This window comes from Sceloporus occidentalis, unplaced genomic scaffold (assembly GCF_023333645.1).
Source record: "Sceloporus occidentalis isolate IW3139 unplaced genomic scaffold, rSceOcc1.0.p SCAF_38, whole genome shotgun sequence".
Taxonomy (NCBI): domain Eukaryota; kingdom Metazoa; phylum Chordata; class Lepidosauria; order Squamata; family Phrynosomatidae; genus Sceloporus; species Sceloporus occidentalis.
Window position 1 is genome coordinate 1,642,595 of NW_028317018.1, and position 72,089 is coordinate 1,714,683.

The 72,089-nt window shown below is 38.5% G+C and overlaps 2 protein-coding genes across 2 annotated transcripts; one reads left to right on the forward strand and one right to left on the reverse strand.

Moving 5' to 3' along the window:
• Nucleotides 1-16,611: 16,611 nt before the first annotated feature.
• LOC149290603 (collagen alpha-1(XVIII) chain-like) lies at nucleotides 16,612-53,315 on the forward strand. The gene is made up of 41 exons (XM_089488411.1): nucleotides 16,612-18,589; nucleotides 24,965-25,509; nucleotides 28,515-28,598; nucleotides 29,641-29,682; nucleotides 30,617-30,746; nucleotides 31,235-31,356; nucleotides 32,235-32,261; nucleotides 32,358-32,540; nucleotides 32,676-32,702; nucleotides 33,341-33,403; nucleotides 33,771-33,851; nucleotides 34,245-34,298; nucleotides 36,805-36,963; nucleotides 37,801-37,854; nucleotides 38,342-38,386; nucleotides 39,622-39,762; nucleotides 40,394-40,447; nucleotides 40,716-40,733; nucleotides 40,914-40,958; nucleotides 41,423-41,485; nucleotides 41,928-41,963; nucleotides 42,446-42,529; nucleotides 42,638-42,667; nucleotides 43,698-43,724; nucleotides 43,832-43,894; nucleotides 44,615-44,689; nucleotides 45,463-45,498; nucleotides 45,614-45,658; nucleotides 45,808-45,882; nucleotides 46,268-46,312; nucleotides 47,551-47,593; nucleotides 47,808-47,879; nucleotides 48,969-49,012; nucleotides 49,478-49,579; nucleotides 49,680-49,833; nucleotides 50,047-50,120; nucleotides 50,437-50,601; nucleotides 51,514-51,834; nucleotides 51,920-52,117; nucleotides 52,217-52,332; nucleotides 53,102-53,315. The coding sequence occupies exons 1-41, from the start codon at nucleotides 16,612-16,614 to the stop codon at nucleotides 53,313-53,315; spliced, it is 5,934 nt and encodes a 1,977-aa protein (XP_089344537.1).
• Nucleotides 53,316-63,081: 9,766 nt separating this feature from the next.
• On the reverse strand, nucleotides 63,082-67,751 carry LOC149290604 (reduced folate transporter-like). The gene is made up of 5 exons (XM_089488412.1): nucleotides 67,539-67,751; nucleotides 65,042-65,795; nucleotides 63,986-64,178; nucleotides 63,609-63,750; nucleotides 63,082-63,255 (listed from the first exon to the last, which is right to left on the reverse strand). The coding sequence occupies exons 1-5, from the start codon at nucleotides 67,614-67,616 to the stop codon at nucleotides 63,082-63,084; spliced, it is 1,341 nt and encodes a 446-aa protein (XP_089344538.1). The 5' UTR covers nucleotides 67,617-67,751.
• Nucleotides 67,752-72,089: the final 4,338 nt, after the last annotated feature.

Consider the following 72,089-nt stretch of genomic DNA (forward strand, 5'->3'; position numbering starts at 1 on the left):
ATGAATCACATTTTCTTTTACTTCACGTGGATGGCTGGGTGTTCAGGAGGCTGCCTTAATATAACCGATTTGCAGTACTAAAAACATTTTGGCAGTTGCATTGATAGAGGCAAATGAGCCTTTCTGATATTACACAAGTCAAACTAGAGTTGTGCATTAGCCAAATCAAACTCACTTACTAAATACAAGAAGGCCTTCACACACATGGATACCAGCGTAGGGCAAAATATCTAAGGGAATTAAATAATTCAGCCAACTGGGTTCTGGCTGGTTCTCCTCCTCTTTTGACGAGCTGGATGAGTCTGGAGTCTGGCTCAAGTTCCACGTATCCGTGCAGCAATATTCATCAGACTCTGGTCTAGTAGAGTATTAGACATTGTTTAACTCACTTTGAGCATTCAGGAACGTCGAAGGGGAAATAAAAAAATCTAATATACTATATTGGATGACCAAAAAGTGTCTTATGGAATAATCCTTACATTTCCTTAACAAACTCTGATGTTATAACCAGGTAAACTTATAAAAAGAAAATGAATTGTGCCTTAGTGTAGTTTATTAACCCCATAATAACCAATGGAAAAAAATGTGTTACATGGGTATCTTGAGCAATGCTCAAAGTTAAACCTTGTATTATCTCCATAAATCCAGGATCTTAAAATATGGCATTGATAAAACATTACCGAAAAATAAAATTCAGAAATATAAGCATTGAAAATACTAAATGGCCTTTCAGATTATACAAAAATGGGAACATGAGATAAAAATATATAGCTGGATTTAAGGCAGCCACATCTTGTCGTAATAAACCCCACCTGTCATTCGGGGTTGAAACAAGCAGTATGTTATCTTGCTGATCAGGACTGGATTGATTCCAGAGAGATACATACCAACAATATTGATCTGTACAACAAAGTAATTGGTTAATGACATGCTAATTGGCTAACTAAGATCCCTAAACTAAAACAGATTAGCGTCTGATACCGATCTGTATTCAGAATATGCGCACATAACTCCAGTGGCCTGTGGGCCTGGCTCCAACTGTTTTGGCATCATTGGAAGTGTTTGTTCTTTGCAACAGCTTCTGTTTTACAAATTTGTGTAAGAAAAGTGGGATTCTTGTCAACATTCAAAGGAAATTCCTAGACCGCTTTACTGCTGGGCAGTCCCTTGTTAGCATGTCATTAAGGCATCTCTGGCATTGTGTGTGTTGGAGCCAGCAGGAACTAATACAAGTGTCAGCGAGCAAACGGTGTTGCAACAAAAATGTTGAAGAAACTTTAAATCACTACATACAATGACTAGCCGCTGACTTCCAATATAAAAGTTAGATAGAAGATAGCATTAAACCATAAAATGCTTGAGTCACTTACAACTCTTATAAGGGTTAAACACACCATGAAAAGTTTAGTAACAAGGTTTAAAGCCTAGCATCTATCCCTGTAGAATGCTGAAAAGGGGGCAAAAATCTGGGACCCCCACATCAAATCTGTGGCAGTTGACAAAAATTATCTTGTCTTCTCTTGGACCAAACATAGAATGTGTAAGTTGCTTACTGCTAAATACCAGATGTTTGTGCCATGTATCTGAATGAAGAATAGTTGCTGACAGTTGATAATCTCAAATGAGAATAAAAAAAACACGACTCCACAAACCAAATATTATAAGTGCGGCGTGGGAGTGAGATTGAAAAGCACATGTGCTGCAGCATCTGTGTTTGTCATCATAAATTTAAAAGCAATTGAAATATTGGAGACAAAACTGTATTCATTCAGGATGTTGGTAAATTGTATTAATTATGAACAGATTGAGTGATGGCAACGGAAAGCCACCAGCTGGACATCTGCCTTTTCTCTATGTAAATTTGCCCAGCTGAATTGGCACATTCCAACCTGACAACATTCACATTTCCAGCACTCAAGACTGATGAGAAACACAGTTTTATTAAAATATATATCTATAAAAAACATACTTGACTATATTCCAAGATGCACTGGTCTACGTGTTGACTGTATGCTTTCATAGGCAGATTATTCTGCCCAAACAGCCTCTACCTGCTTGAAAAACCAACGTGTTCATCAGGGACAGAGGACTACGCATTTTTACTGAATGTGGACAATACAATACACTATGGGCAAGAAACGTTGGCTTGAAACACTGCTGTTTTATTGGTTTTATGTTATGTCACATTTTGTCAATTTTGAAATGCTTTGTAACATTTGGTGGACCTGCCCGGTCGTAACTATATGGAGTTCCATATTGCATGTCGGATGGTCCGTCTTTGGTTCATTCAAAGATAACTGCAAAATACTAAACGTACTTGGATGTTTACTACTTTCCTTGGATCGCTACAGTATTGGGGGAATATAAATGGGGAAAATTAGGGTTTATGTGATGCATTTATCAATGGAAATTCAGAGATTTACTGGGAAGGAGACTTTTCCTACCAGATATCGTAGTTTTGTATCATATTTGGGATATTTGTCTTGTGCTTTGTGTTATGATGATGGTGTACAACAATAAAAGTGTAACAAAAATAAACCCCAATGTGTTGACCACAGTTTGCACAGAAAGGGTTAATCTCAATAGCTGAATCCCATTATAACTTCCTGTAATGCTGCCTTTTAATGCGCCTGTAAAGTACACACACACTGGGCTAACATTTGTCAACTGTGAGCTAATAGTTTGAAGAATTGATTCATAGGTAGAACCTTGGAGATTAATTAATCACAGACTTACCACTAGTGATTTGCTTTAAATTAGTGCGAATGTGTGAATTCTGTAGAGTGCATGGCAGCGTGAAATAATAGGAGTTAATTTTTAATGGCCTATCTGACAACAAAGGTAGCTGGGGGGCAAGGGTTGCACTTTAATATATTTGTTCCAGGAATGTATGTGTTCCAGGAATATATTTATTCTTTAATATACCTATGTTACAGCTCTTTAAAAAGAACAATAAGGCACTGTGGTCTGTTCTCATGCCTTTCTTATTGTGCAGGATTTCAGACTCTCCGGATATCCCTGGAGGAGTACACATGGTTCTTTCATGATTAATGCACAGCCTGATCTACCTGCGCTCAGGTGGGGGCATTCTGAAAATCTTTATCCGGCGGTGGTGGTGGTATGGGGCTGGCATAGATAATAAAGATGTCGTAACTATAGAACATTTTTGTTCCACATTTTACTTTATTTTTATTTATCGGGACCTAAATGATGTGTCTTTCACAATGTTCTCCCAACATTGGCCATCACACATACAAAATTAAAAATAGTGGTTGTTATTTTGGCTGAGCATGGAATTCTTCTCCTTTTGTACGAGTATGTTATTGTGTGTGATTTTAAACTATTTTACTGACTCTATGGTAACAGAGCTACAGAATCTGCTGGCGCTATATAAATTAAGGTAATGTAAATATAATGTGGAATGATGGGCTAAAAGTGACTCGGGAAATATTTAGTATGCGAATGACTCTAAAGGGTGACCTCTAGTGGTTAAATGAGCCATCAACAACAAACCTGAATAATGCATTAACACGTGTGTTCAGTACTTAAATCAAGAGGAGAATTTAATCTCTCCCTCCCTTCTCAAGCGACTCGAATTTTGGAGCATAAGGGATTATATTGCTGCTGTCAGACAGAGGAAAATCTAGCACAGGAACCAGAGTTACGTTTGGCTTCTGTTATTAGTACCTTTGCTCCGAAAATGCTGTCCATTCAATTCTTTTCAGCTATTAATGTTAGTCCCTTTTTGTACATACCTATAATATTATATATTTTTTTAACAACTAAATACTTTTTTGTTCAGCTCTGCACTCTTATGTTAATGTGTTTTATAAGGGTTCATCCAAGAAGGAATTGCGTAATTTTGGTGCAAAAGCATTGATACAAGTTTTTATATTTTAAATTTATTATTTTACTTACTGTCCCTCATTGTAAAATATGAATATTATGGGTCCACATGTTATATTTCAAGTCCTTGTAAATAGCTTGTGAATACGTATGTTTCACCATCTAATCAATCTGTCTTCTATTCTTAAAATACAATAGTGTTAAGAAGCAGCTGAACATACAAAATGTGAATGAAGTGCATAGTCTTTAATACAAATAATACTATTGGTTTCCATCTATTCTTTTCCCTGTTATTTTTAAACCTTTTCGACAATTATTTGTCCTTCCTGGGATATGGATCGTATTACTGTGCGGATGTTTCTGCTGCCTACACAAGCCTTTACTCGCAGGTTTGGAAGCCCTTCAATGGGATTGTTCCTCATCTGACAAAGCAATCAGACATTTCTGTGTAATAGACTCATTGTTCTGTGGGGTGGGTATGAGCCTTGCGCCTTAAATAATTGCAAGGGGAAGTTGTGCAAAGAATGCTTTCTTAAACTTTGACATAATAAATTGTTTTTTGTTTTTTTTAAAAAGACCTCTCTGTAGATTATCTCATGGAATTTCCAAGAAACAAGAAGTTTTCTGAAGGATCACCTTTTAGCTTTATTTATTTCATTCTTTTACTGCACAGAGTTGACATTTCTGTACTAAACCGTGGAAAATAAAATATAGCAAAATAAAATGTGGAGGTCAATATTTAGTGCTAATAGAGGCTTTAAACTTTTTTGTTTTAGATTTTTAAGCACTTTCAGAAATAGTTTGAGCAGTGAAATCCATTTTAGCTTTGTTGAAATGCTGACATTTCAGTTGCCATAAGGCACACAGGGTGAATGTCAGGTGGTCCTACATATTAATTGCAGAAAACGGGTAACCACAACTTCGGTCTGTATAAAGTAAGCTGTTTAAAAGGGTTTACATGCTTGTCTCAGTTTGTTAGGACAGTCACATAAACATGGTGGTGGATACCATGGCATCACAACTCAACCAGGTAGGACAGAAGGGAACATACTGTCTTAGGTATGGTTTTGATAACTGAACTGTGAGTTTCTAGGCGAGTTGTAGGTAATTTAAACATTTCATTTTTCTTAATTATGCATAACTCTAAAATGTCACTTTCGTAGAGGGATAGCCCATCTTTGAGACCTAAATCCATGTGTCCATCTTTCCTCCACTGAAGTCCTGAATGTAATATGTTTAGTGTGTATTAGTATATCAAAGTGTTCTACAGCCCTAAATCTCACTGTAATGTGTAAAACAGCAGAAATTTATAAATTAAAATTGAATTGAGAATAAAAGAAATCATTTTTCTCAAATTCCAAAACAGACATCATAAGGTCAAACTCGGTAGCCAAATGCTCTCTAACAAAAGAGTGACCATGTGAAATGTTGGGATGGTACGAGTGTGTATTATGAAGAGCTCATCCAGGCATGCTTCTGTTGTGTTATTAAATATATCTGATATCATGAATGTCATCTCACTGGTTCATGCTGCCTTATACAGGTCATACTCAGTCGTTTATAATGCAGATCAGCACATAAGAACATCTGACAAATCTATGACATAGTCCAGCAACATGGGATGAAACGCGTCAGTAACCACTACTCTATTGAGGTTTATTTATTTAGTTTTTTGTCCTGTGTCATGGAAGAATTTACTACTATTTTTTATATTGGAATAAGCAATAAGGGGTTAACCATTTTTTAATTGTATACATAGTCTCTCTCAATGTCCTTATGAGTAAGGATATTTCTCTAGCCTTTTTTTTTTCCTCTTGTTTGTTTGATCTAATAAACGGCCTGAGGCACCGTACCCAGAAGGCAACAACTACTATTGTAGTGAGGTTGCTATACTTCATTATATTCATATGACAATTCTAGCCTGCCTATTTTTCCAGTTTCTGTAAGTGACCAAACCAAATTGTATCCTTATTTTTTTTTCAGATTAGCCAAATGCCTGTCCCGTGCATAATTCAGTTTCAACATATGTTTATCCATTCAGAACTACAAGTAATTAGTATGACACCCACAGTAATTGAGGGAATCTGACATAGGAGAGCGAGGCTTCCAATCCCAGAGCAACTGCCTCATTTGGCTTCGTAATTTTTTCTGTAGGATTATCAAGACTTTGAATTGAAGAGCCATTACACAACAGATGTGTGCACTTCTCCGCCATATACTAAAAAGGATATCATCCCGTTAGTCATATATAACTTTCGTTAAGGGAACAATTAATAATAAAGCTAAATGAGCAGAGATTTATCCATACAGGGACCTCTAACAGGTACCTCTGAGAAGCTTGCAGTGCTCCATCTATTCAATGACATTGTAACATCCCCTTGTCTTGGGTAGGTGTCTGTGTATAAATCCCAAGGCTGCTAACTCTCAAAATGAAAATAATTTTAAAAAGTACTTTCACAACATGCATTAATAGCTGTTAAAATGCATAAAATATATCCATTATCAATATAAATTGCATGTTTTTAATAATATCAGTATCGTAGCAGGTCTCAAAGTGTTTCTTTAATCTTCAGTAGTCCTCATTAATGAAAAGGTTTGATACCCCTGGTATATATATAGTGCTAAAAAGTGTTTATGCATTATGATACATAGCTGTACATGCTCGTCTTAAAACACTTCATTTGGAGCCACGAATTTCCAATGATACGCTTCCAGTTCCAGTGACATTGGTGATGAGAAGAAGAACCTGCGAATGTAATACGTTCAGAAATATTTCTCGTTATATTATGTTGGGAAACTCTAATTATAACTAATAATGTCCACACACGCTCAGTGAAGTTTATTGCAGACCCAAAACAGAAGCCAGGCCCTGGCACTTCCCAGGTACCTAGCAGTGCTGATTGTTCCCATGCAAAAGGTGTCAGTGAGTGAATTCCAAACTGTATTTATGGCTAAGGACTGAAAGGTTACATTCCAGACCTATCTCATGTCTCTTATCTCAGAGCCTGACAATTGCATACTGTTTCTACTAGCCTGGAGCAAACTGGGAATAGTGGGCTTCCCAATTATGTTCTCAGGGTGTATTTTCCCACAGACTAAAGCATATTTCCTAGCATATTAGTTTAATTGAGGGTGAGCGAGATTGCAGTCCAAAAACATATTAGTATTTCATATATATATATATATATATATATATATATATATATATATATATGTATATATTACAAAGTAATGGAGTTTACATTCAGCAATGTGCATTGCAACACTTCTTGGAAACAGCTGAACATTAACTTAAAAGTAAGATATATAAGGATCCAGAGATGAATAGTGAGCAGTTTGGATGAAGAATTAGGAGCCATACTTTACAGTCCATGCAGAGGTGAGGGATTGTTTGAACAGCTTGGATTCCCCTGTCGGTTATTCTTCATACTATGAGTCATCTGCACTTAGCACAGCTGTCTTGCCCACTGGGGGTTTATACTAAATTGTGTGAAGTTGGTAGAGCAGAGGAGCGCATGAATCATTAAAGTAGACCAGAACATACAAAAATTCACTTTTTTTTTAGAAAACAAATGTCCTTCAATGCTGTTTAATGCACATATGCAGGGATATTATTTTTTCCTGTGATAATCAGTGGACTTCTATTTCTGTTGCTGAATACCACGCAATTGTACCATAGTTTTCGTTTGTGTCCAGCAGGTGGTGATAGAGTGACAAAAATTGGACCATACCCATTGTGGTTTTACATTACATAGACATTTTATTGGTAATATCTTGTTAAAAACCTACAATAGTACAGTGTTGGACAAAGGATTGGTTAACTAAAACAATAGAAAAAAAACGACCTATTATGGTATTTTGGATGGTTTTTGATTTAACTACAGTATTTTGTGCTGGATCGTTGGTTATAGGGGCTCGTGAACTAAACTACAAGAAGTTTCCTCATTTTGACATTTCTAAAAGAAAAAAACATTGACTTATAGACTTATAGATGACAAGTATGTCAGGAAAGATGGAAAATGTGACATTATAAAACCCTCTACAAAGTGTATAGAATGTAAAAATAACCTCAACAGTTGTACTTATGACATGGGAAGACCAACCTCAACTGTTCAGTTAACACTTGTATGAAATACTGGTTTTGTACTTACACAGAAATAGGTTAAACTGGAAGAAAATTAATTTTAATTTATACAATTAAACCTTCCCAATATTATACTGCTTTCAGACCTGGAGCCTTCCAGGGACTCGAGATTACACAACATTTAAGTTTCTGCAGACACTGGTATGTAATAGAAATGACAAAACATGAATTATCGTGTACACATCTGGGAATGTAAAACTCTTTCCTATCCAACATTTAACACAATACACATAGTTGTCTAGGGAAGCTGGCAAAATGCAAAAAAATGTTGCTCTTAACCGCTTTACAAGGTACAACAAGCTCTTGTTCACTCAGGGCCATTGCTTGCAGAGACATGAATAACCTTAAAGAATTGGGGCCGCTTCCTATCTGACTCTGTAACTGTTGAGCTGTAGCTGGCATTGGATTCGGTGCCCACACCCAAGACTAGTGCACTGTTTGAAATAAGTTTAGTGCAGGGTGATAGAAAAAGCTTTTGAGACCCCAGAGTTCTCTTCTTTAGATTTGTGCAAAGTTTAATAAACCGAGGCTATAACCATAGCAACCAGTAGAATGGTCCATTTAGCATAAGCAGTCCATTGGCTGCTGTGGTTATAAGACCACCTTTCACTTTGCACCAGAATCATGCTTTTATTCATAACTCCATAGCACAGTGATGAGAAGTTTGCATTGTACTTTAGGAAAGTTGAGAACCCACTTCTCGTTGCTTTGGCCATAAAAAGGCCATTTTTCTATACTAAGTGTGTACCCTAAAATATTATGGCATGTGATGATTGGAAGAAAGTGCGTCCCCCAGCTTACAATATATAACAGTAACTTCAAGTGAACTGATTACTATTGCGCACGCCCTGGGAATTCTGGCTATGTTCCAATGTTATACATGTAAATGACTAAATAGTTCATTGCGGCTCATATTTGGCTACAATTTTCTGCATGTGATACATAGTTTCTGGAATGGCATTCTGTTGATGCTTAGGCTACTGTTGACTTACGACACCACCCAACAAAGAGACACGGAAAAAATAATATTTTGTGGAATATGGACCAAATTCAACATTTCTGTGGATTGGCTCATTGTGACATGCACAGCTGTGGATTGTTTATGACCTTTTGTTTTCACCTATAACCACACAGTTAATTTTCTTTCATAATGAACGCTCAAACATTTGTTCTAAAATGGATGCAGAGGAGGAAATGGACATTGGGGTTTATGCACTAATAACCATATTAGCTGAAAAAGTAAGTTTAATGTTCTTTAGAGATAGAGTTGTATACAGGCATCTTTTGCAACTACTGTTCTCTACAAAAAATAATTTCACTCTCAAATGAGCGGTACAGTACTATTTTCTAGTTAAATGCATGGACTCTAGTGTATTTTACTGCATGTAAATATGGGCAGACGTTCTTAAATTATTGGAAAAAGAAAATGAGACATTTGCCTCATTTAGCTCCTCCCACACTGCCTCTAAAGAAAGCTGGCAGCATACTACAATATATTTCTTGCACATGCTCAGTCACTGAGAGTAGCAGCAGCCAATCACTTGTGTTCTATGTGAACACTGATGTTTTGCTAGCATTTACGTGATTGGCTCCAGCTCCAGTGACTCTAGTGGCAGGTATACTGAGCATGTCCAAGGAATTTACATACTAATTCATCCTGGTTTCAGTAGAGGCAGCCATGGGAGGAGGAATATGAGACTGAATAAAGAACACAATGCTCCAGTTTGTGTAAACTTAAATCCATTGGATCCTTCCAAAATGGACTCCAACATGCATTAAAAATATTAATGTATTTTTGGGGACTAGATTGTTGTTTCAGCACCAAACTTCATTCTGTCCACACTTTGTAAACATGTACAAATAAACGTATACAAAACAGAATGTGTGGCTTGGAGGCTTCCTATGATTAAATAAACAAGACTGTTTAGCAATCAAGGTTAAAATCCTGCCCTTCCTAAATCTTTGGTTGCATTCATGTTGTTTAGTGACATCACTGCCTTGCTCTAAAATATATAACTTTTTATTGTTGAAAAGGATATAGGCATTTCTAAAGCATGGGGCATTTTCAATCAATGTAGTTAGGATAAACAAGAGTGTATGCAAGGATATGGATCCAATGTCCCAGTGAGTGTATGTGTGGATATATATAACCAGCCCTTCTCTTCTCTTGTGTGACTACGGCCTCACACGTTGTTAAACCTAATGTAAATTGGCACTTTATAAAAAGAAGGAAACACTCTGCAGTGTACATTGAACCTAATAAAGGTACATGGTACCGGAGCAGTATATTTTTTTTTCATTCATGGCTGTTAAAATTAATCCACGGGGTTATTTTATTATTGGTTTTGGTTAAAATTCTTGGAACGAGGCAGTTTAGAGATGGGAATTCTTAGTCAGCCGCACCATTTGGCTTCCTAACTGGATTTTGTACAATGGTATATCCATAACGCCTGCCAAGCAAAGGGATATATTTCAGTAGGCTGTTCCAGTGGACACTCTTTCCTTTATTTGGACACTGGGGGGGGGGGGAAGTCGCCCACAACCTTTTCTTTTCTGTACTGCTTTTGCCAAATATTTCTAAAATGCAAAATGCAATAAAATATTACAGTGCTTGGCGTTGTGCAGTAAAGACTCGCCTAATGTGTGGTATCTGATTCTTCCCTCTGTCCCGTGGTATGGAATGTGCCCATTCTGATGCCGTTTAAAGTGTTGCTAAATGTACTTAAGTGATGGCACGTACCCATACAAGGAGGACTATCTATGAGAGCATTATCTTTGTACACAACTGGCACTCTGTCCTCGCGTCCTGGTCTATTCTTAACTTTCTTGTGCTATTAACAAGGTATTTGTACTTGGATGTGTATACCAGGCATTGTGTGTTTAATCACTTTGAATATCTTTTTATTTAGTGCACTTTCCACAGTCACTTACATTTATATGCTTTCTGGTATCATCCAGAGCATAAAACATTACAAAAAGCAGTAAACTCCTGCAATGCGGTAAATTTTGAGGCAACAAATGTAAAATATATATACCGTATTTGCTCGATTATAAGACGAGGTTTTTTTCAGAGCAAATGCTCTGAAAAATACCCCTCGTCTTCTAATCAGACCTCAAATAGAGGTCTGATTATGAGACTAAGATCCAGATCCCCCGCACCGCTGCAGGGGACCTGGATCCTCCTGTCCCCCCCCCCCCCCACACACACTTACCGGTGCTTCCTGCTGTATTGCCGGGGCAGCGGGTTGACGTCTGCGTGATCCGCGTAGACAACGTCCGCTGCAGCTGGAAGGAGGTGTGGCTAGCAGCGGGGGTTGTCTGCGTCCATCGCGGATACCTTCCCCGACTGTCAGAGATCAGAGTTCCCCGCACCGGTGCCGCACCGGTATAAGGGAGGTATAAGGCATTTCAGGAGGCAGAGTGGCGTTAAGGGGGCATTTAATAGAGCACTCTGCCTCCTGAAATGCCTTATACCTCCCTATATGCCACTCTGCCCCATAATATGCCTTTTAACCCCCTATATGCCAGAATGGCATATAGGGGTATAAGGCATTTCTGTAGGCAGAGTGCTCTATACAATGCCTTTTAACTCCCTTAATGCCACTCTGCCTCCTGGAATGCCTTATACCTCCCTATATGCCACTCTGCCCCATAATATGCGTTTTAACCCCCTAAATGCCAGAATGGGATATAGGGGTATAAGGCATTTCTGGAGGCAGAGTGGCACATAGGGGGTCAAAAGGCATACCATGGGGCACAGTGGCATATAGAGGGTTAAAAGGCATATCATGGGCCACAGTGCCATATTGGTGTGGCAAGCCTGGGGGCAGATGTGTGTAACTGGGGGACAGGTTGGAAAATACAAGGAAATAAAAACAAAAAAAATATTTTTCTCAATCATAGCTTTTATTTAAAAAAATAGTTTACATGAATTAACATTTACTGGTAAAACTTTTTTCCTTTAGGGTCGTCTTATATTCAGGCTTTTTCTTTTTTTCCAAAGTTAATATTCAGATTTTGGGGGGTCGTCTTATAATCAGGGTCGTCTTATAATCGAGCAAATACGGTATATAATATTTTTTATTGTGTGGATTAAAGATAAGGCCTAGCATCGTTCAGTAGGATTGTATATTCACTTATGTCATACCAGGTAATGCTAACAGGGCCGGCCCAAGACATAATGCCGCCTGGGGCGAAGTTTAAAATGCCGCACCCCCCCCCGCTGACGCCAGGGGTCATTATCTACCCTTCCTCTCCCTCCCTCCCTCCCTATTATCTACCCTATCCCCCCCCCTTTGTGCTTCACTTACCTTCCAGCAGTCCTGCGGCGAGTCTCCCTGCTCTGCCACAGTGCGTGCTGCTTTACTGCTGAGCACCGGAAATGACGTCATATTCCAGCGCTCAGCATTACAAGCCGGCACCGAGACCGAGCTAGAGGGCTAGCAGAGGAGAGAGAGGGGCGCTGAGCACCTCACTCTGCTCCATGGTAGGGCAGGCCCTGAATGCTAAGATTACAAAAAATGTGATACAATAGAAGGACATTTTATACAGAGAAATGGGCTCCCTGTTATGATTAGAGTAGGGGCAGTGGAATGGGTGGCAAAAGTCCCTTTGAAGTCACGTTTAGTATGGAGTTTATATCTGCTGTAAGCATTCATCGAAGCCATATTTTTTACAGCCCTGTATACTGGGATGCTATGTAAAGTTGTACGGCCCATAATGTACGAAACATAGCATAGTCTGAATTCTTAAGAAAGGTTAAAGACACGCACATTTGAAGGATGTATGGAACGGCAAGGAGTGGGGGTTGTATCCTCAAGTTTTACAGCTCTTTACTCAGGAAATGTCAGCAGAGAACTTGCTGAAAACCTGATAAATTTTAAAAAATCGACAATGGGACAATCTATGTATGTCCTGTTGGGACTTGCTAAAGCATCTGGAAGCTTTTCCTTACTGTTTTTCCCAACAAACATAAGGCTCCCAGTACCCCAGAGGGATTGTTCTTTTTTTTAAATGGATGTTGTGCTGTCATTTTAAAAGTTTGATTTGTTCCTCAACATATATTTATAGTTTGAGCTCCTTAAATATTGTGGGAATAGGTATATCGTCAGCAATGGGGCTGTAAATCTAATGGCAATCTTACATAAATCAGGTTTCCTAGGGAGTAACTGAACCCAAATGAAATATCAAATGAAATAGATCAAATCAGAATACTTCTCTATATGCCCCTTCTGGGATAGGTCACAGTTTCATAGAATGATCGAAGGTTCTATGTATTCTATATGGTAAAATAACTCATACGCTTTTCATTTTATCTATCTTTCCAAATTAAAGTATATATTCTTAATTCTGTCAGGGCTTAGCAGTGGTTGTGTGAATTTTTGTAATGGCCAGCTAAAAACATCCTGTTGGATAATCCATTGTGTAAAATTAATTGTGTGAAATTAACCATAGAGGACCCAACCTATTGTTCTGTCAGTGCTTACAATGTCATGATGATCTAAGTAGGGGCAGTTGGAAATATTACTAGGATAGGGTAATTTAAAAAAAAGTTTTGTCATAATTGAGCATGGCTAGCTAAGACAGGGAAGGTTTAAGAAGATAACTTTCCAGTTCCGTACTGTGGGCCTGTGTCCCATGGCCCAACCAGAGCTTGCAGGGCAAATCTAGAGCGTTACTATGTACACTAACAGCTGTATCAGGAAATCCTGGCGTCGTACGTGGTTCTAGACTGCAGAAGTGTAAAAGACTTCCTCGAAGGTGCCCAAACTCAAGGAAGCAAATGCTTCCTGGAGTGTCTCTAAAGGGTTGTGTACTATTGAATTGCTATCATAACATACTTCATAAACAGCACTTTTCCTTTTCCGTGTAATTATAGTATATAGTACAGCAAAGCAGGTCTATGACTAACCATTGTTCCAGGGATTCGGAAGTAGAATTTAGCTGTTATTATTGTTTATCTCTTGAACTAAAGTTAGATAAAACATAGACTCTATCTTTCCAAGTCCCCATCTAGCGTATATTCCTTCATAATGAATCATTATTAATGGAGACAGAAAAGTAAAGACAGAAGGAGAACAAGGGGCTGTGAATAGAGACATTGCATGCTAAATAAACATAACTATTAAAATGATTACATTATAATTCTGAAAGATTCAGTGCTGAATCAAAATATGTTTTTTTAACAATAAACATATTTTCTAACATTTTCACCGTTAAACTATGAAATTATTCAAAGTATCTATCATTTTCATCTAGCTCTGAGTACTGTTTGAAGTAGTAATTATTTCTGTATTCTCTCATTTGAAGATGTGTCGTGTGATCTGTCTGTTAACTCGGGTGTACAGAAATGCCTTTCATTATGTATATTAAGTGGCCATATAACTTCTGTATGAATAGGATCTATTAATGCCACTTGTCATAATTACATGATTGAAAGACAGGATTCATGACTGCTGTGGATCTCAAATGGTTTTTGTGAAGAAAGTAGGAGAATCTGCAAAAAAATGCATAGGGAATGTAGTATGTATGTGTAGTATGATTCATAGATTACTACTAAACCACCTTCAACAATTACTTGTAAACTCCTTAGAACTTGGAATATAACAAACTGAAAAACACTGAAAAGGGTGTTCAAAGATGTGACTGAGCAGGTAATTAATTTAGTAGTCATGTACAGTGACATCATAGCCCATGTGTGACCACCCTTACCTTCATTTATCTCACGCTTATTCACAGCAAGACATGCAAGTGTAAGGTACATTTGAATCATGCTGCCCATGGCCATTAATGACCTTTATGCTTGATTTCATATACTTTCTCCAGTTGAGCAGGACCAAAGGAACAACCTGAAATAGGATCATGTTTTCACTCATCTAAGTACATTGGCTCCTATGTGCAAGAGGTGGGTTTTTTACCTCTTGCTAGTAAAGTAGGCTATAGGTAGCTTTACTAAAGAAAAGCTGTGACGACATTTCCCAACTACACAAAGAAATAAAGAAAAGTTGCAACTCCTTTTTTGAGCATGCTTCATTTCATTTCAAATTGGTATTTTGGTGGAGGTTAACCAAAATGCGTAAAGAATGAACGATTGTGTGTAGATATTTCACTGTAATTGTGAGATGTTTCTAGAGCGATTCATACTTCTCTGCTGCATGCGTTTGTTACATGCCAATTTATCCCGGTATTCTTTGTTTCACTTGATTGGCTTTTTGTCAAGCCTGAAAATGAGCACAAACATTGGGAATTCCTGGCACGGCTATGAATCTTGTTTAGGCAAGTTTTCCAAAAACACAATGTTCATGATATGTGTTCATGGATGGACCTGTGTTTGTATGAATATATACTGTATATGAACAATAATACATACATAGCTTGTAATTCTTGCTTTTAGAGCCGAAACACATCCAGTCCTCTCTCTTCATGTCACTATCCCACTCATCAGGAGAGGTCAACAATCAATAGAGCGTGAGAGCACTTTGACCTGAAACTAGCTCACTTGTTTCAGATTTACTTTATTTCAGGCGTGATTATCCCTCAGTACAGACCATAGTTTAAGATTCAATGGCTCCTAATTAAGACCTTGTTTGTGTTCAGATAACTCTGCTAGTCATTATAGACTGCAATTTGTTAATAAGCCTACTAACTTTAGTGCCTTGAGATGGCTGGGCAAATATATGCTCTAGTTCAGACTAGGATCCAGTCATACAAATTATGGAGTTAACTTGATTTTTTTGAGGAGCCGAGGATACACCAATAGAATTTAGTATGAAATGGTGAAAAAAAAGCCAGTATTTGTCCTGCCTTGCCCTAGCGCTACATACACATGAATGCTAATACACATAAACTGAACATTAAGCATTATCTGCCCTTGTTTTATTTAACTCTCAATGTGATTTGAGCAAGTACCATAATTGTGTTTATATTATGATTTATTAATTTTTATAGTGCCATCATATTCTGCAATAATGGGTAAACACGACATAACAAGTAGTTAACAACATAACAAGTCGACTTACAGAAACAAGAGCTAAGTAGAACCATGCGCAAACAGCTTACAGTCTAGAAGGAGTTAAGAGTATATTATTACACAAGTGGTAAAAGTGCCACATTTAGGGATGGACCAGCCACTCTAGTTAAAAAATAACTAGGAAAAAACCTAAAGTAAAAGTGCTCTTAGATTCACAACGGTATGCCTTTTGTAAATTCATATAAGGTATATATATATACATATATATATATACACTGTGTATATTCTATATACATACGGCAATGTATGTAGGATAGTGTGCCTCGTAGGAGATATATGTTGGCTGCAGAGTTCAAGCCCATGCTACCTCATTGTAACCTGTGTGCATTCTGAGAGTTTCTGTTATCTGTAGCAAAATATTTCTTTCAATTTATGTCGTCTGTCAAGAGTGAGGTCAATTGTAAAGTGCACTGCAGTTGTTTCAGCTTTTCCTCACTCGTGCGGGGCTGGCTTCTGATAAGGAGGTTTGGTTTAGTATTTTTATGGCCCCACCTCCTGTAGTTTTAGCTGTTTGAAGGGTAATGTGTAGTTTGCTTGCTTTAGAGGACAAATCAACGTGAACAGTCATCCGTAGAGTTTCCGAGCCACACCGATGGCTCTTACATGGATTTATCCTGTGCTAGCTATCCTGGTTGTCACGCTACCTGCATTGTCAAGTGCACAGATTTTGAACTGGTTGTGGGGTGGAAACCAGAAACAAGTTACAACATCAGCTACTACACAGAAGCCGACAGAAGAAGCTGCAACTTTTGTTACGGATACAGAGCATCACCTGCATGATGTATTAAAGCATGCCGAACACCTTTCCTCTGCTACGTTACTACCTGCAAGTCATCAGCCACCATCCACTGTGCCGCCAGATGCAAGTAGCTTAAACTGGATTAGGGAAAATAACCAGAATCAAGTCACGACATCTGTTCCTGCACAGAAGCCCGCAGATGAAACGGTTAGTTTGGGTCCCCATTCAGAGCGTCCTGTGCCTGATGCATTAACAACTGTGCAGCATCCCCCGCCTGCAGAGCTTCATTCATCAAACGCAGGTAATGCAACTCCAGCAGCATCTCCCTCTGAATCTAGTGCATCTCAACCTGCAGCAACAGTCAAACAGCTTGATGACACTGTAGCCACACAGAAGGGTGATCCAACTTCAAGCAACCAACAAACTGCATTTCCCCCAGGTGTACCAAAACATCAGGAAAAAGCAATATTTAGTATTTTCCAGTTACAGAATACAGAGGAGAATGTTTATGTGGCCACAACTGCTACACCTGTAGTAGCAGATGAAACCAATGATTTGGCTGTGTCACAGGGACCAATAACCCCACAAAATACACATCAGAACAATCTTGCTGGAGTGGGGGCTGAGATTTTAAATGTTGCAGAAGGAATAAGGAACTTTGTGCATGGCTGGGAAGATAAAGTTGAGCAGACCACGATGACACCTGCTGATCATGTACCTGCTCATGGACTGGAAGAGGCGACTCCTAGGACTGTTCAGAGCTTTCGGATAAATATGCCTGATAATTTAACTCAAAAAGGTCTTAGACAGAATGACACAACTACAGAAAATAATACAAATAGTTATTTTCCCGACTCAGATAATGTGACCTTATGGAAGAACGTGTCTTCAAGGGATCACAGGACTCATCAGTCAGGTATTTCTTCTTTTCCTGTGAATCCAACAGTGGATGTTTTGACCACAGAACCTGTAAGCAGATCTTTTTCAGGAGATGACCTTGAAGGAGCTGAGAATGTACCACCTTTTTCTGAAAGCAGAAACCTGGAATTAGGAGGACTACACTTAGATACCACCTCTTTGAGTTTGAACTCACAGACCATGCATGCAGATCACACAGACAGTATGCACCATGCTTCTTCAATGAAAGTTACAGGGTCTCCTGTCAGTGGCCTATCCCATGATGTGATAAATTCATCCCAGTCATTATTACATAGGGAAAATATACAAAATCATTTTGTTAACTCCAATCGGTCTGATCAGAATATTGAGCTTCCTAAACATTCTGGGATAGCTGCCACTGCAGATGGGGCTTTGGCTCCTAATACACATGCATCTAGTCTAGTAAGGCATTTTGCTGCAAGTACACCTGAACCAAATTTACTAACCAGTACTAAAGCTTCTACACCAGCTTTTAGAAATAATTACACAAAGACTGCTTTTTCTTTGCCAAAATTGACTGCACCAAATTCTCGCTGCTTGCCTTTCCCCAGCAATCTCCTCTTCTGCCACAAATTGGGAATTGACAATTTTATGCTACCAAATTATCTGAATCATAGCAATGTGCTGGAAATTAAGGCTGTTTTGCATGATTGGGAGGGGCTTCTTAAATCTCAGTGCCACCGCTTCCTGGAATGGTTTCTCTGTTTACTGCTGGTGCCAAGGTGTAATACTTCATCCCTAGTGTCACCTCCAGTACCATGCCGGGGGTTCTGTAAGGCCATACAGGACGCCTGCTGGAATCTTCTGGGGGAGAGACATCTCCCAGTGTCTTGTGACTCTCTTCCTGAGGAGGATTCTGGGGTTTCATGTGCATATATTCATTATTTCATAGGTTCAGAGACAGGTGAGGTCTCTGCTTCCTCAATAGGTAAGTGATTTTTCAACTGCCAATTATCTGCAGAACATAATTGTGAAAGGTAATGTGCTTATTACAATTTTCATTGTAGGCAACAATAGGAAATGTGTTGTCTCCAACAAAGATGGTGGATATGTGGAACTGTCTTTAGGCAGAAGTGCTATTTGATAATGTAAAGGCATTTTGCATGCAAGCTGCCCTGACAAATAACCAAACAGTGTAAGCCTGAATTCTTAAAATAGTTCAAGTAGCAGACTACATGTACCAGCTGGTTCTTATCTGCCATCATATTTTGGGTCACAATATGAAGAAAATTGCATTTAGTGGACACTTAGCACATTAAGTGATATATTTCTACACATTGTATACAATGGACACTTGGATTATCTTTTATAAACCCTAGAAGACTGCTTCAGACCCTTTGACTTGTTGGGTTCCACTTATAGGTTGTTTGAGGACATGTCAGGATATGACATCATTTTCGAGCATCTGTCAGGCTGGGCACGGAAGTGCAAGGCAGTGCCTGTAGAGTCCTTATTCTTACTAGACCCACAGGGCTGAGGGAAGCTGAATAGGGGCTTTAGAAATTCAGGGCCCTACATTATTCCTCGTGGAGAGTTGACCCCCATGACGCTTTTAGGATGCGATTAAGTACTCCAAATGACCATGGCATTAATTTTTTGTCTGTAAACAGCACTACATTTTCTTTAAGTCATGAACTGTAAATGCCTCTATGGCTAGCACAGAACAAGATCATTATAAATGTATTTTTAAGCCTAACAAAAATTCCAGGTATTGAATATTCTATGAACGCTAGTGTTTTGTGTCTTACTGTGCTTTTTTAGCTGGCAGTGGATGAAAGGGCTGTGTACTCAGGATCAATAACCGGCCTTGCAGCTGGATGAGTGCTTTAGCAAGTATAGTACAGGATCTGCCAATTACACTGTTTTTTTATTCCAGATAACAGATCTTTTCATGGATTTTTGTTTTCTTTTTTTTGTGTCTCTGTTCAGGGGCAAGTTGAAATCTGTAAGTGTCAGGTCAGGATTAACCAAATGAGCATGTAAAGCAGATTTATCCACATTCTGATGTCTCATGACAGGACACTGGTGTTTGCGTGATGTCACTTGCAGCTTCCTGGTGGTGTGATGTCATACTATGCCAATTTTGTTTGGGGGGGGGGTTGTGATGGGTTAGCCACTCACTGAGTAATATCTTTTCCAGCACTCTCAATGACCGATTCAAGTTAGTCCAAGTTAATTCTGGATTGGTGCAAAGCTATAATGCTTCTTCCCTAGTGTCACCTTCAGTACCATGCTGTGGGTTCTGCAAGACTGTACAGGGTGCCTGCTGGAATCTTTTAGGGGAGATAAATCTTCCTGTGTCATATGTCTCCATTCCTGAGAAGGATTTCCTGTGCAGCTATGATAATTTGTAGAAGAGGTTCTTAACATTGGTCATGGGTAGGCTTTCCGTATCTCCTCAGGGGACCATAGGTAGAGTAATGATTACAGAAAAAAATACTCTTCTCCTTGAGCATAAAGTTGTAGCACGTATTATTAAACACTCCACTACATACACCATACAAGCCAGAAGACTTGTATTTCCCACAGAAATCTCTCCTTGAGCATAACGTACAGGACTGTTTACTGTAATGTAGGTCGGCATTGACAAAAACCTGGTCAATCTCTCATTTTGTTATCTGCAGAGCTGGAGGCTGCCATTGCTAGTTCCCTGCTCGTACAAAGGCTGAGCCTAGGGTCACTGACTCCTGGGTGCAAAATTCTTTGGTACCACCCAGGTTGGTGAGGCAATATTGAAAACTCCTTCCCTGACAATGCAGGAAACATTCCCATTTAAATGGAAGCAGGGTATGTCAAGACCTAGCTCCTGCGACCCGGAGGATTCGGGTGTTGACCTGGAGAACCGGTGCTTCTCTCTGAGTTCTCTGGGCCAAACCTGGAGAGTTCCAGGGTATGCTAGTAGGTTAGGCTAATAAACAGAATTAAAACATATAAAAATGTTCAGCTACCTGAAAATATTATAGTAAGTGAAAACTGTCTTAAAAAGAAAATGACGCAGTAGTTTTGAAAACCTTTTTAATCTGATACCAGTCATATTAACATATATGGGGGAATTTTCCTTTAAGACCTGTGATAATTGTAGAGTCGTCTTTACAAAATGAAAAGGTTAACTCGGACCATACAGCTGAAATCTCAGGCAAGGTACTACTGTGGCAAACTTCAAGGGCTGCATAATTTAAGGTAATTCCTAACAGAAACGTCAACCAATGGCTGTTTTTTTTGTATTGTCCATTCTGTACATTAGTAGTGGTATAGCACCATCAGATTATGCAGCGCAGTACAAAGGGTAGACAGGACATAACAATTATTCAAAGCCTCAAAAATATAATCCAGAAAAAGTATGCAAGTAGTTCCATTCAATGAAACAAACATGTCAGAATAAATAGACCCAGTTTGATTACCTCCAATAAAATGTGCAATAAAGCCTGGCATATACATAGACATGCTGCTTAACGTTCACAAGGAACCTGATATTGGCATTGGATTTCTTCTAAATGTGTTAGGGAAACCTTTATTGCCCATTCTCGTTTATTACAATATGGGTCCAGCAAATCATTTTCTATATATTAGGTTTCCTGTTAGATAACATCAAATTAACCCTTTTTTAAATCATCATTTGTATGCATAAAACTTAACTTGTTTTTCCTTAAGAAAACATCAGTGTCTCTGTACAAAATAATTGTGAAGCCAGACATGTGTTAGTGATTATTAATATTATAAGACTGAATCTGTACACAACAAAATAATAGCAAGACACACCAACATGTTTTTCAATATCTGCTGGAGGTCGTTTTTGTATAAAGTATGTGCCAGAACCCATTAACTATTGCCCCCACCGGTTTGATGGGACAACACCCAGTAAGAGTACAGAATGATAGACGCTTCCTGCTCAGTTCACCAACCCAAGTGTGGACCCTCTTAACATCCATAACCTATATTAGTCTCATTCTCATGTGACATACCCATTTCTCATTTAATCATTTCACTTGCATCCAGTCTCCATCACATATTCAAGTTTTCCTTACTTCCCATCCCACATGCCATCCATCATCCCACTTATTCTTATTGCAGCATATTGCTTTCTGCCACCATCAAACTCCACCTTAGACGTGTAGAAGTGCATCGATGCGTTAGAAAGCAGGACATTTACTCATTGTGACTGCAGACTTGGCTTCTGTGCATGAATGGATGGACTGAGTAGACGCTTGGCTGGGTTATCTGGTTGACCTGGCATTAGACTGGCAAATTCTTGGTACAAGCTGTGATCTGGTTATGTGTACAATTGATCTTCATACTTCCATCATTAAAGACAATCCAGCTGCAAACATTTGCTCCCACAGAGATGAGCATTGTGTTCTCAGCCAGGGCAGCTGTTGGTTCTTCTCAGCAGCAATTAGTTCAGTTGCTGAAACTTTTCGTTATGCACAGGCTGTTCTCCTCATGGGGTGCACATTTTCTGATAACATTGGCATCTGTAAATCACCACGTAACTAAATTCGGACAAAAAAATCATTGTAGCTGTTTTTCAGATCCTGCAGTTCTTCTTTCATTGCCTTATGAATGGATATCATAAGCTTTTGTGTTTAGAATGGTTGTATCATGAAACAGTGATATCTTGCTGCGTAGTACTTACTAGATACAAATACATTTTTAGATTATAAAGGGGTAGGGTTACTATAACAGCCATATTTTCCACTTACGTAAGTTTCATGTACAGTATGTGTGTCCTGGCAAATACCACATTTGGGAAAATCTCTTACATTTATCTTCAGGTAGGGATCAGCGAGGTTCCGATGATCCACTGAATTTGATTTTAGGGTGGCATTAACTATTACAATGTATCACAATTATTAGAACTTGAATCATATTCAAGAATGAGCAGCTCTGATTTCTTTGGATGTTAATATCTAAAAAATAGAAGGTTTAAGAGGTTTTCTTAGAAATGTCATTATCTAGTAACTGACACTGCGCTAGAATTCCTCAACAGTGGTTTTGGGACATAGACAACATATGTCTACGCAATTATAAAAGAAAACAACTGTGATTATGGATGCCCCCTATGCATTACTGGGAATAATATGTTTAGGCTACAGTTTCAGCTTCAACAGTGTGCTGATTGCAGATATTTTCATAGGACTCAATTAAAGTGTTTTTGCCATGTTCATTTTATATTTATTCTTTAGTTTTGCTGCGTATTCTTTAGGAATATAATTTAAACTTTGCCCAGCTCGGCATTTATGCATCTTACACCCAGATCATATTCTGCGTAGGAGACCCATGCACCCATTGTGATATATCTGTTTCTACTCTTGATAAGAAAAAGCAAAGCCCTTCTAAAACTTAAAAAAATAGCAAACTTAGTGAAAATTAAAATTGTTTTAGTGCTTCTTGCTACTTAGTACATCAGTATAGGTTGGTGAGAATTGCATTTTTAATTGCCCGGTTAACCTGGTTTAAAAATTCCCAGGTATATGTGATTCTTTTGCCAAAAAAGGCTGAAAAATCATTAGCAAGACTAGCAGTGTGCTATGGCAGGGAAAGGGGTTACACACTGGCCAGTTATGTTAACTGTAGGACATTAATCTAAAACGCCAGTACTTGCATTGCTTATCTCATGCGTGGCTTGCATTCCATCCAACCATTCAAAAAGCCAGTACATTTGATTAGAGAAGTCGGATTTGCTTTTTTCCACCTGCTTGTCTCGTTTTCCATGATAGCAGCGTAAGTGGAAAATAACATTGGTATAGTTTACAAAGAATGCCACAGAGTCAAATATATTTTATTTTGACCTTTTGTTATTGTTTTCTTCAATAGGCTAAGAAATGTATTGCATTTTTCTGGGCAGGTACCAGTTAAAAACCAATGTTAATGATTAGAGAAGTCCATGATGGCCAAGAGATAAAGCTCCGTGTTTTTCTAGCGTGCATATTCTAGGTTTGCAGTCTAAATCTAAAATAGATGATACACCATTTTTCATATCAGTCTCTAGAAAATTTACATTGGTCATGTATGTTCTTGGAATTCTACGAGACCTTGCTGTGCTGTTAATAATTTTTCATGAAGCATCTCTGAAAACAGATGTTTAACCATGCAAATGGACATATTTTCAGATTTTCACAGATTTTTGCTCTTGTAGACTCCTATGTGATCATGAACCCTTTTCCTGCAAGTATTCATATGGGTTTTGAAACCATTGGGATGGAAACTAATGGGATCGGGCTGTGAACTTTTCAATATACCTTGGCAACATTTCTGATAAAACAACAGAGATAACAAAGTAGACAATATTCAGTAGGGAGTTTTGATAAATTCATTTTAGTACATTTTTCAATTTAGTCAATTTTCCAATTGATATTTCCATTCCAATTTAGCATTTCCTTGGCAATAGTTTTTTTGATTGTTTGTGTAATAAACATGGGCCAGTTAAAAAAAGCGAAGTATCATGCAATCACAAAATAGCTAAAATAGACAAGTCAATATAAGGTATTCTAGAAATGCCAAAAATGAATGTTAGTGATAAAGTTAATTTGAGGGTCATATACCGAGATGTAAATGTGTTGCCAATTCCAGAAGTGCCCATCTGCATAAATGAAAGAGCCTTTGTATATGGCTTAAGTCTGATTTTCAATTTTAGGGTCATTAAAACTTCAGCTGCTCTAAATGTAAGAATTTTCCCATGAAGATTCTGTAAGTAGCGTGTCTCCTGGGACTAATGCACAAAAAGGCAAGATTTCACTCGGGAAAGCTGTAACTGTCTTTTTTTATGCTAAAGTAGAAATAGAGGAGGTGCACACCAAATCTCGAAGCAAAGAAAACTATCAAGTGGAGGCACATCTTGTCAGTGGCTTTGTAGACTATACAATTTCAATGGTAACACAAAAAATAAGAAGATAGCTACACTCCAATAAGTGGAATAAACTGATAGCATATGCCAAGATTTTGACCTTAATGAGGCCTTCTTCAGAATAATACTAAAATGTCCTCACACGTTCAAAACATTAAGTTTACTACAAAGTGTAAGACTTATGGTTGTACATAAGATCAATAGCAGGTAATGTCAATTTCCAAGAATTCACTTTGAGTAAGGAAAGTGTTGTGTAACTGATCACGTAATTGTAACTTGTACTTTCTGATGAAAAATCAGTTCAATATTTGTAACATTCTTGTTTAGACAGGAGAAACACCAAATCATACCAAGATCTTTTCAAGTTATTGGATGGACACAGACATGTTTCCTTATGGTGTATTCTCTTTTTTATTTTTCCAGGGAGAGCAAATGTAGAAGTTGGCCTTTTGCAGTTGATTGGAGATCCTCCACCAGAACAAATCACCAAAATCTTTGGGCCTGACAAGAATCCAGGCTATGTATTTGGAGAGGATGCCAACACAGGACAGGTGGCTCAGTACCACCTACCAAATCCAATGTTTAGGGACTTTTCTCTTATTTTCCATATACAGCCAAGCACTAACAAAGCAGGAATGTTGTTTTCCATCACTGATGCCTCTCAGTCCATTGTGTACATTGGGGTGAAGCTATCTGAGGTCAAAGGTAATAAGCAGCAAATCATATTTTACTACACCGAGCCTGGCTCACAGGTTTCATATGCTGCTGCCACTTTTAATATCCCATCCCTGGTGAATCGCTGGACGCGTTTTGCAATCAGTGTCGAGGATGAGGAAGTTGTGCTGTTTCTGGATTGCGATGAACTGGAGAGAGTTCGGTTCGAGAGGTCACCTGATGAGATGGAACTTGAAGATGGATCTGGGCTATTTGTAGCCCAGGCAGGAGGTGCTGATCCTGACCGTTATCAGGTAACAAAAACGCCAACATTTGGTCTTATTGTGATTGGGCCTTTTCAACTTTTCTCTAATTTTGTTTTCTTTCTTTCTAAACTCTGGTCAAAATATGTGAGGTCCTAAAAATAATTTCATGCACCCTAGGTCCAAAATACTGTATCTCCTTTACAAAATTGCTTAATTATTTATTTTTTTCATTGGTGACCTGATGTGACGAGTAAAAGAAACAACACTGAAACATCTTTAAAGCCTTCATTGCGTATTTAAAAAAATAGTTCTGGTTAAAAAGTGGTCAAGTGATCACTGTTTCAGCTTACAAGGAGACCATTAATATATTCTCTGTCTGTGATAATAGCCCTTTTGTAGGCTGCGCTAATTTTTTTTCAATGGCCTTGAACATGTTGGATGCACATAAACATATATATGTCAACATTTCTTTGTATTTCTTTATCTTCCTTGTCTATTTCTTTCTCTCTCCTTATGCTGCATCTTTGTGTCTGGTTTATGGTTTTTTGGGTTGGTATCCTAGGGGGTGCGAGTAGAAGAATTCTGAGTAATGTGCTTGGAATCTGCTTTATGCAGTATGTGAACAAAGCATTTGTTTCTTCTCTGGGAATTAAGAAGCCATCCAGACAAAGGAGAAATTGAGTGCTGAGAATGGATGGATATGTGTGTGATAATTACTGGGGAGAGGGATTTGTATGGGATGTTGAACAGCTGACGAAATGACAAGTCAGATGGTTTTATTTGACTTCAAATAGAGATGTGTCTTTGCCAACAGGATAAGAGGGTCAGGCAGGCTGCCCCTACAAGCTGCACAGTATGCAGTGAGTGTTCATGTATATATAAAACTTGTGTATTTAAAGGTTGGGGTTTGGATTATTTTTAAAGCTTTAGGAAATAGATTATTCCAGTACAATATATTCAGATTAACTTTGGATAAATATTGGGCTTTATGGATCCATTTAAAAAGCTTTTAAGGAAGGTTCATTTTACATAATTGCAAAGATCTAATCTTCTCTGTCAGACACTAGGAAGTGCTTCTGTCCCTAATCATTAAAGATGAGAAAACTCATTGTAATACAATACAAATGGTTACACAACGTAGATGATTTGGAACATACCTCAAACATTTTCTTTGCTGTATCCGACGCAAAAAGTGCAACTACATGTAAAAAGATAATTATACAAGAAAGCCTCTGTGACAGAGGCCACTTGAAAAAGTAATATTAAAAAAGTAATAAAAATGTCCTTGTTTATCCTTGCCTTGCTATTTTAACCCCTTAAGGACAATGGGCGGTCCCTAAACCCATTGAAAACAATGCATTTTGAGCCCATACATGTACGGGCTTTGTCATTAAGGGGTTAAAATCTTTTTGACTGCATTGATATTTTCAGGAGCTCTGAAAGCTTGCCGAGTATCAGTGGATCAAAGTGCTCTACAGCCCTAAAAGTCACAATAATGGTTTATATGCATCTAATAATGTAATACATTAAAAATATTATGCCCAGTAAGGCTCCATCTTTACACAACTTGGAGCTTGGTATTCGGTGAGAATAGAAGCCTGGTTCAAAACCTGAAGGAGATACCAATGGTGCTGGCAAGTTGGCAATGTTTAGGTATTTAATGTTTTTAAAGAGAGTTCTAATAAATAGATTTTATAAATATAAAGTGAATTACTTTGAAGACTAGTAAAGGAACATAATTAGGATTCCACAAGAGCCTAATTATGCATTCTAGTTAGAATAACTATGATGGTTCTATATGAATTAATACATATTAATAACAGTTTAAAAATAGGAAATATTTAAAAAAGTTATTTTAAAATTTAGCAATTACTTTCATGTACCTGCATTCTTTGACCTATTGCAGTTGGTTTGCTATTGGTACTCATTTAAAGCACCATAAAACAACATACAGAATAGAATGAAGTGTTAATGGGTTTATGTATTAACCACAGTCAAACATTAAAAATAACATTGACTCATTTTGTCTGTGCCTCAATTAAACCACAACATTTAGAAAATACTTATTATGTGCCACCAAATAGAAATGCTATTATAAATAGTCAGTTTTAGGGGTAAAAAAAGTATTTTATTTATTTTGTCAGTAAATACAATGAGAAAAATTTATGGTATGGAGTATAAGGTGCACTGCCCTCTTGTGGGGATTCTTTGCATGGGGATTCTTTGCATTGCAACAATGCATTCCTTGCCCATCTTAAGGAAGAACATTTTAAGTAAGCCCACAAACATAAATTATGGGCATTTTTGGGGCTGGAGTATGTATAGGATGTCATGTAATATCAATATCTTGGAATACTAGTGTTATTCCGAATATCAGTGGGAATATTGGTGATAATTAGTTTTAATAACAAGGAATACTGGAGATATGCAATGCACATCTAGGAATGTTATTGCTATCAGATAGTAGACATATCTATAGGAATGCTAGTCATGTCACACATTAGAATATCTAGGAATACTGGTGCTGCCGTCCACTAGTGAATATTTGTAGGAATGCTGGTGATTTCATATTTTATGATTACATAGGCATACTGATGATGTCGCATGGTAATATATGTATGCATATTAGTGGCAATAAGACACTAAGAAAAGCAACTCATGGTATCCCAGGGAAAGTTTGACAAAGACACATTTCTACACTGAACATTGTAAAGGCGCTACCAGACATAGAAAAAAACATTAATCTTATGTTTTTCAAGGGAAATCTCATGGAATTGGATATATTTTGCATTCATAGGTTACAAAGCACATAGAAAAAAAGCTGATTCTAAATACAGTATGAAACTGTATTAAACAAAAGTTTTCAAAAAGTGTGGTTTATAAGGTCGAAATGTTTAAGCAAATAAATCTTTATCAATTGTTAACATGTACGTGTCTGCTTTGTGAAAATTTTGGCTGTGTTCCTTATTAGCATTTGTAATGTTATCCGTGATACATGATGAGCACACTCAGCTCTGTTTCCTCTCTGATTACCTGCATAATCTTCATTTTAGGGTGTAATCGCAGAACTGAAAATCAAAAATGACCCCAGGGCTGCAGAACACCAGTGCGAAGAGGAAGGGGATGACTCCGATATTGTAAGTCAAATGTATAATAGATAAATTAAATACCGAATAAATGAAATCATTGTACATCACCACCAAAGACAAAGATTGCAAAACCAATTGGATATCCAACTTCTGTCTCATTTGTTACAGGACGTGTTTATATATTAAAGGATATGTGTCAAAGTGTACTGACTGCACAACTGGGAAAAGCATATGCAGCATTTAACAAAAGAGATTTTCCACAGGATGCAAGTGGGATACCTAATTTGATGCAGATGGTTTTCTTTATTTTCCCAAGCATTTTTCCGACAATTTAAGGAAGTACAAATATAATTTAGGGCAGAGTGTGAGATCCATTGACAGCTTCTCATATGCAGCCATATGTCATTTTTCTATGTCTTGAGTATTCTTAAATTAGAAGGAACTAAATTTAACCCCTTAAGGACAGTGGGTGGTCCCTAAACCCATTGAAAACAATGCATTTTGAGCCCGTACATGTACGGGCTTTGTCATTAAGGGGTTAATCCTGAATAAAAATGTTTGCATATTACATTTGTTTTAGTTTTAGATGTCCAATCCCGGTCAGAGATAAAGTTTTGCACCTGCACTGTTTTTTTGTGGGTCATATAAACTCCAGCCTTGGCCATGTCACGCTAGAGAGGGAACACACCCTGGTTCCAAAGATCTGTTACTATTACAACAGACAAAAAAACCACTGTGATATAAAGCGTTATAAAGTATTCTTCATATTTTGCATAGCGTTAAGTAAAGAGTTATGTATTTTTTAAATACATATCTTGTTGAAGTCCTATAAGCCTCCACAAGTCCTTGTATTCGGATTCGGCTCACGCTACAGAGACAGTAGTCCTCTTCTCTTTGCATCTTTTTAAAGGTTAGGGTTTCTAACGTGTGAGCATTTTCACTACACTGAAAGAAACTCTGATGTTCTACAGAATCAAATCAATGAAGACGTTTAACCTGGATACATCATTATATTAACTCTAAAACGGAAAGATTTGGGTTGGAGAGCAGACATTTGACTTTTGTTTTATGCATGTGCTTTTTAATGCAGATTTCTGGAGACTTTGGCAGTGGAATTGCGGAAACTGAAGTGGTAAGACATTAACCTGATAATATATTAGCTTTATTAACCCCTTAAGGGCAACAGGTTATCCATAAACCCATTAATGCATTGTGAGCCAGTACATGTATGGGCTTTGTCGTGAAAGTGTGAAGATAATGATCTGTTTAGAGGCAAGGTGGTATAAGGAATGTCATAAATAGGTGTGGGTAGGGAAACCATCAAGGGTGTGAAATGTATGCCGCATGCTCTCCATGCCCCGGGGAAACATGTCTGTAAGGGAAGGTGAATGTCTGCTTGCCTGGGTGTGCCACATGGTGTCATGCCTGGAAGAAGGCTCTCAAACTTAGTTCTGAACAATGAAACACTACATCACCAGGAGATTTCTTAGAAGCATGCATAACTATCCCAGGATGGAAAAAACAGGCACTACATAGTATGGTTGATTTAGTAGTTACAGTAACTTGAATCCATTAAGTAAGCAAAATACTTGGGGTTTTATCTTTTTAACTGTTGCCCCTTATGAATTGTGTACGTTTCTCTGAATGCGCCCAGGTTTCTGCAAGGTGTCCTGAGTTAAGATCCATCGTTTTAAATAAGGGCCTACACTTATTAAAAAAAACATGGAAGCCATGATCCTATCAAGTCAACCTAAGTTTAGCAATTGTGGGAAGTTGCCAGTTCCATTTGTAGTGAACTCACTGGGGACTCAAATGTATTTACAGAGAGTAAATGAAGAATCCCTAGTTTATAGTAGTTATCGTAATCCATGTCCAGTTATTAACACTTGATCTACTTATATTTAGAGTATTCCATTTTGTATTAAATCAGATTAGGTTTAAAGAATCTGCTGACTTTAACTTATCCCTTTTATTATTGCTTTACGTAAGACTACATGGTTTATATGGAGTGACATAAAATCCTTAGTTGATTAGTGTTTCTTTGTGCTACTTTCTATATGTCACAGGTGACACAACCTCCTGTGCGCCTCAGGGAACAGGCACCCATCACGGTTCCACCTATTGAGAGACCTTCAATCATAAAAGAGACTGTGAGCATCCAAAGCGGAGTCTTAGAGGCTGAATCTACAGCAACAGGTCAGTTTTTTTCTTAATGTTTGTATACACCTGTCTTATGTTCCATATAGAACAATATAAAATTAATATAATTATGGATATATATATAATAGCTAATCATAATAATATAATTTATGCAGTATTAGGGTTCAACATACATCTTGGCCCAATAGAATATTAAAAACATGATGTGAAAAGAATAGATGTGTTTCCTAGCACTGAAAAGAAAGATCAGCCTTGCTCCTTTGCCACATGCACATCCTGCTCAGTAGACTTAATAGACCTTTGAAATGGTGCTTACTTTTTAAAGAACCAACCTTAAGTGTATACAATGGAACCAGCTGTTTAACCTCATGTTCTCGGGATCAGCATGATTACAGTGCAAGATATTGGTAAAATGAATTCATTTTATATTGCTTCAAGATGTGCTCTTCAAGAATCCACTTTAAAAGGCGTGAAACTCACGCACAGCAGGTCACAGTTTGCATATTTTGTACCTTCGATTACAGGCCAAGAAGGGCATAAGGGACAAAAAGGAGATCGGGGAGAAAAAGGTGACCAAGGATCTGCTGGACCAAAGGGGGATATGGGCACAAGTGTGAGCTCAGGCGCTGCCATGAAAGGAGAAAAAGTAAGGAAATAATTATAAAGTTTAACTGCCAGATTACAAGTGTGATACAATATAAAAACATTTGATTATGTTATGCTTCCTGCAGTAAAATTCCCCTTTATAAACAATTTACTATGTAAATATTTTATCTAACTTTACTTTTTATTAATCCAATTTTGAATAGCAAATAGCGTAACAATTGTTATACAGGGTACAGAGAGGACGAAAAGTCTTTAGGTCCCGTAACAAATGATCATGTGAGTTAGTCCATAAATACTAACTCCACATTATGTTCTTAAGATATTTTATATTTACTCATAAAATAAGATCCTTATTTACATCCAATCCATACCCATCACAGATGAGAAATACATAGTTATAAAACTAAACCAAAATAATACAAATACAACTAATTAGTTACATGATTTACTTTAGGCTCTGGGGATTGAGAATGTGTACTTGGTGCTATAGATATAGCATTGAAAACTAAATAAATGGGGAAAATTCAGCTTCTGCCGGGGAACTTCGCTGGAAGGAACATGTAAATAGTCGTTTCTGAAACTTAGCGGCAATGTTGTCTCTATACACACTTAATAAAGTTGAATCTGACATACCAGGATGGATATTTCTATGAATATACTTATTTAAACAGATGTTCTAATCTGTCCCTAGTCTATGAGGTCTTGGACATCATAAGGTATAACTAGTTAAACTTAATGGATTATATCCATGAATATCTTGTAGACTTTAGGCAGGATGACACAAAATGTACCTGGTTTTAGTAAATATGAAAAATGTTAATATCAAATCAGCTAAGTATTGTTTTGTGAATCCTTCTGATATCAACAATACATTGTTGCTTGATATAAAACACAAACATTAAATTTGTTTTTTTACAGGGTGCAAAAGGAGAATTTGGAGTAAAGGTTGGTGCATTTTATTGACTTTATTTCTTTGTCCGGTTTGTACTGGTTGTTTAGGTCTGTCTGGAATGGATTATCATGTTCCCTTACATCTTTTAGGGTGACCCAGGCTTTGGATATCCTGGATCTAAGGGTCAGAAGGGAGACCCTGGAGTTCAGGGCCCTCCAGGACCACCAGGACCATTGCTAGTCCAGGATAATGATGGAAGTACACTGCAACAAGTCAAGGGACCTCCTGGTCCTCCAGGTCCACCAGGGTCTCCTGGAAATGATGGAGAACCAGTAAGATATATATTAAAATAATTACAAATGAGTAACATTATAAATGTTTAAGCTATGATCTAACAAACTGCAAAATTTTGAGAACTGTTTGAATAAAAAAGCAACTTTGGTAATTGTCATCTCTGTTGTTATCAGGGTGATCCAGGAGAGGATGGAAAAGCTGTAAGTCTGTTTTATTTTATTTGTCTTTATCAAGGTTCACAGTCTACTACCACCAAAATAATTCATGCCATCTTTACTTCCTTTCTTACCTATTCCTCCTTCAATCTACATTTTACCTACATTTTACCTACAATCTGCATTCTAGCCTCCCAGCATGCAATGAAGGGTACGTGTAAGGCGCCAATCTAGTGCAAACTGGTGAAAGTGGGGAAATTAACAGGAATATTTTTGGTGCCCAATCCCAGCTCCCCAAAAGTGAAAGTGTATGAGCCAGGGCCAAGTCGGCTTCAAATCCTTGCCTTGGGCCCTGGGCCCTGGCTCAGTTTGTGCTGTGCACCTGCAAGTTCACCCATCTCTGTTGACTAGTAGAATAATCTCAATAATATGTATGCAAAGCATAGAACAGGGTACATCTCCTTAACGTAATTTAATATGTTTGAATAAAAGTGATTTTAAAATTCAATTAAGTAAAACACTAATATCTTTTTAATGTTAGATGTGATGTTTTTTTTGTCCAGTGTAGGATTTAGAAGTGCTCACCTTTTCCTATCAACACATAGATAATTCCTAATGCATTCACTAAATATTACTTGTGAGGACAATATATCTTTGTTTAATCTTTTATTATTAATCTACAGGGTGAAGTTGGACCTCAGGGCTTTCCAGGGACCCCAGGAGACCCTGGGCAGAAGGGAGAGAAAGTAAGTAGTTATTCTATCTATATTAAAGGTACATATGCTATATCCTGTCTTAAGCCCAGCCTAAACAGTAATCATGTTAATTGATTTTAGGATAAAAAATGTAGTTTTTAAATGGTGTTGTCTTTAGAAACAGTAAGTCTGGCTTCTTTCAGGAATATCTCTGTAGTTTGTAGCCTCTACGGCGATATTCCTGTGCATTAATTATCTTTTGTGCAAACATCAGAAGGAGCAAAGCCGTAAACTGAGGTTTAGATTTAGTCTTAGTAGAAAGGATGTTAACAGAACAACTGACATCCCTGGCAAGTGGAAAATATTATTATTAGTAGTATTATTATTATTATTGTTTGATAGAAATGTTCATTTTCAGGGCGATGCTGGTATTGGAATGAGAGGACCTCCAGGGCTACCTGGACCCCCAGGACCCCCATCTTCCAAAATGGACAAACTGGTAGGTTTCTTGATTTAACGTGAGGAATAATTCCAAAGTGAGAATAACTTCTAAATAAATACATTATTTTTAATTTGTATATCACATAGCATATATTCTGCACTGGATCTGATGACGTCCTGTAATTCACATGATCTTAAACTATTTAATGTCCAAAGGATTTTGCAAACACACGCAATAACTATATAGAATTTAGAATATTACCCTTTAGCTGTTGCTAAAAGTCTTAGAATGTAGTCTTGATTAATCTTAGTATATTAGAATATTGGCTGTATTTAGCAACTCTGAAATACTTTTTATAATGATCAACCTGTGCAGGATTACAATGTCTCTAATATTATTGGTTTTGCCTTGGCAGCAATTTACCAACTATATTTTGCTTTGGTTTTTCAGACATTCATTGACATGGAGGGTTCTGGATACAGTGGGGACTTGGAGAACTTGAAGGTGAGCGTAAATAGAACATTCAACAGCGATGTATCCAAGATAACAGCAATGATACCACTTGCACTACTCAATCCTATTTACTTTTAGTAACTTTAACATTGGGAAGTGCAGAAACATAATCTATTTTACTATTCTTATTACGATTATTTGCTGACATAACCAATAACATCTAAAGGTTATGTTTCACTGTACAGAATATGTAAAGATAATGTATCAGTGTCCACTGTTCAGGAATGCTGGTAGCCATTAACCTTGTGTTTTGTTTGCTCTACCATATAGCATTATGCAGGTCCAGCTGATATCAGCATCTATTAAAAAACACATACCTGTATCATATATTGGAATGAAAAAAAATACACAAGCTTTACATATTTCACAAATGTTATGGAAAAGAAACAGCAGCAATGTTATACTTAGCTGTAATGTATGGGCAGTCATAGTTAAGGTGTTTTGCTGTTGAAGACTTGACATTCTATTACAACCATTTGGAAATAACTTTATTTTAGCCTCTTGGTGAATACGTTCTAACAAATAGATGGAGACAAAATGCCATTTTATTTGCACAAACTGCATATTTGATACATGTGTTTATATTATTAAGACATTTCATAAGTAGATAGGATCCCTTATTTGTTACTGCGCATTATATACATTAATTCCATCTGTAAGTTCATTTTTCTGAGAGAAACATAAACATCGACGTCAGATAAGAACAATTTGCCTACCATTTTTTCCTTGGTCCAGTCCCATAGTCAGGATAGCTTTATGTCTATCCCATGCATGTTGAAATTCCCTTTAAATTAGCCTCCACTACTTGAGCTGGGAGACTGTTCTATTTATCTAGCACTTTCTCAGTAAAGTAGAACTTCCTTACATTAGATCGAAGCCCCTGACTCTCGAGTTTAGACTATGATCTCATGTTCTGTTTCCCGCCTGTATTTTGTTAAATCCCATAAGTATTTCAATGTTTCTATTACATATCCCCTCTCGCTTCTTCCCTCCAAGCTACACATGTTAAGATCCCAAAGTAGTAGTTTTCCTCTGAGCTGTATTGAATGTGTCAATATGGGGTCTCCAGAGCTGCACACAATACTCTAGGCGAGGCCTTACCAGAGATCTATAAAGTGGCAGGACCGCTTCCCGCTACTAATGCCGTTTGCTATACAACCGAGCACAGAGCTATTATCTTTACTCATTCAGTGGTGTATGTGACTTGTCACAGGCTAGTGGGCTAGTGGAATGTTTCAAAACATGATTGTGAGGAAATTCACAGGCCGTAGAACCTTGGATAGCCATTAGCTATAGTGTCACGAGTGCACATTCACATGCTCTATGGCGAGAAGTTCAACACATAAATAAATTCACTACTAACTTATTAACTTTAGAAGGACAGGGCGTGAACAATGAGCTGCAAGCAGACCATTACATCTTTATAAATAAGGCTTTCCTTGCTGTGGCAATCCGATGTAACAGTGTGTACCCCCAATATTAGTATCCACAGTCAAAGTGGGTGTGTGATACACAGGATTAACAATCCAGTTACCAAAGTACGACAACAAATCACAGAATCACAGAAATAGTTTAAACTGTCGCCGATAAAAGGCAACAAAGCTTGATAAAGCCTTTTAGTTGTAATACGTCTATATGTTTTTTCACATTGAATCAGCATATCTGAAATTAGTAGAGTAACTCTCACACGGTCACTCCAGTTTGCAGATCCAGTGACATATCCCAGACCCCGGAACCACTGACATCTTGCTTCTGCATTATCTTTGAAGTTGATGCTCAGTCCTCTATGTGTAAAAATAGCATTAAAGACTGTCTCATGCGCAGTGTACTAAAAGAATACAATCAGACCTAGGGAAACATTTCAAAACTTTAATATAAGCTTTGTCAAGTTTGTGAGCAAATATTTCCAAACCCATAAGAAAAGGTTTCTTAAATTATATTTATTACCAGGCTAGCCCTATAATAATTTTAAACTGGATCTGCAAAACCTAATTTGCTGAAATAGGGCCAGTATTCAAGATGTGGTAGAGTGATGTGGAAAATTAAAACCGTTCGTTATCATAGGACCAGACATGAGGAGCGGAAGAAAGATTAATCCCATTATCACCGACAAGCACAATGACTCACACTGTTTGATATTTGTACTTAGAGATCCCTGACAAGTGCCTGGTTCCACTCCACTCACGGGGGAGCTGCTTAAAGCAGAAAAATAGATGTCTGCAGAAAAATATACACAACAGCTTTGCACAAGTATCAGAGAAAGGGCAAGTGAATTTAATCATTAAAGTGAAAAAGGGCTTAGACCAGGTGTACTGACTGTTACAGACTGTGTACAGGTGTACAGGCTGTTATGCAGGGATGTGTTCATAGGCCAATTTAGGGATCCATGTAGATTGGACTGATGCATGCAGATAGGTATTCAGGCTACTTTCTCTCTTTCTGAATATGTGGCCTTCTTATGTCTATTCCTGCATCACTGACCTCTGCACTTTTACAGGGACCACCAGGTTTGCCTGGCCCCCCTGGGCCACCTGGCGTACCTGGATTACCAGGAGTGCCCGGAACATTTGGTGGAAATACTACAGGATTGCCTGGACCCCCTGGGCTGCCTGGTAATCCAGGAAATGATGGACTCCCAGGACCCCCTGGACCACCGGTAATGTGTTGGACGATCCTTTGTGTGTGATTGCTGAAAAGTTTTAAATGTACAGCATTAGACCTTTTCTCTCAGGCTGTTTACAACAATGTCAGGTTATCATTATTTAACTAGCCACTAGATTTTTTAACTAGCCATGTCTTAAGTGAAATCCCTGCTTGAACACATGTAACAAAGGTAATATTTCAGTTTAGTATGACCATGAGAACAGGTTTCAAAAAATACATTATATATTATATTTAAAGCGACAGTAGATTTACTCAAAGTGTTATTACAATGAAGGTAAGGATAACATGAACAGATGGGTACTCACCTAGTGTATTATCTCATCAGAGTTGGACCTTTTTATAGCCATTTATAACCTTTCAACAAACAGACAGATTCTTAGATCCACATGACCATCCCTTGGTGTCCTTTGTAAAAGTGGCAGCTCCCAATTGGTACTGATAATCGGGCAGCCAACGGATGAAGCGCAGCTCAGACTTCGTGCCCCGTGCCACTGGAGCCTTGTCATCTCTCGGCGTGCAAAGCAATGGCAGAAGAATGTGGCTTGCCAGTACTTCAATAGTTTACATACAATTCTGCATGAAACTGTTAATGTAGTAGACATTAAATATTATTGGTCAAAACAGACATATTTGTTTTTATAAAGCCTTGGGTAGCTTAAGCAATATCCAGACAGTCGGTTGCTTGGCAATAGCCAGCTGCTGTAGCATACATGTCTATGTGGCGCCAAGATAATACGCTAGGGGATGAGGATGGTACGAATTTTATATTGTTGTGTAATTGTCATGCAATTGGTATTTTGAATAACTTATACACATATTTACTGATTAGGGTATACCTGGAAAAGATGGAGCTGTGGGTCCACCTGGCCTTGCTGGACAGAGGGTGAGGCATCATATTTGTGTTTTATATTTCTTTGATAAAAGCAGTATTATTAGTTATCATTCATAATATTTCTATTTGTGGAAAACAAAATATGTGTGAAGCTGGTTTTAAGTAGAAAAGGTTTGTAGTCGTTAAAAGGATGAGGATAGAGGGTTTGCCCCCATTTATCTCCCATCATTTTCTCACAGTAGGATCTAAAAAAATAATCTTCTCAGCTTCAGCTGTAATGTAATAGTGTTTGTATCTAAAATAAAGTACATCCTCACGTTGTATTACGTTGATGACCTAATATCTCAAAGTGGATACATTTCAAGGTAATTCAGCAAAAAAAGACATATAATATTAGGTCAACATTTTAAATCCCTGATTTCAACTATCCTGCCATTGCTCTGGAAAGATTAAGTGTTCCTCCACACCCCTTAGCCCACTCTTTTTATGTAATTTTGGCATACAACCAATATTTTAATTATTATTTGTTCTCGCCAAGGGTGAAGATGGAGAGATTGGTCTACCAGGAGTACCTGGAACGAAGGTATGTAGTCTGTCCCTCAGCTACATTTGTATTATTTGAGCCTGAGACTAGCTTAGCGCATCAAAATTTTTTCTTTTCCCTGTCCTTCAGTTATGTCTAAGCTTTCTATGGATTATTTTAGTTTTTCTCGGCTTTATCTTACTGTCTCTTAGAGTTCGTTGCCTCTCTTTCCTTCCAATCTGCGGGAGGTTCTCTCTCATGATGCAGGCTTTCTGTCCCAGGTAACAGGCAGAAGACAGCACGTGATGTGTGGTGCTGCTGTGTATATTTCCCAGCATGCATTACAGGAAGACTGTTGTGTGTGGACTACTTCCTGTATCTTATGTTACTATAATAAAATAAGTATTTGTTGAGTTGTGTATACATACTTACATACACAGGGAAGATATAAACAGCTATAATGAGTTTATTGACTTGCTAGATGTATGCTTTCAAATTGTGGGATAGTGATAAAGGTTTGAAAGTAAGAAATTATCATTTTCTATATAAAATTGTTTACATGCAGCAGTTAAGTGCCTTTTATAAGCATACCTGGGAGCCTTCCCTTGCGGGACGCGGCCAGGACTGCACACTGACGTTGGCGGGCGGTCCCGCTGACAGCAGCGGGAAACACCCCAGTGTAAAGGAAAAATGGGCGGGGAGCGGGGCATCCAAGACCCCGCTCCCGCGACCCGGAGGATTCGGGTCTTGACCCGGAGAACCGGAGGAGCAGCGCTCACCCGACAATCTCCGGGTCAAACCCGGAGAGTTCCCAGGTATGTTCATAAGCCAGCTCAAAAAATCCCTTTGTCATTTTGCCTGCATGCATGGACGACAGACTAATGAGATTTATTTTGTGCCTATTTTATATTGTTTTGCTCTACACCTAGGATGCACTATAAATGTATAATTTTGCATGGTGTATGCATTTATCGTGTTTTAGATTAGCAGCATACACTTTTTTTTCGTGTGTTTGTAATGTCGTCCCTTTGGGTCGGTTTCTTTCTTGTCCTTAAATGTAGGTTTGTTCTTAATTGTTCAAATGACAATGCTGCTCCAAGCACAGGCACTCTTGCTATCATCTGGGTTTGGTGACAATCCAGAGCCGCAGGATCAAAATGTCATGCATTAATCCAAACAACTAATTTTACCCCAAATTCTATATTGTTGACATCCCCCCACATTTTTACACTCGCTTCCATTCCAGCTACATTTATTTTCCTGAATATTTTTTTTTTTAATTTATTCTGAATTAGGGTAGCACTGGGGAACCTGGACTCCTGGGACCGCCTGGCGAACCTGGCTTAGCTGGACTCCCAGGACCTATGGGACCACGTGGGTTACCAGGTCCTCCGGGTCCACCTGGCCCTGCAGGGACAGGAATTCCTGTTGGATTTGTAAGTAGTCGTTACATGATCAAGAACCTTCCAGTTGCCTCTGGGAAATGCTAGTGAGATGGAGACAAAAAGAATAAGGAGGGGTTGGATTTATTTAATAAAGTGTTAAAAAGCAAATGGTGTTAGACACACTGGGAGGCTTCAGCTATCCTTTTCCTTTACTGTTATTTATTGAAATAAATTAAAGCCAATGGATACATTGGTACATTACACAATGGTCATTTTTGCAATACCATTAGAAAAAAACTAAATAATTTCTAAATGGCCTTTATGAAATCGATCACATTTCAGAATCCACAGAGGCAGATATGAAATATTATAATGCTGTGATATTCCACTGTTTTAGTAAGGTCTATTCAAGAAGCCTAGGATTCTGAAATGTCTACAAAATGTTGTAGACTAAAATTGGACAGCTTTGATTGTCGAAAGTAAAGAGGTAACTGGGAAGGATGAAATACATAGAGTAAAAACCTTTAAACCTTGAAAGGTAACGTAAGGAGGGATTTATGAAGAAGAATGATTCACATGAGGAAAGGATTCTGATAATGTGGCTGGTGACATTTTGGAGTAGTAAATCAATTGTAAAGTTAGAATTGTATTCTGTTAGTGACAAATCACTTTTGCTTTTCAGGATGACATGGAAGGCTCTGGAATTGGTTTCATTACCAGAGGTGACGGGTTACCGGTAGGTACTTGTGGATCAGCAGGCATATTTAAAATTACCAGTTAGAGGGTGCACTTAACCATATATATATGACATGAGTCATGTTTTCTGGAGTTACAGTTTTTCTTTTAAACCATATTGGCTCAGAATTGTCCGGAAAAAATATAAGCTGATTTTGTGTTAAATACTCTCGATCAAATGTTTTATATGGTTCTCTGTATTCCATTATAACCTTTATATAACCGTAAACCATTTTTCTTAAAACTTTATTTTTTTCTTCTACTTACAGGGGCTTCCTGGACCTAAGGTCAGAATACTAACTTTTTTGTTTTGTTGGGGGGCTCTATGCGATATTTTGTGTATCATGTGGATTGTGTTGTGCATTGAGTGCACAAATCGTGTGTTTTGCATCATTATGTTTGTTTTGTTTGTTTTTTGTGTAACTGTGCAGTTTTTTGTGTGTTTTATATTGTTGCTCTCTGTACAGGGAGAAGAGGGGAATCCAGGTTTGCCAGGGCTTCCAGGGCAAAAGGTATGTGAGTTTATAACACAGAATCTTACAGCTTAAGGGAAAAACATATTTGTGCTTGTGTATAATGATCAGTTTAAGAACAGAATCTTACAATGAAGAAAACAAATATTATTTAAGTTTTTGGACTTGTAACAATGTCCAATGTTCCGTACACACAGGGGGCTTTTTATTATTAAAGAAATTCTCTTCCTTAGTTTGAATATTGATCCAAATGCCGTTTAGATATATAACCTTTCCCCTATCAATATACATATGTATTTTAACAGCACTTCAGGTAGACTTAGTGAAAATGATTGAAAAAAAAAAATTGTGGGAAGCCATATTGCTGACATACACCGACCGGCATTAGAATTTTGGTTCAAGTGGCACACATATTCTTCAATAAACACATATTTCATTTTATTCAAATAAACTTTTATTTGTTGTTTACCTGTTATCTGGATCCTTAACTTCCTGTTTTGTAGGGTGATCGGGGGATAGCAGGTTTGGATGGAAGACCAGGGTTGGATGGATTCCCAGGTCCTGAGGTCAGTGATTTAAGCAGTCTTACATTTTGGTAAACCGTGATAATAGTGGTATTTTACAGTTATGATCCTACACCAACATGCCACAAGAATATCGATCCTTTATTCTAAATTACAATAAAAACTATTTTTTCTATTTTAAGACAGAATGGATGTATATTAACCACATTTAATAACATCTGTTTAAACTGTTTAACAACATATTTGTTTTACATAAAGCTTATGTAATGTATATATGATGGATCATTATATTAATTATTTTACCAAAAATTCTGTATGCATCGCCATACCATAATGCTACTAATGCAAGTATGGCCCTAGCGTTGTTTTGTCAACTGTACATTTTTGTACTATTAATTTTAATGCACATTAACCCGCTCAGAAATACTGGAAGAAGTGACATTATTACATGATCTTACATCTTCTATGTATTCTTTCCTTGCAGGGCATGAAGGGTGACAAAGGAGAGTCGGGTGAACAGGTAAGTGTGTTCTTTAATGAGAGATTTCCAATTTCAACTGGTCTTTCTACTTCTTAATATGTAGGATTTAGTTATCATTACTGTGTACAATGTATGTCCATGAATATATATTTTAAGATAGCATAACCCAATGTGGACGTGTTATTTAATGTACTAAGATTCACCTCTTTTGGGAAAGCCTTTTATCAGCTTGCAATTAAACACACGTTTGGTGGAACCTTCTTGTAGTTTCCATTTAAAGCATATTGTTTGTACATTTTCAGATTATTTTGGGATTATGTATAAAAAGTGTACATTATAGTGTACATTTTGAAATAGGGCTTCACTGGATCGTTTCATAGGTAAAACATAAACCTTTTATACAAGTGAATCCTTTACTAAATCAGTTTAGCCAAAGCATACTCTAAGTGAAAACTAAGAATGAAAGGTACTGGATGTGTTCTATGCATTATATTACATTTGTTTTTATATTTTGGTTACAGGGACGACCTGGGCGTGATGGAGTGGGACTTCCAGGCCCACCCGGACCTCCTGGTCAAATTGTTTATGTATCATCAGACCAGAAGGTAAGCACATCCTTACATGTGTAATTCATTTTTTTTGTATCCAGCATTGTGTTTGAACCGTCGCATTGATCCTTTGCAGTATTTGCTTAACATTATTTATTTTTTTAGGAGGGAATTTCAGCTGTTTCTGGATCAGATGTAAGTTACTTGATGCATTTTATCCTATAGAGTCTTAGGTTTTGACTTTACATAACGGTTCAATATTTGTGCTAACAGTTGCATTAGGGGACGGTGAAATGTAATTTGCTAATTCAACCACTAGAGGCATTGATTCTACAATTATTTTATTAAAAGTAGAAACATAATATGCTGTATGTTTTTATCTAAAGCTATTTAAAACATGCAGTGGGTTCATATAATAACAACAGTAATTGTGTCAGAGGCTAGTAAAGATACAATGATTTTTGTGTGATAAAAAAAAACATGCATTCTAGAAAGGAATAAACAAAATGTCCTACTTTTTCCTTTTAACATGTGCATTTTGTTGTGTAATTTGTCGTTGCGCCTTTCAGGGCACCCTGAATATGAGATTCAGGGTGCCCTGAAAGGCGCAACGACAAATTACACAACAAAATGCACATGTTCAAAGGAAAAAGTAGGACATTTTGTTTATTCCTTTCTAGAATGCATGTTTTTTTTTATCACACAAAAATCATTGTATCTTTACAATCTTATGATTATTACCCTGGAAAGATATATAACATTTGCTTTTATTTGTGGAAACCAAATGCATGAGGCATTTGGTTTCCACAAATAAAAGCAAATGTTATATATCTTTCCAGGGTAATAATCATAAGATCGGGTTTATTAGCAGTGAACTATCTATGTAGTTTATGAAGTATGACCACTAGGCGGAAGCAGTATATAGCATGTTTATGAAATACCTATAATACCTGGACAAGGGGACTCAAATGTACGCTTCAAAGCATGGAGTGAAGCAGGTCAAAGAAAATGTATGTCAAAGCTTTTTTTATGCACGATGCTAATGACCGTCCTGCTGAAGTAGTATTTTATACCATTAGGTTTTATCCACTTAGGAAATAGGTTAGGAACAGAGCCGTATCTATATAAACAGGTATACAGGAAAGATAATGCTAGATGGACATACCATGCAACTGATTGTGGGAGATTTTAGAATTAAAAATGTATTTATTTATTCACTTTGCAGGGCCGAGAAGGTAAAGCTGGCTTCCCGGTAAGAAAATAAATTCTGGAATCTAATTGCTTTTGTCTGTACTAATCCTAATATACAGACACAAAGCAGGGATTATTTGATTTCCTCACGTTTATGTTGTCTTCTAGGGCCCAATAGGACCCAAAGGAGAGACAGGACCTCAAGGTTTTCCTGGAATTCCAGGGATAAAGGTGAGATGTAGGAGATGTGCCTTAAAGCTGATCTGCCTTGTTTCAAGAAAAAATAAATATAAATCCTTTAACAATTGTGTACCAAATAAATGGCAGAGAAATAACAAATGGAGGTCTTGCAAAGTAGTAGAAGCATTATCAACCAAAATCCTTCAAGAAGATCTCCAATTTAATTCTATGTTTTCGGGAGAAACCCCATGAACAACAATGCATTCCAAAACCCATACCATATGGCTTTATACGGAACCTTTATACTGTACTTGCATGCCCCTGTGTGGCTCTCATGAGTAATCAACATGAAAATAGAAGCAGAACCAGGCAAAATATTGAAAGATGATTTTTAACCTGTTATTATAACGTCACACACAATGCCCTGTGAATGTGGAGTGTGACAAACATCGCCAGCGGTCATGTACAGTATACATCACGGGCAAATGTAGATGTAGGAAAAAGGTGGGGGCAATTTGTTTTGGCCAGCATTAATCAGTAGGGCTCTAAGGATAAGTACTACAAAGAGTGTTTTGCATTCAAAGGTAATATAAGATCTAAACATCAGGAAACAAAGCATATCTGAACTAATTTGATTTGGTTTTATACTAATTGTATATTTAGCTTAACTTTAAATCAGATATGCCAAAATGAAAATGTTTTTATACATATTTTAAAGATTGGTTAATTTGTGTTTATGCATCTTACTTACATTGTGTGTTTTCTTTAAAGGGAGATAAGGGAGAATCTGGAATGCTTTTGGGACCTGATGGTACTCCTCTTGCTGAACTTCCAAAAGGGGAAAAGGTAGGTTATAGTGGGACAAAATTACCTTTTAAATTGTGAAACTGTCATGATTTAGCTGGAGGCTTGAAAGTAGAAGCAAATTTTACTGCTAATGGTCAAAATTGGCAATAGAGGTTTCTGTTTGCCCTTATCTGATCATTGAGAAGTTTTGAGGAGATACAATGTATTCCTGGTGGTCAGAGAAACTGCCAAATCTGCCCTTTGTAGTTCAGAGAATAAAGTCACAACTACCATGTTCTAAGCCAAGGCGAGCATATAACCAACATTTCCCATGTTCCTACTGCTGTTCCTATAGCGTGAAACACGAGTAATTTCAGAGCCAACATTTGCTTCGGATACACAGTGGAGTTCTCGACAAATTAATTGGCTTTTTGGGCCAGGAGACACATTTCCTAAAAAAGAGAAATCGGCAACAGGCTTTGTGGCAGATTATTCAGTAAATGCCCTTTAGGATCCAATGACTTTCACAAAGACACAGATGTCCTTTTGAGACATGGTGAAGACAGTGTTTGCTGTAGTTAGGTAATCTGCCAGATACCTGGTGTGGTTCAAACAGAGGGTTTCTTTTTTTGCTGTGATTGGATATTAAATCTGGCAGGAGGTTGTGAATGTCAGAATTTCTTTAAATGACCAATGTGTTGTATTCTGGACGGCAGTGCCTTAGTTCTACCCACTTCATCTTAAAGAAAGGCCATTGTTTATATATATATATATATATATATATATATATATATATATATATGTAAATATAATAGTCTGTATTTTCTTCAAAGGGCGACATAGGACCAAGAGGCCCTATGGGACCTGAGGTGAGTACTGTAACACAACCTAATTGAATACATATTAATATGACGTAAGGGGTGTGCCACAAGAATGGTTTATTGGGCTTAATCAATTCTAAAAAGAAAATATTCCCTCTGACAGGGTCCACGTGGACAAAAAGGAGAGATTGGTTTCCCTGGGAGATCTGTGAGTATAATATCTTTAATACCTGCTCCGTTGTCTTGGATATATGTTGCAAAATGTTTTATCCCTATGTATATTCTTTCATTGATCGATTTCCTCTCTGGTGCTTTCCATATGTAACTATCTTCTCCTGTGTCATGTTCTTTCTCAAGGGTCGCCCTGGTATGAACGGACTAAAAGGAGAGAAGGGTGATCCTGCTGACCCTAGCAGTATGTTTGGACTCATGGTAAGTTCACAATGAAAAATGTATTTAAAAAAAAACAAAAAACTTTTCTATAACAGCAGAAGAACAGTAATGGCAAACCAATGTGTTTCTTATCGTGCAATTATGTATTATGTAAGGATAGCTATGTGTACAAGTGTTTTCCTTATATAATATTTTTTCAGAGCCATCAGGCTATATGTCACTTTGGTGAAAGTTGTAGATTCTGAGATCATAACAAGAAGGTGCATTGTTTTTGTAGCCAACGACATCACAATATAATTATGTAAGGTTTATTTTATTTATTTATGTTGGTAAAATGTGGACTGGTATATAATTTCAAACGGAGCTATTAAATGTTTATGTACATAACATGCAGTTCAGTATGTTTCTTTTTTTGGCTATGTAGGGTCCTCCAGGCCCACCTGGCCCACCTGGTCCTCCTGGGAATACTGTAAGTATTAAATACATGTGTATGTATATATATATATATTTATATATATATATATATATATATATATATATATACATATATATACATATACATATTTTATAGCCATGTCTTGCACAGTCCTCTGGCTTTTTAAAGTGATGCTGCATGCAACGTTACCACAGTGAAATCACCAGAAAATATGTTTAGTTAGGAGAATATGCAATACCATTTATCGCTAAAGCAGAATTGTTTTCGTATTTAGGTTAATTTAAACATCAATTTAGTTATTATAGTTCTTATGTTAATACTATACTGTATTATCATATACAACACTGAATGTAGTGCTTGCGAGCAGGGCTCAATGTACCTAATGTATTGGTTTGTTTTGTCTTACCCTTTGAACCTATATACTGTAAGAAGCACTGCCTAAATTCAATGCACTATATAAATAATATACAATATTTATTTATTTTTGTCAGACTCTTTAAGGTAAACCCACGAGTAAGTGCCATGAAAGTATATTTAGTCCGTGGACCCTAAGTGCCTTTGCATTCATTGCCAGGCTTTTGCTCTATTAAGAAATCTTGGTTATTAGGTTATTGCAGGCAGGCATGTGATATGTATACACAGCCGGAGAATCTCAACACAACCACCTAGTATGCCTTCAGCCAGGGACTGACACATTTAGTGTGGATCTAGAAGCCGAATGTAGGCGCCAGTCTTGATTTTCATAATCTCCCCTCTCCCACCTGTCTTCTAAAGTCTTCCTATGCCCCCTTAATAATATTTTTATATGTGTGTGTGTGTATGTAAATAATACCCAAAAATAATAAATATGTCCCATTCTAAAGCTAATTTATAAAGATAAGGGTTTATAAAAAAATATACATTCATTTTCTGGCCGCTATATATTAATGATAATCCATCTATTTAAAAAAAGGTCATTAGTGAAAACTTTATCCATTTAGTAAACTTAACGTATTGGTAATCAAGTTAATAATTAATTGATACATATTATATTGCTAAATAAATTGATAAATACATGAAATTAGTTTTATCTTACCCTTCATGTGAGCACCAAAACTTTTAAATTCATATAAACAGACAGATATGGCCCATATATGCACATGAAGTATGGATGAGAATGTGTACAGGTGTATGTAATATATATGTGCTCGTATAATAAGCAAAAGCAATGTGCATCATATATGTAAATACAGGTATCTGCGATAGTTTCTCATACATCGTCTGCATTTTAGGTTTATGGAGAGGGAAATGTCCAAGGTCCTCAAGGATATCCAGGTAAATGTTGACAGAGGGGTCAATACACTGCCCTCATCATTTACCTTCAATGTACAATCCCTACTTCCTTGCACCTACTCTTAACCTTAATGGCTTTCCTTGTTTTATTTTTCCAACACCTCATTTTTCCTTTCACTCTCATTTTTCACACAAGCTCTCTCCATTTCTCTTCACACTTTGTTTAATCTGAAACTTTTATTTTTAACTCTATTAGGTCAAAAGGGAGAGAGAGGATTTCCTGGAACAAAAGGTGACCAAGGTGACCCCGGCCCAGCTGGCCCACCAGGTAAATGCCTAAAAGCCCAATATTGTCACTATGAATGGGTCATAATGTTTGTTATTTGTTAAAAATGTTTGTTTGTGGTATCTTATCACAGTAGGCAAGTAGCATGGGAACTCTCCCAGGTGAATAGTTTGTTGAGTGGATGTTAAAATAGCTGAATGGGTAAGACAATGGTTGATTGACAGGAAGGTTGTAGTTAACGATGTATATTCAGAGGAAGGTCTTGTTACTGGTGGTGTACCTCAGGGATCATTACTGGGACCCATACTTTTCAACATTTTTATTACCAATATTACAAAAAGTTTCAAAGGTAAGGTATGTATTTTTGCAAAATAATACAAGTCTGCAACAGGGTAGACATTGCTTGCGGAACACGTCAAATTAAAAGAATGATTGAGAGTGTTGCAGTGTGATGTTGATGAATTTAAAATAATGCCAAATTCCAAAGGCAAAATATAGCGTTGGGGGCACTTTTATGTCAACGACAAAAGGAAAGAGAAACTTGGCAGTAATTATTAGTTAAAGGTAAGCAGGTAATGCAGTAAAGCGTCTGGAGGAAAACAAGCAGGTTGCTGGGTTGTATAGCGAGAGGCATTCCTAGCAGGAGGAGAGAGGTGGTTCTGCCACTTTACAAATCTCTGGTCAGAGTATTGTGGACCGTTCTTATATGGACAGAGTTCAGAAGAGGGAAACATAAATGGTGAATGGTTTGGTGGATAAAAATCCTCAATAAAGCTATACCAATGTATATAGAAGGGTGGGAGATAAGTGGAACACTTTTCCCAGCAGAAGTAGTATAGGCTATTACAGTGAATGGGACAGGCATGAAGCTATATTGAGTCTAAGACAAGACCAAGAATTGATTAAGGTCTGAGCCTTTACATCAGGGAAAAATGGGCAGACATGGTGGATTGTATGGTTCTTCTCTGCCATCAATGACACATGACTTTTTACCGTGCTTTGTACTGTTATTTGTTAGGTTTGGGATTTTTTTACCCTTTATGTGTTGGATAGGAAACAATTGACTGGCTTTATTTTTCAAATATAAGCATCATTTGCATATTGTATAATACAAATGTTCATTTACTACAGGTGTCTTCCCTTATGATCTGAGTACATTTGCATCCAGATTGAGGGTAAGTGTTCCATGTAGGCATTTTACGGCAAAATTACTGCACACTCTTTATGTCTAGTTGCGTTAACCTCAATTGTTAAAGCTGGTGTTCCACTTTGATTTAGTTGAACTCTAGTAATATTAAGCAAGTAAACTTTTCATTTCCCTGAATCTTTGCAAAAAAGCACCATAGATCAGTTTTGTTTGGGAATAACCTACTAGTGCCTCATTCTGTGTCACATGACATTTAAGTCTCCCCGGCCAAAACATTTGAACGAGGCATAATTTTAATAAAAACTATTTCTGGCAAATATTTGGGCATTCAGCTACACTTGGGATGATGTTTCTAATGATGAAGTTTGTTGTAAAAGTGTTACATTTAGCAGAGTAGATTGAACAGCACTTTTAAATATTGTAAAGGTATTGGGCATTTTCCACAAGGGTTATGATGGCTTATTGTATAACATAATATTTTGTTTAATCATAGGAAGAAGCTTTACTTAAAGGCGAAAAGGGTGAGCCTGGAGGTGATCCCTATGGTCAGGGACGACCAGGGCCTCCTGGAAACCCTGGATATCCAGGTTTGCCGGTAAGAGTACCAAATGTACCTTAGATAAATATAACAGACATTAACAGAATGTCTCCATCTAGACATCTACCTCTCCCAAACATAATGTACCATATTTTAGGGTGCCAAAGGAGAAAGCATTCAAGGCCCTCCAGGGCCACCCGGCCCTCAGGGACCTCCTGGAATTGGATACGAAGGAAGACAAGGTCAACAGGGACCACCAGGCCCTCCTGGTCCTCCTGGGCTCCCATCATTCCCTGGCCCCCACAGACAAAGTAAGTATGGCAGGAGGGCACACGAAGCACTCAGTAGCACCATATAGAGGCATGGCATATCATTGTAAATTATGTAAAATAATTGATGTATTATGTTTTTCTCAGTGTATCAAGCAGTTTATTTTTTTAACAGTAATGTTTTAGTAGGACACTTATGCACATTTATAATATTACATGGCAAAAGGCAACTGTGTTTTTTTTTGCATTTTACAGATATTAATATTCCCGGACCTCCTGGGCCACCAGGCCCACCGGGGCCTCCAGGAACATCAGGAGGATCATCTGGGGTAAGAAAGATGAAATGACTGTAGAGTATGATGATCATGATGACCAGGGCCAGCCCTAGGTCTTCTACTGCCCCATCTATAATGTGAAGGGGGTGACTTACAATACTAGCACTTAATAGTATTTAATAGTACTTGCGGCATATACAGTTTTGTATTTTTGATTATTCATTTGTGTGTGACATACGTTTTTAAACTTTTTAAAATATAGACCTTGACAAGGTTGTGCATAGACCTACCTTCTACTAGATGGAAAGCGTGCTTTTTAGTGTGTTCTGTACCCCTTCCCTAAAGGTGTGAATGTCTGTACCTTGGTTAGGTTACTGTCCTGCAAACGTATCAAACAATGCTGAACATGGCCCAAAGGATGCAGGAAGGGACCATTGTGCTTGTACTTGAGCGTACAGAGCTATATGTGAGAGTGAGAGACGGATTTAGAAGAATTATTGTGAGTATTGAAGAACTCTACTTTAAAACTAATGGGGTAAATCTAAGATAATTTGTTAGCTCCATGTATATGGGTCATTATTTTATACTATAAGGATCTGCTTTTGTCAAATTATAACTATTGTTGTATTTTCTATCCTGGGATAGTAAGGGGAGAGTGGTAAACTGTATAGTCCAGACCTGGTGAGCTAAAGTTCTCAAGACACTTTTAAGACCACAGTTCTCCTGAGTATCATTGGAGTTGTAGTAACAACCTTTGGAAGATCTCTGTTGCCCAGTACTGATTAAACCTGAGCATGCATCCTAGTACTCAAATCAGTGAATCAAAATAACATGCCTGACATTTACTATGATCTCTTACCAGCTCCCCCGTCTGCAAAGGTGATGTTATCAGTTTTAATTAAACAGTTTCTATCACTTCACTTGATGGTCATTTCCATTCTTTTTTATTTATATTACCCTTAATCAGTTAGGTCTAATAGTTAATTCTGTCACCCAAAATGTACCCCCCGTGTTATAAAGAGAACTACAGAATGCTGATAATGTTGCCTTGTTAGTATAGAAGTAAACAAACCAACCCAGCACTGGCTTTATACAGAAGTGAAACTGTTTTGTCAGGATTGTTAAGGCATGTTTTTAAAAAATGCTACAATAAACGTGGTCAGGGGAACTTTTTTATCCGACCAACATGCATTATAACAGCATCTGTATAAAAAATATTACTGGAGAGAGGTCAATCACCAAAAAGCTGTTAACATACTTCTGTTGGCAAAGTAATATTTTGATATACAGAACTTTTTGGGGATATGTGACACTGTTTTCTAATTTTGCAGCTTGAAGCGAAGGACCGATTTGCATCACCAGGGCTTGTAAGTTGACTATGTTTATTCTTCTGTCTGTTTTCAAAATAACCCGTGATTGTAAAATAACAGTAATATGTCTTCTTCAGGGAAATGAAGTTGCTGTGGAACAGCCACCTGTTATTCAGTATCCACCCAGCAGGGAATCTGGGTACTATCAGAATCCACAAAGTAATGCAGAACCAAATATCCCACCCCCTGAGAGATCTTGGAACGAGCCACAATACCCAGAACCACCAAGAGTGGAACCACAATACCCAGAACCACCAAGAGTGGAACCACAATACCCAGAACCACCAAGAGTGGAACCACAGTATCCAGAGCCACCACCTCAGATTCCCCAAAGACAACCAGAGCAAGAGAGAAATCATCCCTCTCATGTCCACACACACCAGGAATACCAGGCTGCGGTGAGCTAAAATATAAAGATGTAATTAAAAAAAAAGAGGTATTTTCTTAGACTATGCGTGACATATTTTTTTCCTGGCGGTTTAGCTGCACCTAGTGGCTCTCAATGCTCCTTTGAGTGGCAGCATGCGATCCATCCGAGGTGTGGACTTCCAGTGTTTTGAGCAAGCACGCAAAGCTGGTCTTCACGGAACATACAGAGCATTCCTCTCCTCACGTCTTCAAGACCTGTACAGCATTGTACGCAGAGCTGATCGAGCATCTGTGCCAATTGTCAATCTCAGGGTGAGTGTGGCATGTGACTTATTCAGGCCTGCTTTAATAATATCTAAATTGCTGACAGAGTTATTGAGTAACTGATAAATGGGTCTACTTTTTGCACAGGATGAGAAATTGTTTGACAACTGGGAGGTCTTGTTTTCTGGCTCTGAGGCGCAGATGAATCCAGGTTCTCGTATACTGTCGTTTGATGGAAGGGATGTTGCTCTGGACTCTACTTGGTAGGCTCATCTTAGTAAATATTAAGGAAATAGATGCCTTGAAATGTTGTTCCATATCAATGGTATTTACAGGGTGCTTGTGCAGTACCCCAGTTATTCTGAATTATTAGGTTTTTTGAACTAATCATGTCTGTGCGATACCAAGAGGTAACTGTAGCATTATTTCACATTGAAACACTGCTTTTGACAATACACGACGGAATTCCTTAAAAATAAGGCATGAGTGGGCACCAAAGGTACACATCCAAGGCCCAAAGGAACTAAAGCAATCCTCTATTCTATTTGATGGCACTTCGCTATAGATTATGTCAGTATAACATTTATCAGGCTTCAGCAACAGGCAGCTTGTGAGTTATTGTGAGTGCTTTGGTTACCATTGTACAATCACAGAATTTGGGAAAACATAGAATGGTAAGTAAATAAAATGTTTAAAGCATATCGTTAATCCCCAGTGTGAACCTCTTCAAATTGATTTGCATTTTCCAGTAGGTCTTGGAGTAGTGCTATATTTCATAAGTAGCTCTTACGTGAGAGTCCCTGACCTTTGCTTTTCCCACTCTGTTTGAAACCAACATTGCAGGTGTAAACAACAGATTAAGTGTTAAATATTTTCTTGAAAGTGTGTAAGAATAAAAATTTTTCTATTCTATTCTATTTACAAACCCTACTTAATTACTGATTAACTTATTCCTTTAAGGCATACATACGTTCCAGAGCAATCATTCTTAAACTTAGTATAATGTATAATGACCAGAACGTTCTCTTCTAGGCCACAGAAGATGATATGGCATGGGTCTGATGCCAAGGGTCGTCGTTTGACTGAGAGTTACTGTGAAACCTGGCGCACAGATGTAAATGCAGTGACTGGCCAGGCTTCGTCTCTACGCAGCGGGAAGCTCCTAGAACAGCGTCCACAAAGCTGTGACAAGAACTTCATTGTCTTGTGTATCGAAAACAGCTTCATGTCTTCCGTCCAGAAATAAGAGCACGATAACCAGCTTGAAGGATGCTCATTTTGACAGAGACTGCACACAGACTTTACAAGATTCCCTCTTTTGTCCAGAGACCAAAGAGTGTCTGAAGCTGCTCACAACTGAACTCTTTAGTGCAGTTTACTGTCCTAGTTTTCCTGAGGGGTTATATCACGTTGATACACTGTGTGAGCTATTCCCTGCCTTGTCTCAAAACTATTGTGGCATCGTCGCAGAGGCTGCAACTCCAAAAAAATGCATTGAGAATCCGGCACAGATCCCCATCATTCTAGTTGTGCTGTCTTCTACTGAAAGCCCAGTCACTGCTAGAATGTTTAGGTTGCAGAACCCAAATGCCCTCAGAATAAATAAGCTCATGAATGCCCTTCGGGGCAGCTTTACGATAGGTGCAAGTGTCATGTTACTGATGCCTACAGTCCATTTGCATTCTATTAGTGGAATAGCCTCTTTTTTTTTAATTTGTAATATTTAACCACTCTTAGTTACACAGACACACATTATCTGAGCATTTATCTCTCTTGTAAACATCTGTTTCCTTGTTTTCTCTATGACTAAACACCTGGCAACCACACCAAAATATTTATTAGATTATAGCTAAAAAGCGCAAGCTTGCTATTCCAATGGCCTTTTGTTGAACCCAACATTACATTATACTGAATAACATACCCTAGATTTATTTTAAATGATAGCTTAGTAACTACAGTTTCAAGTATGATGAGGCTGTTTTCTATTCAATTCAATTGTCAGGATGTATGTTGTAGGCCATTGAACTACTGTATACTTTAAAGGTTCTTGTTAACCAACATTCCCAGCTCTAAAATGCCTTTCACATAATACATAATGTTCCTTCCTCCTAATTTCAATAATCTCTAAGTGCCTGGGGGGGAAATAATACTTGATTATTAATAGACATAAACATTACCCCATTTTTATATATATATGCAATGCACACCTGTGCTAGCACATTCTACGCCTATTAAAGTAAGATGTTGCATTTCTGCACTTTGGAACGGTGTGGCCTCTTCTCTTTTTTTTCCATACAATTTCTAGGCTGGTGCTCCGGATAAGGCATTGGTATCCTTACTTTTCTAGTTGTTACATGCAAACCATATGCAGCTGGGAATGCATTCATGTTTACAGTAAAGAAAAGTCACCAGTGAGCATATAATCCATCACATTTCACATGGTGCTAAAAAAATCTATTTTTTTAAATGCTTTTAGACATTTTTTTTTTAAAAAAAGGAAACAGATAAATCTGACTACCGTAATCTTTGTATTTTGTAAAACAAATCAAACCTGTGGATATGTTATGTTCATTGCTATAAATACTTCCTAGGACTAATTTTTGTATTTGTGTTTTCATTGTATTTGGAGGGGGTGAGTATAAATAACATTTTATATATAATATTAACATTTTAGTGATATGAATTAAGTGGTTTGGTTAAAAATGTACCACAACTGGTTATGATGAGTGCATTTTAAAACAGTTTGTTCTAACACCAGTTCATTATTATCACGGGTTCAGGTTAATGACAAGTTAATATCCACTTGTTTTATTGTAGTTTGCATAAAATTGAGTACATTTTAACTGTGCTATAAGCAATATTTGCAAAAAAATATCAAATCTAAAATAGAAACTTGGTAATTGGTATTCTAAACAACTGGTATAAAGTGTCAACACTCACTTTGTTTTTCAAGCAGCTAGTTTTATTAACATTGTGATAAATTAAAAGAAATTTCCCTATATCAAGATCTAGTAAAGTAAGGCACCTCAGAGAGTCACTTTGTCCTTCAAATATTCTATACTAACAACCGGTTTCCTGGGCAGCTGATCAACAAGATGCATTTAATCTTAAAATAGGTTCTTATGAGCATTCCCACGTGACACTCAACACCTCCAATAATTAAAACTACCATTTTTACTAGTATAACTTTAAATAGCATATTTGTAATTGCAATCCCCAAAATGAAACCCAAATGGAAATGGCTTAATTACTAATAATTAGACTTGTGCATTTTGTTTTTGGCTCATTTACCGTATTTGCTCGATTATAAGACGAGTTTTTTTCAGATGCAAATGCTCTGAAAAATACCCCTCGTCTTATAATCAGGGTCGTCTTCTAATCAGACCTCAAATAGAGGTCTGATTATGAGACTAAGATCCAGATCCCCCGCACCGTTGCAGGGGACCTGGATCCTCCTGTCTCTTTCCCCCCCCCACACACACTTACCGGTGCTTCCTGCTGTATTGCCGGGGCAGCGGGTTGACGCCTACGCGATCCGCGTAGACAACGTCCGCTGCAGCCGGAAGGAGGTGTGGCTAGCAGCGGGGGTTGTCTGCGTCCGTCGCGGATACCTTCCCCGACTGTCAGAGATCAGAGTTCCCCGCTGCCAACTCCACCTCCTTCCGGCTGCAGCGGAAGGAGACTTCAACCCGCTGCCCCGGCAATACAGCAGGAAATTGGAAGCACCGGTAAGTGTGTGTGTGCGTGTGTGTGTTAAATGGGGGCATAGGGCATTTCTGGAATGCCTTATACCCCTATATGCCACTCTGGCACTTACGGGGTTAAAAGGCATATTATGGGGCAGAGTGGTATATAGGGAGGTATAAGGCATTTCAGGAGGCAGAGTGGCGTTAAAGGGGCATTTAATAGAGCACTCTGCCTCCTGAAATGCCTTATACCTCCCTATATGCCACTCTGCCCCATAATATGCCTTTTAACCCCCTAAATGCCAGAGTGGCATATAGGGGTATAAGGCATTTCTGGAGGCAGAGTGCTCTATACAATGCCTTTTAACTCCCTTAATGCCACTCTGCCTCCTGGAATGCCTTATACCTCCCTATATGCCACTCTGCCCCATAATATGCATTTTAACCCCCTAAATGCCAGAATGGGATATAGGGGTATAAGGCATTTCTGGAGGCAGAGTGGCACATAGGGGGTCAAAAGGCATACCATGTGGCACAGTGGCATATAGAGGGTTAAAAGGCATATCATGGGCCACAGTGCCATATTGGTGTGGCAAGCCTGGGGGCAGATGTGTGTAACTGGGGGACAGGTTGGAAAATACAAGGAAATAAAAACAAAAAAAATATTTTTCTCAATCATAGCTTTTATTTAAAAAAAATAGTTTACATGAATTAACATTTACTGGTAAAACTTTTTTCCTTTAGGGTCGTCTTATATTCAGGCTTTTTCTTTTTTTCCTAAGTTAATATTCAGATTTTGGGGGGTCGTCTTATAATCAGGGTCGTCTTATAACCGAGCAAATACGGTATTTTTTGACAACATTTAGGAATGTTTGTTTTCTGCAGTAAAGGTTCGGGCAAAATTTGTTAACAAAATCTGTTGCACAAAAACACATTTCTCTCTCTCTGCCCCCTGCCCTCTCCCCAAGTCATGTCAGTGCCCCCTGCTTTCTCCCCCTAGGTCTCACTGTGCCACCTCCCACTGCCTTGTATTTGCCCCAACTCCCACGAACCTCCTCCAGCTGCTGTCTGGTCTCCTGTGATCTCAGTGTGAAGCTACAGAGAACACAATCACCTGAAAAAGGAATCCTTGCTTGTCTACAGCAGATAAAATAGAATGATTGTATCAAATTCCAGGGACATCTTTTTAATTATACTGGCCAGTGGAGCTAAACATTAGACTTGTGCACGGCAAGCTAAATCATTATGGACAAAATTGTAATTTTGTTTTCTGCCATATTTGTTTTTGCACAAGAAAAACAAAATGGACCATGAATTGATGCCTCATTGTAAAGGGCAGATAAAGCAGCAGCAGCAGTAGCAGATTACACAGTTACATAGTTAGGTTGAAAAAAAGACATGCGTCCATCAAGTTCAGTTTTTCCCATATCTGTTTACTTCTTGCTGTTGATCCAAAAAAAGGCAAAAAAAACCCAGTTGTGGCTCTTTCAAATTTTGCACAAACTAGGGGAAAAATAATTCCTTCTTGACCCCAGAATGGCAGTCTGATCTCATCTTGGATCAAGAAGCTGTTTCCCCATTATTTAAAAATTATATACCTGAATATTATGTTTTTGCAAGTATTCATCCATTTGTTTTTTAAACGTCTGTACAGACTCTGATAAAACTACCTGTGCAGGCAGAGAATTCCTCATCCTTATTGTCCTAACTGCAAAAAAACCTCTGCTTTAGACTAAATCTCCTTTCTTCCAGTCTAAATGCATGACCACGTATCCTATGCATAGTCCTGTTTATGAACAGATTTCCACACAATGGTTTGTATTTGCCCTGAATATATTTATATAATGCTATCATATCCCCTCTGAGGCTAAACAGATTTAAATTAATTAACCTTTTTTCATAACTAAAGTGTTCCATTCCTTTTATTAATTTTGTAGAATAGGTGCCCAAAATTGGACAGCATATTCAAGGTGTGGTCTTGCCATTGATTTAAAAAATCAAAATTAAATTTTTATCCCGCGAATTTATGCCCCTTTTTATACATGACAATACCTTACTGGCCTTAGCAACTGCTGACTGACATTGCACATTGTTTCCTAGTTTGTTGTCTATACCAATTCCCAAATCATTCTCATTTGTCGTTATCCCTAATTTGGGGTGTAAGTTTCTTGTGCATAACTTTGCATTTATCTACATTACATTTCATCTGCCATTTGCGTGCCCAGTCCCCCAGTCTATCTAAATCACTCTGCAGCAAAGTAATATCCCGCTCGCCCTGTATTACCTTAAAGAGTTTAGTGTCTGCAAACATGGAAACATGACTTTCAACGCCTATTGCGAGGTCATTTATAAATATGTTGAATAAAATTGGTCCCAGAACAGAATCCTGAGGAACACCACTTACCACTTTTGTCCAGCTTGAAGATTTACCATTTATAACAACTCTCTGTACTTTATCAGTAAGCCAAGGTTCAACCCAAGAACAATTTGCATCTAGACCAATTTCTTTCAGTTTGAATACTAACCCAGATCACTTGGTAGACACTGGCAGACAGACACATAACCCCCCTTGGTACAGCACATTACATTTTCCCTCAAATTAAAAGCATATTTAAATAAGTGGTCCCTCAGAGTAAGGACTACATTTCTCTCAACATTTTCAATATTAGAAGAAAGTATTGACCGCTCAGAGTAAGAAAGGTAGGGCACGGGGTAGGCAGTGACAGACACACTCTGCCACAAGACTGACTCCCCCCCTCCCCAATATTAGGAAAAAGTACAAGAACTGATCCCCAGAGTAAGGAGTAAGATTTAGCCGCACAGGCAGGGCACGCTCTGGCAGACATACACATCCAGCCATATGGTAGAGGACTGAACCTGCCCCAATATTAGAAAAAAAAGAACAAGAATTGTTCCTCCAGAGGAAGGAGATTGAGCCCCAGAGCCGGGGCAGGATGCAGGACAGGCACTGGCAGAAAGGCACATCCAGCCATATGGTTGCACTAGACTGAATTTCCCCAATATTAGAAAAAACAAGAATTGCACTGCAGATTAAGGAGGGAGCTTGAGGAGCAGCAGCAGTAGTAAGGCATGTGCTCTGGGCAGGCACTGGCAGATAGGTACATGCAGACCATTGATGCAGGACTGAAAATGTTTAATAATTGATAGCCCAGAGTAAGAAAGGAGACAGGAGCAGCAGTTGGACACTGGGCTTGAGCAGGCACTGGCAGATTCAGCCACTTGGTATAGGACTGAATTCACCCAATATTCAAATTATTAAAATATCTCAGACCCCAGAGTAAGGAAGGAGACAGAGGCGCAGCAGTAGGGCACTAATCCTAGGCAGGCCCTGGCAAACAGACACATACAGTGACTTGGTACAAGACCTAAAAAAAATTCAAAGAACCGATCCTGTGAGTAAGTAAGTAAGTATAGCAGCAGCACTAAAACCTCATTCACTGAATATTGAATGCTGAATAACCTAATTCGGGAGCCATCTGCCTCACCAGTTGCGGAGAGTGCTGTGTTTTCTGGGGTTTGAGTATGTTGTCGGTTACAGACAGGACCATTAAGAAGAGGCCTGGCCAGTCAACAGCTTTCTGATCCCAATAACTTAGATGGTCAGTAGTAGGAGACAGTGGCTGTTCTTCGAGCTAGGCTTTGACCATGTCAGGTGCTAGTCTCACTTTAGGGAGATTGAGTCGTACCCACCAAAGTATCAGGGGCCTCTGCCTAAATTGCTACTACTCTGGTGGATCTGGTGCTGCTGCTCTACATGTGCAAGGAATTAGGAATTGGACATGTGGCTGAGTCTACTGCCACTGCTGCTGGGAATTTCCATTTTCAACTCCTGCATTACTCCTTCACTTAGCATGCCCCCTTTTCTGTCTGTATCTCATGCGCTGTATGGACAAGCATGTCACTCCAAGACTTACCCTTAACCCTGGGGTCACAGAGTCTGGCCAGCATGTATTCTCCTATATGCATGATGGCTTGAATGCGACCTGTCAGCTCTTTATGATCCTTCTGCTCACCTAATGGACGTGGATGGAAGAGCACACCACTGCTCTAGGATCTGCTCCATCATGTCCAGGGTGGACCTCTAGCAGGTGACTAGGTCCTGATGTAGACGGTGCTGGGGTAGACCTGCCTTCTGCTCTTCCTTCTGCTGCTGGTTTGCCTTCATGCTGCAGTGAAAGTGCCTGCAATCTTTTCGACAAGCTGCGCTTACCATCACATGTTGTACATGTGCCTCTGCAATGCAAATCCAGAAAGTCTACATCTCTAACTGCCTTCACCATGTTTGTTGCCCCATCGGTCACCACCAATCCCATTTCTTCTGCCTTTGGTCAAATCCTCTGCACCAGCAATTTGTATGAACTTTATTCTTAAGAACTAATTTGTGCACTTGTACGAATCTCCAACGTGGAAGGACTCAACACAACAAACGAAATGTAAAATCTAGTCTGGATCTCTTCCTAAGCCTAGTCTGTTTTAGGAAATATATAGTTTTAGGGGGTGAAAATGAAATATGGGACATCTACCATGTATCACATGAGACCTGGACCCAACAAACTGATCTGTCAAAATTCCAAGTTTGAAAACTGAAATGTGCATGTTCCAATTTTGAACCCGCAGTGTCAAAGAGACATGGCCTACCCATGTATATGGGGTATACCTGTACTCGGGGGTGTTTCTAAATACAAATCACAAATTGTTTGTGTCATTTTATGTACCCAAGAAAAAAAAATACTGAAATACCGTGTTCGGATAGAATGGGTTTATTAAAAATGAAAAAAATTACATTTTACTGCAATGTTTAAGACGGACTGGCACTAAAACGGTCAAATAAAAAGTGTTAAAATGCCCCAAGTAAAATACTTTGGGATGTCATCTTTCAAAAAATATATACTTTTGTTGGGTGTTTTTTCTTTTTGCGTTGCGCCCCAATAGCAGCCAGAAAAAGAAAAAACACCCAACAAAAGTATATATTTTTTGAAAGATGACATCCCAAAGTATTTTACTTGGGGCATTTCCCAGGTTACCACATTTTTAAAAAATCTTGTTTAGAAACAGCGATGCACGTCATTCAGATTTAACCCTGTAAGTGCCAAAATAAATAAAAATACCAGGCATATGAGGTGTTTCCAAAAAAAGGACAAATACCCAAATACACTTTTGGAGTTGTTTTTCTATTTGCACTGGTTATATTAAGTTTTTTTCCTAATTTTCCCCACATTTTTAGATATTTTTCATACTTAATGATGGTTTATATTTATAATTATTATTTCAAAAGAAAGCTCTACTTGTTCTGAAAAAAAACAACAATATATGATTTGTGTGGGTGCACTAATTAAGAAGAGAGAATTTACTGTTGAAGAAAGACATAGCAAAAACACAAAAACTGCTCTGGTCTTTAAGCGCAAATGTAGTAACAAAAACCCGGTCCTGAAGGGGTTAAACCAGATGTACCAAGAGAGTAAGAAACAAATAAAGCATGCATTAAGCAAAGATAAAGTAGTAAACAAAAAGTGCTGAAATGAAACATCCCATTGCTCGATGCCTCCATGACCATACTATTATGTTCTCTGCATTACTGCTTTCCAGGCCTTTGGCCCACAGACCTTTATTAGTAAATCAGTCCTCCTGACCCCGCACTATGTTGTTTACACCAATGCAGAATGTTTTTTGTGTATACTTAAAGAAACAGACATTTGGTTTTAATTATTTTATTAAAAACTAAATCGAAAAACCCTGTCCAGGCAATGGAACTTCGAAAACATTGCTAAGCCTCTTAACACATAAAAAAATAAACGGTGCTACTTTTTAAATTAAATAGTATTTTCAATTTAAGAAGATCACATTTGGTTAAAAAGCAAGCCGCACGATGAATTGCAGCCCTCTGCCCCTAAGAGTTAAGTAGAGTTTGGACACAATGTTCCTGCCTTTATGTTTTTGCTGTTAATAAGCAGTGGGCATGGTGATTCAGAATTGACTGTTATTGTCAAGCTGTGCCCTAAAAACACTCTGACTTGGGACAAATAAGAACAGCTTTCTCCTGCTATTCATGATTGCTACCGTTCCTACAAAACAATCTGTAGGGGATAAATGATACCCATGTTCGAAGCATTATACAGTATTATATTTCTTCAACCTATGAAAAAAAACATGATGTGAACAACGTCTTCACTGTAAGAAGAGAGATACAGCATTATCTTAAAACGGTTATTTTTGTGGGTCAGACAGCAGATCATACCGAAGAGCCTAATTTAAATAAAAAGCAATAACTGATCAGTACAGCCATACCCTGCTTCATGGGCACTTGTAAGTGAGGACATGGTTACAGTGCAACCATTCCCGCTTATGTATGCTCGCTGTGTGAGAACACACATAACAGCATGACATCAGTACTTGTTCATCTTTTAAGTGTTTTGTGGTGGCATTGACCTGCTTATTGCAGTGCAGTACATGCACTGATGAATGGAAAAAGGTAGTGCTCCGCTTTAAGTACATTTTCAGACATACTCTGGACTCGTGTACATTAATGTGGGGTATGCCTGTAATATGATTTATACAGTGCTGGAAACTCTAGTGGGACCCGTTCTGCCTGCTGGCTTTAAGCCCTACCATAAGCTGCAGCTTTATTTACTCTTCCAGCATAAGGTTTTCCAGCTGAGAAGTGATCTTTTCCCTAAATAATGTGTAATAAACTAGCTTACTTTATAATTCCCTAATTACATTTTTAAAATTATATTCAGGTAAGGCAACAGTCCTCGGGGACTGGATTTGAACAGTCCTAATATAGCTTACAGTAAAAATCAGCGCTGAACAATTAAGTTTCCTTTTTCACAGCCTTTCTTTGTCACAGTTTTCAGAATTAGTCTTCCATATGGGCATGCAGTATACAAAAACGTTCAGAACGTTGTTGAAATTATGAACTTCTGATGTTCAATGTATTATCAAAATGTCTAGATTTCACCTTCCAGGGTATAATGATGTCATATGCAGTGACAATTGCTGTAAAAGTATTTGTATATTACAATGGCATCCATGAAGGGCTAGGCAAGCGCTTAAAAATGTACCAATATCAAAAGCGTATTTTGTTTGCAGCTCCATATCCCTGAGATTTTTGCCATTGAATCTCTTCATATTATATTTAGCCAGTGTCTATATAAGAACTTGTAGACTTGTGGGAGTTTTAGCATAACCTGGTCCCACTATCCCTAAAGTTATTTCCTGAACTACAGCCATCCTGCTTCATTTTACCGACCGGTTTTGTCTACATGCTGAGGTTGGAAATGCCACTTTCCAGGTCAGCTGCAGGATTCACGCACACGAGTCACTAGTGGCGCCTTTGTCATTTTCTTTTGTAGTCATTTCTGGCAGCATCTGGGGCTTCTCTTTAGTACGCTCCTCTCGTTTGTATTTCACAATAGTAAAACCAGCAGTCCCGAGATACACCACAGCCAGCAGTGTAAAGTAGGCAAAGTAGACATAAAACTGTAAAAAAAAAATGTGTTAAGTTGAGAACATACATTAATAATATATTTTTTTTTTTTCTGCTTGAATTTTTGCCACTTTTTTTTTTTGCACCACTTTTGCCATGGAGAGCATACGCCCAACATGACTGGCGTGGGAACAAGCTGGCAGTAACCAGATTTGAACTCATGAGCAACAGGTCAGAAGGCCAACACCTTAACCACAACTCCAAGGCAGAGATACTAGCTGAGAACATACAATGCAGACATCTGTCTGTTCTGTACACGTTATAAAAACATACCGCACTTTTTTTCTGCAACAGTACAACCAAAGTATATTCTTGCATTCCTTTCCATTTTTTTTTTTTTTTTTACCTGCGGGTGAACAGAAAGAGCCAAGCCTCTCTTGTCTGCAATGATGACCGTAATTATGGTTTTCAGGATGGTTGCAAAGAAAGTGTTAACTCCAAACACAAGAGCACAGAGCTCCTTTGACAGTGAACTTGCAATCTGAAAGCTGGAAAACAAACATGATATTTTTGAGTACTTGAGTCATGCTTGACAGAACTATCATTAAATAGCCATGCTCTTAAATCAGTAACTTAAGATGATACAGCCACCTCTATGCATGCGAGTATCATAATGATCTCTGTTAAAGAGACAAATATAAGTGGCATAAAGAACCACAATTCTGGATACTTTGAGTGCATAGGATTCTAAATGCTGATTACTTAACACCGTGGGCTACTTACATGGCAATAGGGACCAGAAATTGGTGTGAGCTTCTGAAGAGGATGTAAGCCACATAGCAAATCCAGATATTTGTAGTGGTGTTCATGAGAATCAGAAGACCTGCCTGTGAAGCAGTGACAAGTCCGATTACCAACTCTGACCACAATCTCCAGCGAATCTTTATATATCCAGCTGCAAACGACGTGATGGCACCTGTTGATAAAGTAGAAACATCCATCAACTTCTATCACTACGTGTAACTTACTAAAAGGAAGTCCACCTACATTGCGCAAAACTCTGGATTCCATACTGAGGACATCAGCTGAAATTCTCACCTATACATGACGTGTCTCAAACATCAAAGCTTGCTCAACTAAGTCTGTCTTCTCCTAAGTACACAACATGTCAGCCAACCATCTATCAGAACATATTAATGTAGCAGGTCAATGGCGCTGTATTCAGTAAAATATTAGTCAAAAACGCTCATTATTGGTATATTTACTTTAATTACTATCCAATACTCAATTGATGCTTCATACTCAACATAAGTTTTTTTTCAACATATTAAAAAAAGCCTAGAATTACTAAACTATTAGCTAATGAAGGAACAGTATTCCTAAAAATAAGATATAGATTTACATACATACCTGGGAACTCCCAGTGAAGCACCACTTCTCCGGGGTCTCCAGTGAGACACCTCCCCACTCCCCGCATCCCAAAAATGGAGAGCTCCAGGTAGCGGGAGCATGAAAGTTCCCAGGTATCTTTACATATGAATAGTAATATTAAAAACACAAAACAGCTGAAGAGTGAATGTGATCCATCTTCACGATGGCAACTCATTAACTCACTTGGAGAGCTTCTATAGTGCTGGAATGACGGTTACAAAACTTTTCATGTTACCCTCTTCAAATTTGGACCCAACTTAAACCTGGCTGGTAAATGGTAACATTATTGCTGGTAACACTTACATCTGAATCACTACCTCACATTTACAAGGGTTCAGTCATTATTTACTTTGAATGCTATTTTACTTAAGGCTACTTCCCTCTTAAGAAAGCAATGATGACTCTCACCAAGGAGGGTAGAAGCTGCATCAACAGCCCCATTATATATTTTTCGGTTGTCTGTAGTAGGATAGACCTCATTCCACAGAATCTGCACGTAGTACAACATTAAGTAGTACCCAGCTGAATTAAAAATCCACCACAAGGACCAGAGACGCAGTTGAGGGTGATGGAAGGTTTCCTTCACTTCCAGTAGCATGCGAGAAAATACGGAATCCTTCCATCCAGGGAGCAGACCTCCCTTCCTGGTTTCAGGGTTCATTTTTTGTAACTCCGACTGGTGACCTCCATTACTCTGGGACGAATAGTTTTTATTAAAGAAGAGACTTCGTTTGGGGCGTTGTAGGAACAATGTGAGAATAAGCCCAAATATCATAAAGCTTAAAGAGATATAATTGAGGGTCTGAAAAGGAACATCTGCAAAGGTGATGAGAAGTTGGCCCAGTATTGAGCTGGTGAAAACTCCCATTAGTATAGAAGAACGGGAGTACCCTGCAGCTAGCTGGTACGTGGCAGGAGAAACCAGTGAAAATATGTATGAAGAATACGCAACACGAGCTGCCATAGTGATGCCATAAAAAAACTCCATGAATTGCATGGCTATGACATCTGAACCAAAAATGAGGAGCAGCCACACGGATATGTGACTTAAACTCTGCAGAATCAGCACAGGCTTGTAACGTAGGAAATCCGTCAGCAGAAATACTGGCACCAACACAGCCATATACGAATAGCTTAGCACTGGCGTGATCTCATTGGTAACCTGAAAGAACCATAAAGAAAGGTAAAAGAAAAACAAATGATGTATACCCTTCTAGACCTTCTAAGACTACATGAAATCAGAAAAAAAAACTGTCAAGCAGAATATAAAAGGAGGTTTATAATTACATTACGGAAGTGATTAAAGGTGCTGGTTCCAACTTCTGCTGAATTTAACAATTTTACAGCTAAATGCAGCACTAAAAAACATAATTCCTAGTACTGTAAAGGTTTGTCTCATTCATCATTTGTAATGGGAGCAGTTATCTCTCATCAAAATCAGGCACTGATTAACTACAGGTGAGACTAGTTACTTTTGTAAGGAAAAAAAAAGTGTTGTTAGAATGATACATTTAACAGCTAACAGAGTAGATAAAAGCATTTCGGACACTGAGGTCCCTTCTTCAGGCATTTGCTTAATGCTATTTTATGGGCGAACACATTACCATCCTTTCTGTCCTTGTCATAGAAACTAAAAGTTTCTTAAAAACTGATAAAAATGGCAGCTGGCGAAGGTTAATTTAACACACTAGAGACAGGATGCACTTGATGTTTTCTTTAAAGGGGAATAGCACCTTTAAGACATTTTTAGAGACAAAAATATAAATCTATTTCACACAATAATCGGGCATTGAGTTAACAAAGCAAGTGGAGGGCTGGCGAGGAAAAGTATAAGAAGAAAATGCTATAGATGAAAGACTACCAGACAAGGAGGTAAAGGACAAAAGCTAAAACTTCAGTGAGCAGAATTAGTAGCTGTTCCATTCACGCTGTCACACAACTGGAAATGGTTAATGCCACTGTATTAACATGAATAGGGAGATTAAACTGGGAGTCTTAAACTCTGCTGCAAGCCTTGTTAAGGTGGCTGATGTCTGGTTATAAGGAGTGGACAGGGGCCAAGGTCAGAGATCACATGCCTTCTCAGCAGTCGCCTGCTTAGTACATTCCTCAATAAATGCAGCATGCAGAGAAATATTCAGCCAAGACTGTAAGAGGTTCGTAATAGGTGGAATGGTAAAGGATTAATCCTTATCCCTCAAGTCACTATGCAACAGGTGGAACACACATTGGTGGGACAAATCCTCCCTTACCTATCACACTGTAAGGAGGGGAGTCATAGCTGTCTTCCACCAAAATTATAAACATTCACTATGATAGGATTCATTTGCTTGCTCAAACCCATATCTGTGACCAAAGGTTTGTTTTCTTTGAAGATTTCACTAGAAAGTGCTGACAATAACAGAAAAAGCAGAATGATTATGCCTTGGTGAAAGAAAAGCAGCATGCAGGGTATAAGCACATTCCACATAGGTAGATATGTGGAACAGGTATTTAGCTTTTAACTGGTCCCAGTAGCCAGAGATGGTTACATAAAAAGGAAACCAGCAATGATTTTAATGTGATCTTGCACTGTACATTTATAGGTGGCCCTAATTAAATAAGAAGGTGTTGTTTCCATCCTCTAAGTACACTGGTCCGCATGTTGCATGCCATGAAGCATCACAGTTACTGGAGTCCTAGGAGAACTACAGATATTTAATTTGTTATTGTGTATACAAATACAGTCTTATATATTTATGTTCTATTTTATGTAGTAAACTCAGATGATGTGTTATACCCTCTTGATTTAGTTTGACGGTTTGGAACAGTACAGATAAGGACCTCTTGAAAAGAAGCAGATAAAGACCTCTTAACTATTTCTTGCTTTGGAAAGAAAGAAGATACGTGGAATAAAGGTCCTCACCTGTTCCCTGGTAAAATTCCTTTGGGGGCTCAGAAGGAATGGGGTTATGAAGCTTTCTCCAGGACGCAGCTGGGTCATGAAGCCATAGAAACAGAGGTAAAAGAGCAGAAATTTCCATTGCTTGTGCTCCTCAGGTGAAACCTGAGGGTCCTTTACGGGAGACGGTTGCTCCTCAAGTGGAGTCTCATGCAACTCTACAGACTGGGCTTCCTGCTTCTCATCCTTGTCACGATCAGTATCCATTGCAATTCTGTCTCCACAAGTGGCAGAATATTTATCAGTGTTACTGTAACAAAGCATGACAGCACAAATTTACAAGCAGTTTTTTAAAAAAATCTAAGTGAAAATAGCCATCCTCACTTAACTTTGTTCATCCTAGAACTGAAATAGACAACAACTGGACAGTGCAGTATTTTCATGCTGTGACATAAAAAAATATTTTTGTAAATATGTCCTTGGAAGCAAAACTTTATTCTTGTTTTTTAGCAATCTAGTCGATATGACAGACAGTTGCTTGAGGCAAGACCTCACCTTCTCTCATCCTTACCCTACCTACTACCCCATTGACCTTAGTCATCTCCTTGTCATACTATCCCCAACTAGCTCAATTTAAACACCATTGCAGCAGTCATCCAACCCTCTGATTTATCATCTCTAACCATCCACACCACACTCCCCACCCCTTCTTTCTCACTCACATCTTTCACATGTCTGTGCATTGGAAGCCAGACTGTCATTCTCTCAATGTATGGACCTAAAGCTGTCTCTGACTGTTGATCGCCCTGCGTTTCCTAGACACTTTTGGTAAAAGCAGCAACACTGTCAAACTGTCACTCATCTTATCTCACTAGCATTGCGATAATCACAACGTCTCTAGAAGAAGGCTGTCACATGTCACACATTGTTTAACCTCGGCAGTATCAATACTTCTAATGTTTCAACCAGTCGGTTACTGTAACATTCCTGTTGCTGCCTTCTTTTCTAACACTACCAGCCTGGTTGTTGTGTATTATGTGGCAATTGTACGTACTCACTTTCGCTGAGACTCCTCTCTGTCACATAAACACGAGTCACTGTACTTCTGCACTCTGGGAGAATGCCGCACATTACATCGGAACTACATCTCCCGACGTTCTCTGCGAAACGACGTTTCCCGGCATGCCATTTCCTTTACAACTTTATTGACTTGTTCTCAGTGGGTGTGTCTCTAGGTTTGGCGGGGGATCTGCATGGATTGAGTGATTCGTTTTGATAGCAACCTTTCTCTATTCGAGTTATATCACTTATTTAACTAACCATGAACCTTAAGTAAAAAGGAGGACTTGTGTGGGACAGGAAAAAATGTATTAATGTTTGTTTGCATTAAGACCAATTCAGCTTGCAAACTCAAAATTTATACTTGTAAATACCGTATTGGCCCGAATATAGGCTTCACTTCCCCCCCACTTTAGGTCTTTAAAGTGGAGGCGCGGACTTTATTCGGGGTGTAACGCAGGGATGCGCAGTTTGTATTGCCCGACGCCTGGGACATGCAGTTTTGGGCGCCGGGAAGGTGTTTTTTTTTCCTTTTTCATCTAGCCCTGCTGCGGGTAAGCAGCAGGGCTAGGATCCAGATGCCACCAGCACTGCAGGGCACCTGGATCCTCCTCTCCGGCAACTGTGGACGTCTGCGCGATGCGAGCAGACAACCTCCGCTGCCGGCACTTCCGTTGGAGCTTCTGTGGTGGAGCACCGGCGTGACATAACCTTCCAGTGCTCCACCGGTATCGCGCAGACGTTCACCGGCTGTGGTGATGCGTGTAGACGACCTCCGGTGCCGGCACTTCCACCAGTGCTTCTCCGTCATAGAAGCCCAGGCGGACGTACCGGCAGCTGAGGTTGTCTGCGCGCATCGCACAGACTTCCACCGGCTGGCCCCGCTAGACACCAGGGAGTCTGGAGGTGCATTGGTAAGTCGGAGGGGGTGGCACTTCTAGGAAGCAGAGTGACATATCAGCATACCTGGGAACTCTCCGGGTTTGCCCGAATCTTCCAGAGAGTGGGGTCTTGCCACGCCCTGCCCATTTTCCCTTTAAATGGGGGTTTTTCCCGCTGACATCAGCAGGAACACCGCCAACGTCCTCCCACTGACGCCACAAGACCACCTGCTGATGTCAGTGGGACCTCCCACTGGTGTCACAGGACAGCCCACTGATGTCAGTGGGCAGTCCTGGCCTGGTCCCACAAGGGAAGGCTCCGGGTAGCACCATAACATCCTCTAGATTGTAAACTTATATACACATTGTTATGTCCTGTCTACTCATTGTACAGCGCTGCAGAATATAATGACACTATATAAAACAATAAATAACAATATGTGTCAATTGTGTAAAATATATTTTCCTTCCAAATGGTGGAGGTGTTGTACCCGTTGCAGGGAGCCCCCTTCACTAAACAACTCCAGTGGTCCTCCTTAGAAGGGGGCCAAGAAGATCTGACTGTTCTCTAGGCCAATGGGAAAGAGAAGTGAAAGGACTGGGTCATAAAGTGGATATAAAAACTACACACCCCTGTTAAAATGCCAGGTTCTTGTGATGTTAAAGAATGAGACAAAGATAAATCATGTCAGAACTTTTCCCACCTTTAATGTGACCTATAATGTTCAATAATAATAACTGTATATCATTTCTGTGAGAGTGACTTCAAAATATGAAGCATGGAGCCCTGGGGCTTCAATAATAATAACAAATCTTTCAGTAAATAGCATATAAACTCCCAAAACAAACTTCCCTCCCCTCAGGAAAAACGAAGGGAGCGCAATATATATAGCTTGGAGGAAAGAAGAGGGCATGTGTTTAAATACATAAAGGGATTTAACAAAACATGGGAGGCAAGTTTTTTTCAAAGGAGCAGCAATGTTAGAAACAAGACATAATCTATAATCTAAAAGTAATAATTTAAGTAATCTTAAAGTGGGCTGCAGATCAGTGGAACTGCCCCCCGCCCCCCAAAAAAAAGAATTGGTAGAGGTTAATATAGAAAGGGAATTTTAAAATACATTGCAAATTTCCTACATTTAAGATGAGACCAAGGACTGATTAAGGTTTGGGTGATGACATGATGACTAGATGGACCGAATAGTTCTGGACAGCAGTGTATTTTTGCAGGATAGTCCCGCTTTCCTGGAAGCAGAGATCATGGGCCAGCTGGGGAGCTGTAAAATCGATGCATTTGCAATAAAATAAACTTCCATCGGCTATCACATGACCATCACATGACTTTGAAATAGGATGTTGTGAGGTGGCTTATCAGATAAGAAAGACTGAAAGCCCTGCCTCCCAGTTTTGGCCACACCCCCAATAAAGGTATCCCGGTCGTGACGAACTTGAAACCACAGTTCTGCAAACTGTTCTAGCAACTCTATCTTCAGTGAATAAACCCAAATGGCCAAATGCCCTGATTGCTCCCTGGCAAACATGCAAGTCAACTACATAGATGTTCGCTCAACCACAAATTCAACCTAAACAAACAGAATCTTCTGACTCACAGTGAGAAGTCATAACCAGGGCAAGACTTTCTGTTTTTACTCATTTGGAAGTCCACATTGTAAACAATTCTATAAAATTAATCTTATTCATTTGGACTGCAGTGTCCTATTTAATCTCACCGATAGAGCGTATGATGGCTGGAGTGTCCTTTTAAAGAGGACAGAAATACTGAACGCACCAAAGCTTTTTATACATATACATACCATTGCACCCACAGAATGTTCTATTGCACCCATATTGCAAAATGATGGACTTGCCACTGTACCCACTTGCACCTCCATAAATTGCACCTGCATCCATGTTGCAGGTATTGTTTTATTCTCCAGTTCAAGACCCGAATCCTCCGGGTTGCAGGAGCTGGGTATGACACGCCCTGCACCCCACCCATTTTCCATTTGACTGGGGGTGTTTCCCGCCGACGTCAGCAGAAACACCCCCGACGTCAGCGGGACCTCCCACCGCTTGGTGAACTCCCACCGATGTCAGCGGGACCTCCCACCGACGTCAGTGGGCAGTCCTGGCCGCGTCCCGCAAGGGAAGGCTCCGGGTAGCCGGAACCCAGAAGTACCCAGGTATGATTATAAATATGTACAACATACATATTCCCCGGCTGCTGCTTTATGCTAATGATGTGAAAGTTACTTTATTACATGTGAATGGCTGAGCGGATGAGTTTTACAGCAGCTCTGGTGTTATTAGAGTTTAAAGGATAAAGAAAAATGTTTCCTCACTACAGTTGTTTTTTAAAATGGCGAGATTCTCCTCCGCTTAGTGTAGTTAAAATGGCATCTGTTTTCTTTCATCCAATGTTGCATTCATTATTCAGATAAATGGACAAAACTGTAAATTTCGTCACCAAAACGCATTTGGAATTTGACAAATGCTGGTGGTAGAATTAGTGCATGGAAAGTGCTAAAATTTCAGCATTTGAAATACTCTGAGGTATCTAGTTTTCAAAAATATTGCTTTGATATTGGTTGTCACGCTCCCAGCAGTTGTGTCCAAATTTGAACACCTGAAATGT

Coding starts and splice junctions, on each gene's coding strand:
- LOC149290603 (XM_089488411.1), top strand. CDS start 16,612: ATGGCTCTTACATGGATTTATCCTGTGCTAGCTATCCTGGTTGTCACG. Junction 36,964..37,800: donor CAGGACCCCCTGGACCACCG/GTAATGTGTTGG, acceptor TTTACTGATTAG/GGTATACCTGGAAAAGATGG. Junction 46,313..47,550: donor CTGGTCCTCCTGGGAATACT/GTAAGTATTAAA, acceptor TCTGCATTTTAG/GTTTATGGAGAGGGAAATGT.
- LOC149290604 (XM_089488412.1), bottom strand. CDS start 67,616: ATGACCCAGCTGCGTCCTGGAGAAAGCTTCATAACCCCATTCCTTCTG. Junction 65,796..67,538: donor GGAATTTTACCAGGGAACAG/GTGAGGACCTTT, acceptor TGGTTCTTTCAG/GTTACCAATGAGATCACGCC. Junction 64,179..65,041: donor TGCAGCTTCTACCCTCCTTG/GTGAGAGTCATC, acceptor CTTTATCAACAG/GTGCCATCACGTCGTTTGCA.